This window comes from Bos indicus x Bos taurus, chromosome 11 (genome assembly GCF_003369695.1).
Source record: "Bos indicus x Bos taurus breed Angus x Brahman F1 hybrid chromosome 11, Bos_hybrid_MaternalHap_v2.0, whole genome shotgun sequence".
Lineage (NCBI taxonomy): Eukaryota > Metazoa > Chordata > Mammalia > Artiodactyla > Bovidae > Bos > Bos indicus x Bos taurus.
In genome coordinates, this window is record NC_040086.1 from 100,543,964 (window position 1) to 100,609,362 (window position 65,399).

At 54.6% G+C, this 65,399-nt stretch overlaps 2 protein-coding genes and 1 long non-coding RNA gene across 4 annotated transcripts; 2 read left to right on the forward strand and 1 right to left on the reverse strand.

The window, feature by feature from the left end:
- Positions 1-16,958: 16,958 nt before the first annotated feature.
- FAM78A (family with sequence similarity 78 member A) lies at positions 16,959-31,513 on the reverse strand. 2 transcript variants are annotated; one of them, XR_003513524.1, is made up of 3 exons: positions 30,468-31,513; positions 17,867-19,990; positions 16,959-17,171 (listed from the first exon to the last, which is right to left on the reverse strand). XR_003513524.1 is itself a non-coding variant. In XM_027556595.1 (2 exons), exons 1-2 carry the CDS (start codon positions 30,788-30,790, stop codon positions 19,462-19,464), a joined length of 852 nt encoding a protein of 283 aa, XP_027412396.1. In that variant the 5' UTR covers positions 30,791-31,513; the 3' UTR covers positions 16,959-19,461. The 2 variants fall into 2 exon arrangements, 1 of the variants encoding a protein (XP_027412396.1); XM_027556595.1 differs by having other exon boundaries at positions 16,959-19,990.
- A 5,167-nt stretch (positions 31,514-36,680) lies between these two features.
- Positions 36,681-37,568, forward strand: LOC113900804. Its single transcript, XR_003513253.1, has 2 exons — positions 36,681-36,822; positions 37,335-37,568. It is a non-coding gene; the product is annotated as an uncharacterized LOC113900804 (long non-coding RNA).
- Positions 37,569-43,553: 5,985 nt separating this feature from the next.
- PLPP7 (phospholipid phosphatase 7 (inactive)) lies at positions 43,554-59,146 on the forward strand. The gene is made up of 2 exons (XM_027556596.1): positions 43,554-44,579; positions 57,847-59,146. Exons 1-2 carry the CDS (start codon positions 44,129-44,131, stop codon positions 58,209-58,211), a joined length of 816 nt encoding a protein of 271 aa, XP_027412397.1. The 5' UTR covers positions 43,554-44,128; the 3' UTR covers positions 58,212-59,146.
- Positions 59,147-65,399: the final 6,253 nt, after the last annotated feature.

The window sequence follows — 65,399 nt, forward strand, 5'->3', positions numbered from 1 at the left end:
GGACTCCAGGCCATAAACTAGTGCTGGTTCCTATCAAGCAAAGTGGAAAACCTCATTATTCACTTAGCATTAGATAATACACTCAGAAGGGTCTTACCTCAGTAGTAGGGGGAAATTAATCCTAACAAAATGCCACTCTTATCTAACAAAGCTTAGAAGCAAGACCCAGATAAATAAGATCACTTCCAGATCCCAGAACTAAGCTCAGGAAACTCACAGGAATACAAAATACCCAGTACGCAATGAAATAAATTTCACAATGTCCAGCATCCAATCAAAAATTACCAAGTATGCAAAAAGAGAAATGTGAGCTGTTGTGAGGTGAAAAATCAATTGAAACTAATCCAGAAGTGACCCAGGTGATATAATTAGTGGTTAAGAATTTTTCAATCATTATTAAAACTGTATATGTTTAAGAAGCTTTAAAACAAAAAAAGACAACATGTTAAACAGGGGCATGGAAAAGACCAAAGTAGAGATGAAAATTATAATGTCTGAAATGAGAATATCCTGGATGGGATGAATACAGTATTATACACTTTGGAGGAAGATTAGTGAACTTGAAGACACAGCAATTGGAACACCCAAAATGAACCACACAAAGGGGGCTGAGAGAAAATTGAAATTGAGCGTCAATAAACTGAAGAGCAACCTCAGGCAGCTTAACGTATGTGTCATAAAACTCCCTGAAAAGAGAAGAGAGATGAGGGAAATACAAACGATATCGGAAATGTTAACTACACGAGTAAATATAAAAATTGGGGAGGGGTATTTTTCAAGTCTCTTGGACTATTTAGGGTCCATCAGCTACAGGTTAAGGATGTAGTACACCTCACGGGACTGGGGAAGCAGAGACGCACTCCGGGGGCACGAACCAAATGGCATAACAAAGAGTTGTAATCATAGACCAACAAACAGTTATAGCTCATAAGCCAACAAAGGAGATAAGATGGAAACATAAACCAGTCGAAAAGAAGGCAGGAAAAGAGCGGGGAAAGTAACAACAACAGAAACCCATTTGGATCTGGTTTTCTTTATGGGAAAGTTCTGGATGATAATGTCATTTTCCCATAAAGAAAAATCCAGGTCCAAACAACTTTCCTAGTGAGCACCAGCAAATACTTAAGGAAAAATAATGCCAATTGTACACCAACTCTTCTCAATAGAAATCACAGAGAATGGAATACATCCCAATTTGTTCTATGAGTCTAACACTACTCAAATAACAAAACCCAAAAAAGATATATAATTTAAAGGACACCTACAAATATCACTCATCAATATAGATGTAAGAATTTTTAACAACATTTTAGGCATCAACTCCAATTTATCTATCTATATAAGATAATGATCAAGTGGGATTTATTCTAGCAATTAATTGTTTAACATTTGAAAACCAATTAATACAATTATAGTAACAGAGTAAAAAAAAAAAAAAACATATGATCATCTCAATAGATATGGAAAACACATTTGATAAAATCCATGGTCTAATTCTGACAAAAATTTTCAATGAAGTAGAAATTTTTTAAAAATCTCTTTGACTTGATAAAGGGCCTCTAGAAAAAAAAGCCCACTGTTAACATCATACTTAATGGTGAAATAATGCTTTCACATCAGATTCAAAACAAAGCAAGAATTCCATTCTTACCTCCTCTGTTCTATGTTGTACAGAAGTTCTAGCCAATGCAATAAGGCAAGAAAAAGAAACAAAAGGATCCAGATTAAAAGGAAGAAGTTAAACTTTGCTGCTGCTGCTAAGTCACTTCAGTCGTGTCTGACTCTGTGCGACCCCATAGACGGCAGCCCACCAGGCTCCCCCGTCCCTGGGATTCTCCAGACAAGAACACTGGGGTGGGTTGCCATTTCCTTCTCCAATGCATGAAAGTGAAAAGTGAAAGTGAAGTCACTCAGTCGTGTTGACTCTTAGCGACCCCATGGACTGCAGCCTACCAGGCTCCTCCATCCATGGGATTTTCCAGGCAAGAGTACTGGACTGGGGTGCTATTGCCTTCTCCTAAACTTTGCAGATAACATGATTTTCTATAGAAAACTCCATAAAATCTATACAACTACTAAAACTAGTAAGGAACTTTAGCAAGGTTGCAAGACATAAGGTCAATGTAAAAAGTCAATTGTATTTCCACATACTAACAATGAATAATCAAACATTGAAATTTAAAAAGCAAATACCACTTACAATAGCATCAAGTGTATGAATGACTTAGGTATACCTCTGACAAGATTTATGATACAAGACCTATACACTGAAAACTACAAAATATTGCTGCATGAATTTAAATAAAAGGAGAGATATATATGCATGAATCAGAAGACTCTATATTGTTAAGGGATGCTAATTCTCTCCAAACTGATCTACAGATTCAGTGCAATCCCATGAAAGTCACAGTAGGCTCTCTTTTTTTGAAGCTGATTCTAAAATCCATATTGAAGTGCGAACAACCTATAATAGTCAAAAGTGAAAGTGAAAGCCGCTCAATGTCCAACTCTTTGAGGCCCCATGGACTATACAGTCCATGGAATTCTCCAGGCCAGAATACTGGAGTGGGTAGCTGTTCCCTTCCCCAGAGGATCTTCCCAACCCAGGAATCAAACCAGGGTCTCCTACATTGCAGGTGGATTCTTTACCAACTGAGCCACAAGGGAACCCCAAGAATACTGGAGTGGGTAGCCTATCCCTTCTCCAGCAGATCTTCCTGATCGAGGAATCGAACCGGGTTTCCCGCATTGCAGGCGGATTCTTTACCAACTGAGCTATCAGGGAAGCCCATAGTCAAAACAACATTAAAAAAGAAAAAGTTAGAGAAGTTAAGCTATTGGACTTCAAAAGTTATCGTGAAGCTGTGATATTTAAAACCATTCCACACCAGTGTCAAGATAAGCAAATAGATCAATGATACAGAATAGAAAGCTCAAATATAGATGCATACATATACAATCAATTTATTTTTGACAAAGATGAAGAGGCAATTCAATGGAGAAAGAATAATCTTCAGCAAATGATGCTGAACAATTGATAGTATATAGAAAGATAATTTCTATTAATTGGTCATGTGCTCTGTAACTGAGCTAAATTTGCTTATTAATTCTATTATTGTGTTTGTCTCTCTGTGTGTGTATGTAGATTTCTTTGCATTTTCTGCACACACACACATTTTTCATTTCATAGCAAATAGTTTTCTTTTTCCTTAACAACTCTTTGCACATTATATTTTTCTTTCTTTTTTGCTCTATGCACAAGGTTGAACAGAAGTGCTGAAAGTGGACATCTTTGTCTTGTTTCTTCTGCCCTCCAAGCGGCCACAATGATATGTCATATGGCTGAGCCTTGGCCGTGGAGAGCTGGGGTGAGGTGGGTGGAACTAGCAGCAAAAGGGTTTTCTGTAGCACCCAGGTTTCTGGATTCTCAGGCTGAATTTTCAGGACCCCTGTCCAGCTAACAGGGAAGCAGTGCTTCTTCCTAGGGTGTCTGTCTCCCTCAGAGCCCCCCAGGGAAGTAGATGGGTTGTAAGCAGGATTCAGACCTTTTTGGGCTCCCTGGCCATCAAACCCATCGATTCTGCCAATACTGCACCATTTTTTACATCTGTCGTTCCTATGGGATCGTTAGCTTCGTTTCATGAGGTAGGGGTGGGGAGCTGGATTCTCCTCCTCCATCACCATCAGCGAGCGGAGGAATGTGTCCACGTGTCAGAACTGCTGTGATGTATTTCTGTGTCGGAGCCGTGTGTCAAGAGGACAGCTGTGGAAGGTGGATGGCCCTGGAGACTGTCATGCTGAGTGAAGTAAGCAGAGAGAGAAGTACTGTGTGATATCTCTTATATGTGGGATCTAAAAAGAAATGATACAAATGAACTTATTTACAGAACAGAAAGAGACTCAGTGAAAGAGAACAAACTTAGCGAACCTAGAACTTAAGGTTACCAGGGGTAGGGGGTGGGGGAGAAGGATGTGGGAAGGGATAGTCAGGGAGTTTGGGATGGACATGTACACACTGCTGTGTTTAAAATGGATAACCAGCAAGGAGCTACTGCATAGCACAGGGAACTCTGCTCAGTGTTATGTGGCAGCCTGGATGGGAGGGGAGTTTGGGGGAGAATGGATACATGTGTATATATGGCTCAGTCCCTTCACTGTTCACCTGAAATTACCCAACGTTGTCAATTGGATATGCCCCGATACAAAATAAAATGTTTTTTAAAATAAATAAATAAAACATATATGAAAGAAAAATGAAAAAATGGATAACCAGCAAGGACCTACTGTATACACAGGGAACTCTGCTCAGTGTTATGTGGCAGCCGGGATGGGAGGAGAGTTCGGGGGAGAATGGAGACATGTGTATGTACGGTTGAGTCCCTTTGCTGTTCACCTGCAACTCTCATATCTTGCTAATTAACAGCCTTTTAAAATTTGCTAATAGGTACAGGACAGAGATGCCTAGCGGACTACAGTCCACGAGGTCCCAGAGTCAGACACGACCTAGTGACTACACCACCACCATGGCCTTGTTGAATCAACTGTACCGTGATACAAAATTTAAAGTTTAGGAAAAAAAGAGGACAGCTTCAGAAGCCTGGTCAGCTTCCCCTGGTGTATCTGTGCTGGAAATGTCAGGCTGTTTACAGGGAAATCCCTTGGCCTTGCAGGTAACAACATCCTAAGGGCTGCCTCAGTCTCTCAACCCACCTCGCCGGCTGCCAGGCTTAATCTCTGAGGCCCCGCCATGCAGAGCTCCCCACTGATCAGAGACACCAGAAGTCCCAAAGGGAACTCCTTTTCCACTGCTGACAGCCAGATCTGCAGCCAAAACAGAGCGATGGCTGAAAATCAGAAATCAGGGCAGATGCCCCGGCCACTGACCCACAACGAGGCCATCGGATGACCAAGTGGGAACACCCTGGCCACTAGGTCCCATCCTGTCCCTGCCACCTCTTATGATGGGCCGTGTCCAGATTAAAAGAACCAGGGATGATCAAGGTTCACCTGTGAGCACCCGCCCCTGAGGATGTAATGAAAGTGAAAGTGAACATCCCTCAGTCGAGTCCGACTCTTTGCGACCCCAGGGACTATACAGTCCATGGAATTCTCCAGGCCAGAATACTGGAGTGAGGAGCCGTTTCCTTCTCCAGGGGATCTTCCCAACCCAAGGATCGAACCCAGGTCTTCATTGCAGGCAGATTCTTTACCAGCTGAGCCACAAGGGAAGCCCAAGAATACCGGAGAGGGTAGCCTAGCCCTTCTCCAGCGGATCTTCCCGACCCAGGAATAGAACTGGGGTCTCCTGCATTGCAGGTAGATTCTTTACCAACTGAGCTATCAGGGAAACCCTGGGTGTAATAAAGGACCGTCTCAAAGGTCACTCTGAAGTCCAGGTTCACTATGGCACTTGGGAAAGGGCTTCCTCATCCTCTTACCTTCTACGTGCATCAAAATAACTTCATTTCATGGAGAAGAACCTTTTATAGGTAACTGAGTTTTTCAGGTAAGAAACATTTCTCTCTTTAAGCCCTTGGATCTTTTTCATTTAACCAGTTGGAGGGAACTCTTTCAAAGTGGACCACATAGGGACTTCCATGCACAGCTCTAGATCTGCCCATGTGTTGATGACTCACCGTGGGCAGCAGGGACTGGGGCTGTACCCTGGGACACGTCCGCCTAGTCAGGACCCAACGAGGAACGGGTCAGACAGAAACGCTTTAAAAAGGAAGGAAATGCGGACACCCGCTCCAGTGTGGATGAACCTTGAAGACAGGATGCTATGTGTGATGATAAAGCAGACACAAAAAGACAAATAACGTATCATTCCACTCATCTGGAGTGCCTAGACTAGTCAGATGCATAGAGACAGAAAGAAGGGTGGTTTCCAGGGGGTGCTGGGGAGAGGAGACTGGGGAGTTGTCACTGAACGAGCGCAGAGTTTCTGTCGCGTAAGATGAAAGAGGTCTGGAGACAGACCAGTGAGGGCTGTGCCACAATGCAGGTGAAGTGCGATGTGAATGGCACAGAACTGGATGCCCGAAAAACGGGTAAGGAGGCACACCATACGTGTGCACGTTCAGCCCCTTTATCCGTGCCGACCCTTTGCGACCCCAAGGACTGCAGCCCGCCAGGCTCCTCTGTCCATGGGATGATCTCAGCAAGAACACCGGAGCGGCTTGGCACTTCCTCCTCCAGATCGATCTTCCTGACCCAAATATCGAACCCGTGTTTTCTGCATCTCCTTTGGCAGGCCGAGCCTTTACCGCTGAGCTACCTGGGAAGACCCCACGTGTATGTTATCGCAATAATAACAGCAATCAATAACATGCCATCGGCCTTCTCAGCTAAGGATGCTAACAGTGCTCGGGGAGGATAGCCCATAAGCCAAGGTGAAGGCAGTGTTCTCCTGCAGGCCCACAGGTGTCTGAGCTCAGGACCAAGGTGAACGCTCTCTGTAGCCTTCAGTGCCTGGGGCGCACAGGGTAAAAAAGCCCACAGAGCCGGGCAGGCGCAGCCAGGCCGGCTGCCCATCCCAGGGAGGCTGCCCAAGGAGGGGTGGTAGACTTGGTGGAGAGTTGTCTTTTTATTGCTGATTTAATTTCATTACTGCTGGTTGGCCGTAGTTGTCTCTTACGATCCTCTGTGTTCCCGGGGTGTCGGTTGTAACTTCTCTTTTTCTCCTGATTTTATTGAGTTGGGCCTCTCTCTTTTACTCTTGATGGGCTGGCTAAAGATCTACCAGTTTTGTTTAGCTTTTCAAAGAGCCAGCTCTTTTAAGTTACATTGATTTTCGTAATTTTTTGGTCTTTATGTCTGCTCCAATCATGATTTCTTTGCTTCTCACGTTGAGCTTTGTGTTCTAGTTCCTTCGGTTGTAAAGTTTGGTTGTTTATTTGAGATTTTTCTTGCTTCCTGAGGTATGGCAATAAACTTCCCTCTTCCCTCTAGAACTGCTTTTGCTGCATCCCATAAAATTTTTAATAATTGTGCTTTCATTTGTCTCCAGGTATTTTTTGTTTCTTCTTTGATTTCTTCAGTGATCCATCGGTTGTTTAATAGTACATTATTTAGGCAACACATGTTTTTGTTTTGTTTGCAATTTATTTCTTAGAGTTGATTTCTAGTCTCCTTGCATTATGGTTGGAAAAGATGCTTAATATGTTTTTTCTGTATATCTATTATAGATTTTTGCTTTGTAGTTACCATGATAAGGGTGTGTGTGTGTGTGTGTATATATATATATGATTTATTTCTATTAATAATCACACATAATTATTTTAACTTGTTGACCTCTTAATTGCAAACCCATTTTAACTCTGCATTTTAGTCTTCTCCCCCCATGATTACTGGTTTTGATATCATATTTTGTAACTCTGTTTGGTGTATCCCTTAACTCCTTATTGCGGATATAAAGATTTTATTACTTTTGTCTTTTAACCTTCCTACTAGCTGTGGACATGGTTGCTTTGCTACCTGTACTCTGTACTGTCTTTACCACTGACCTTTTCCCTCTGTAATTTTCAGGCAATGTTTCTAGTTGTGTCCTTTTCTTTTTCATTTCTTGGAATGAAAAAGAAGTCCCTTTGACATTTTTCGTAAAGTCGCTCTGGTGACGCTGAACTCTTTTGGCTTTTGTTGTTATTTAGTCATTAGGTCGTGTCTGACTCTTTGCGACCCCCTGGACTGTAGCCCACCAGGCTCCTCTGTCCATGGCGTTTACCAGGCAAGAATACTGGAGAGGGCTGCCATTTCCTTCTCCAGGGGATCTTCCTGACCCAGGCGTCAAACCCGAGTCTCCTGCATTGACAGGTGGGTTTTTTTTTTACCACTGAGCCACCAGGGAAACCCCTTTGAGGTTTTGCTTATCTGTAAAGCTTTTTACTTCTCCATGAAATCTACATGAAAACCTTACCAGCGAGAGTATTACTGGTTATAAGTATTTCCCTCTCATCACTTGAACTGTATCATGACACTCCCTTCTGGCCTGCAGGGTTTCTGCTGAAAAGTCAGCTGTTAGCCTATGGGAATTGCTTTGTACATAACTGTTGCTTTTTCCTTGCTGCTTTTAATACTCTTTTTTTTTAAAATCTTTGTTTAATGCAGTGTATGTCGCTGAGGCCCTCTCTTGGTTGATCCTTTTGGGAGCTCTCTGTGCTTCCTGGACCTCCATATCTGTTTTCTTTCCCAGGATAGGCAAGTTTTCAGTCACTGTGTCTTCAAATATGTTCTCTCCTTTTTCTGGGACTGTTGGTATGCATGATGTTCCAGAGGTATCTTAAATTGTCCTCATTTCTTTTCATTCTTTATTCTTTTTGTTGCTGTCATTCAGATATTTAGTATTCTGCCTTCCAGCTCACTGATCCGTTCTTCTATATCTTCTAATCTACTGTCGATTCCGTATTCTGGTGTATTTTTTATTTCAGTTATTGTATTCCTCAGCTCTCCTTGGTTCTTTTTTATATCTCCTAACTCTTTGTTAAAAGTCTTTCTGTGTTCATCCATTTTTCTCCCGAGTTCTTTGATCATCTTTTTGCTTCATTACCTTGAACTCTCTGTAGGGTAGACTGCCTATCTCCACTTCACTTGGCTTTTCCTCTGGGGTTTCATCTTGTTCCTTTGTTTGCAACATGTTCCTCTGTTGCCTCATTTTTCTTAATTTGCTGTTTTTATTGCCAAGTATCTGGTAGTTTGGTTCCGTTTCCCGACCTTGGAGAAATAGCCGTTTGCAGGAGGCGTCCTACGTGTGCCCCGCAGCGCCTTCCCCTCTGGTCACCAGAGCTGTATGTTTTCTAGTGGCGCCCCCTCTGTGGGCGGCATGAGTCCTTCTGACTGCTGAGTGTGGTCCGGTGGGCGTGGCTGGCCCCCAGTCTGCTTGGTTGCCAGGCCCTGCCTGGGGTGGCGAGGCTGCCAGCCCCTGTCGCCAAGTCCAGGTCACAGGCTGTGGTATCCCAGCGGGGCGGGGGGTCCTGGTGTTGGTGCTGGCTCACTAGTGGGCAGAACCAGGCTCTGAGGTGGGTGGTCCTGGGGCCAGGGTTCCTGGAGGTACTGTCACCCCTGCTGGTGGGCAGGACCGATCCCTGAAAGGGCTGAACACAGGTTCTAGGTGCCCCAAAGTGGGTGCTGGCCCACCAGTGAGGGGGGCTGGGTCCCCAGGTGGCTTGCTGAGGGGTCCAAGGTGTCTCAGAGGTGGTGTGGGCCTGCTTTGCGGGGGGTGGGGCCCAGGCCTGGAGGGGTGGGCTGCAGGCTGCAGTGGTCTTGGGGCTGGTGAAAACTGATCGTGGGTGCGATCAGGGCCCAGGAGATTCCAGGGCTAGTGCCAGGCTACTGGTGGACAGACCCTGGTCCTGGGGTCTCTGGCTGCAGGGCCCAGGGGTCCCAGAGCTTATATCAGCCCACCGCTGAGTGGGGCCCAATCCCAGGGCAGCTGACTGAGGGGCCCAAGGTGTCTCGGTGCTGGTGGCGGCCTGCCCGGTGGGGAGGGCAAAGGCCTGACTCCTTTCAAATGACCACATGTACCCTGGGTCTCCGTGTGTGGGAATCCTGTGTGCGCCCTTTAGGAGCAGAGTCTCCATTTCCCAGAGTCCTCCCAAATGTACGACGCCCCGCTGGCCTTCAAGGACAGAGGTTCTGGGGGCTCCTCTTCCCATGGCAGACCCCAGGGCTGTGGAGCCTGCTGTGGGACTCAGACCCCCTTACTCCTCGGGGGAATCCCTGCAGCTGCAATTATTTTCTCATTCGCGGGTCACCCAACATGGGATATGTGTCTTTCCTACACCCCAACTCTGTCTCTGCTTCCCGCCGCGTCCCAGGGCTGGTGCCAGGCTGCCAGTAGGTAGAGAGTCCTACGGTAGCAAGTTGTAGGACTGTAGTGGTCTTGGGACTGGGGTTGGGCCTCCCACTGGTGGGCAGGCCAGGGCCCAGGGTTTCCTGAGTTGAGTACTTGCCCACTCATCTGTGAGGCTGGTCCCCAGGCTAGATCTGGCTTGCTTATGGGCAGAGCCAGGGCCTCAGGGACTCTGGGATTGGTTCCTCCCCACTGCTGGGTGGAGCCTAGTCTTGGAATCCCCGGCTGCCAGGGCCCTACGAGCCCTGAGTCTAGTGCCTGTCCTTTGAGCCCATCCCTTGAGCCTGTCCACCCTGGTGGACAGGGCCTTGTCCAGGCACACTGTAGGCTTGAGGGGTTTTTTCTTACTGTGTTTATCTTGCTGCACCAGATCTTAGTTGTAGCACTCAGGATATCTTCAGTTGCAGCAGGTGGGATCTCGTGTCTCGAGCTGGGATTGAACCAAGGCCCCCTGCGTGGGGAGTGTGGGGTCTCCGCCACTGGACCACTGGGGAGGTCCCAGCTCAGGATATCTTAAGGCAGACTCCCCGCTGGTGGATGGGGCTTTGTCCCCACCCGGCTCGCAGCTTGGCCTGAGACATCCCAGGCCTAGGGACGACAGGCTGGCGGGCAGGGACAGGTCCTGGCACTAATGACCTCGGGGAGGGTTCCAAAATGGCATTCGCCAGTGCCAATGTCCACACGGGCAAAGAAGCCCCGGGATCCGCAGCCAGCACCTGTGTCCCCAGGGTGTGCTCTGGTCGCCTCCTGCCTCTCCGGGAGGCTCTCCAAGGTCAGCAGGTGGTCTGATCCGGGCTCATTTCAAATGACTGCCTCCGTCCTGGGTTTCCGCGTGTGAGAATCCTGTGTGCGCCCTTTAGGAGCAGAATCTCTATTTCCCAGAGTCCTCTGGGCTTCCCAAATGCACAATGCCCTTCTGGCCTTCAAGGACAGAGGTTCTGGGGGCTCCTCTTCCCATTGCAAACCCCAGGGCTGTGGAGCCTGCTGTGGAATTCAGACCCCCTCACTCCTCGGGGGGACCCCTGCCGTTGCAATTATTTTCTCATTTGCAGGTCACCCCCCCCACTCAGGGGTACATCTGAGTGTCTTTCCTACTACACCCCAACTCCATCTCTCCTTCCCACCTCATCGTGATTCTCTCCTTGTATCTTCAGCTATAGATCCTTTCAGCTAGATTCTGGTCTCTCTGCTGAATGGTTCTGGAAATGGTTGTTCTGGAATTTTCAGTGTTTCCCTTGTAGGAGGGGCTTCCCTGGTGGCTCAGTCAATAAAGAAGCTGCCTGAAATTCAGGAGACCCAGGTTCGATCCCTGGGTCAGGATGATCCCCTGGAGAAGGAAATGGCAAGCCACTCCAGGATTCTTCATGCCTGGAGAATTCCATGGACAGAAGAGCCTGGAGGGCTGTAATCCATGCGGGCCACAGAGTCTGACACAACCTGGCAGCTAAGCACCATAGCCTGGTAGGAGATGAGCTCAGGGTCTCCCTACTCTGCCATCTTGGACCAGAATTTCGTTAAGCAATCATGTTTATCCCCATTCTCCATACCCACGCCCATATATTCTGCTCAAGGTCATGTGGCCCCAGTGAGCTCACTGTGACCCTCTCTGCCTCAGTGGCTGGGATGGAACAGGAGCTGCTGCCATCTGCAGAGACCCGAGAGCTCCTCCCGACACGCAGGGGGTCTGGTACACGGCCTCCACCACTGTCCTTCCCGGAATCATCTCTTGGTTCCCAAGTGATGGCACCTTCCGGAGAGCTGCTGCCACCGCTGCACAATTAACCCCAGGCATAGCCAAGCACCCCCTGTCCTCTCTGCTCCTAAAATAACGAGCATTCCTTCCCCAGGCTTGGCTCCAGCCACCATCTCTCCAAAGGGGTCCTCACCAACCCACCCCGGGGGGCTCTCCCATCTCCGACTCTCCAGGCAGTGCTGCTTCCCCACCCCACTCTCACGAGGCTCAGACTCTTTGGTTCATCCTCCAAGTCTCCCTGACAAAGCCTGCTCCTGCTCCTCTGGGAAGACTTGCCCACCCCCTGCTCATCCTTTGAAGCCTTTTACTTGTCTTCTCCTCGGGACTGTGGGCTCCAGGCTGCTGCCTCTCAGGCACAGAACAAACGACCTCATACACAGGAGATGACCAAAGTGCGTTTGTCAGGACGGCCCTGGGGCTCCAGCGGCTAAGACTCCGTGTTCCCAATGCAGGGGTCCCGGGTTTGATTCCTGGTCCGGGAACTAGATCCCGCAGGCCACAACTAAGAGTTCGCATGCTGCAACTAAATAAGATTTTGCAGGCTGAAACGAAGATCAAAGATCCTGCATGCTGCAATTAAGACCTGGGATAGCCAAATAAGTGGGCTTCCCCAGAGGCTCAGTGGTAAAGAATCTGCCTGCCAACGCAGGAGACACAGGAGACATGGTTTGATCTCTGTGTTGGAAAGATCCCCTGGAGGAGGAAATGGCAACCCACTCCAGTATTCCCACACTCCCACAAAGGAGCCTGGTGGGCTACAGCCCAGGGAATCGCAAAGAATCGGACTTGACTAAGCGACTGGGCACACACACAGCCAAGTAGATAAGTAAGTGAATGTTTTCTAAGTGTGTTTCTCAAAAAGGGAGCGCCGGTGTGTGCCATAGGACGGGGAACCTGAAAACATGTTCCATGAGGAAGCTAGGCAGAAAAGGCCACCTTTCTCATGATTCCATCCACACAAAATATCCAGAATAGGTTGATCTATAGAGACAGAAAACGGATGAGAGTTTGCCAGGGCTGGATTGCTGGGGAGGGGGTGGGCAGGCGATAGTTAATGAGTGCAGGTTTCCTTTTGAGATGAAAATATCCCCGAATTCACTGGTCATGTGTTCACAACTCTGTAAAGATACCAAAAATCATAGAATTGGACACTTTAAATGGGTGACTCTTATAGTATGTGAACTCTATCTCAATAAAGCTATGGGAAAAAAAGTTTAAGACACCCGTCTGGAAGACCAGCTAGCCCTCAGTGTATATTTGTGGAGGACGTGTGTGTGCTGAGTCGCTCAGTCATGTCCAACTCTTTCATGAGCCCAAGGAATGTAGACTGCCAGGCGCCTCTGTCCATGGGATTTCCCAGGCAAGAATACTGGAGTGGGTTGCCAGTTCCTCCTCCAGGGGACCTTCCCGATACAGGGATCAAGCCCACATCTCCTGCGTTGCAGGTGGGTTTTTTACCACTGAGTCATCAGGAAAGCCTCTATTTGTTGAGGATGCTGAGTCCTAAATAACCAACTCCTGTCATCAGGATGTTGTCGAGACTTTTAGCCACATTGAAAGAAGGAATCTCTGGTTTCTCATGTAAACCAGGGTCCAGGGTAATCCTTCTCAGGCAGCCCCCTCTGCACATTTAACATTGAGCACCACCCTCAGGGGAGGGCAGGAGGGCGGGGGTGCATGTCCCAGCTTGCAGATTAGGAGACATGGGCGAGCAGCCTGACCTCTCTCAGCGAGACAAGTGGCAGCCAGGAATAGCGCAAGGCGTCTAACTGCGTCCCGCCTGCTGTAAACAGCCAGCCGCGCCACCCTTCATCTGTCTGATTTTAAAAAGGACCATAAAATACAAACCAGGGCAGCAGCCCTGAAACCTGAGTTGGGCTCAAGCTGATGGAGAATTTCGGCGTTTCCCAGTCTGCAGGGACACGTGGGGAAGGCGCGGCGGCTCGGAGCTGGGCCAGCTTCTGCCAGGACGGGTGTCAACCGTGCGGCTCTGCCTCTCTGGTCACAGGCACAGAGGCCAAGCTCATCGCGAAGATGCACTTTTTTTTTTGCATTGGATAATTTCTGTCTTCCAGCGCCAGAGGGGCTGCTGATGACGCCTACTAAGCCTCATACTTGGGGACCTTGTGTGCCAGTTAATGAAGGAACAGTTAAGGGCAGTGTGGTAGAATTGGGGTGTGGTGGAAAATGGGGGGCGGGGTGGGGTAGCCAAAAAAGCCAAGTCAAAAGACAGCTGTTTGGCTGCAATGGGTGAGCCCCTGTGCTGCAACTGTTGAAGCCCGCGCCCTGGAGCCTGTGTAAGCAGGGAGGCCGCCGCTGGGAGAAGCCACGCACCGCAACTAGGAAGCGGCCCCCACCCTCTGCAGCCATAGAGACCCAGTGCAACCAAAAATAAATAAGTAAATAAATAAATCATTAAAAAAAGAAAAAGGCAGCTGTTTGAAAACAGCCCAGCTCCGGGCCTTCCCAGCTGAGGGACTTTGAGCGAGGCCCTCAGCCCTTTCGGAGAGCCAGTTCCTCGTCCACAGAAGACCATTTGATGATGTATAGGGACAGGAAGGGGCTTCCCGGGTGGTTCCGCAGTAAAGAATCTGCCTGCCAATTCAGGAGACACGGATTCCATCCCTGGGTAGGGAAGGTCCCCAGAAGCCATGGCAAGCCACTGAAGTACTCTTGCCTGGAGAATCCCATGGACAGGGGAGTCTGGTGGTCTCACAGAGTCGAACACGATTTAGCGACCAAACAACGACAGGGATGGGAAGGGGTGGTGGCAGACCAAGTGTTCGCTCTTTAGATGCCCGTCTTGGTGGGATTTCGTTCTACTGATGATTCGGATGGATCCTCGGTGGACAGTGTGTGCACACTATGGTCCATACCTATGACGTTTGCCTTAATTGAGGGCCCAGATCCCAACCAGAAGAGAAACAGTCTCCTTGGGGCCTTTCAGGCAGGATAGATAAGGACCAAGAGACCACTCAAGCCCAAGGAGAGAGTGAGTCCATGAGCCATTAGAAATGTCCAGGGGCCTGAGAGTATCACCAGCCTCTGGCTTTCTGCAGTTGACAAAAACCTGTCTCCCTCTTGGGCCCAAATGGGGTTTCCTCTAGGCCTCAGCCGAGCCACAAGGGAAACCCTGGTGGCTCAGACGGTAAATCATCTGCCTGCAACGCGGGAGACCTGGGTTCGATCCCTGGGTCGGGAAGATCCCCTGGAGAAGGCAATGGCACCCCACTCCAGTACTCTTGCCTGGAAAATCCCATGGATGGAGGAGCCTGGTAGGCTACAGTCCATGGGGTCGCAAAGAGTCGGACACAACTGAGCAACTTCTCTTTCTTTTTTCCAGGCCTCAGGGCCCAAACTGGAGGGACTCTGTCCAGAGCAGAGGCTGGGCTGTACCCAAAAGTGGCGTTAGAGGGGGAGGCAGGCTGGGTGTGGGGGGCTGGCGCATCTGCTCCTCCCTGGTGTCTTGGGGCAGGTGGGCCTGGCCCGGTCCAGACAGCCGACTCCTCACGCCCTGGCTCCTGGGGGGTGGGACGCTGCAACAGCCGGTGGGAGCCGGGTGTGTGTCTCACCCCAGTCTGGGGCTTCTAAATTTAACTTGCTATCAGCCTGAGAGGCTGGAGGCTTCCACCGAGTGATGAAATGCCACTTGGAATCCAGTATGCTCATAAGTGCTCCCCCTGCACAATCTCCTCCCAAATGTCACCCTCAAACGCAGGAAGCCATCTGAGCATCCTCGCATGTCAGCGTGAAGATTCGAATGTCCGAGCAACTGCAGACCCTGATGGGGTCCAGCCCGGCTTCCTCCTGCCGTGAGCCAGGGCCGCACCCCATTGTCTGTTGATACGTGCACACGCATACATTCACACACGTCCAAGCACACACACACGCATGCCACGGTCTCATGCGCAGAGCGCAGGAGCTGACTCTGAGGTCGAAAGCCAAACCACGACAGCAAACTGCACCACCCATAAGCCATCTGGGTGGAGGGCGGCCAGGCCCATTATGCAATTTCCTGCTGTGGTGTTTCAGACCCCGGAGACAGGATGCAGAGTACCGTTGGGATGCTGCAATGCGGCAAGCCCAGGAAGACACCAAACCAGCGACCACAGTGAACGGGGCCCCGGGATCTCTGCAGCCCGCTGACCGGGCGGCCCCTCCCAGGCAGGGACCCAGCGGGCTCACCCGGCTCACCGTGGCCCAGAGAACTGACCACACAGGGACTTCCTGTCGGGGGAGGAAGGCATTTCCTGCCTGGGGAACCCAGGATGGACTGAGCCACAAGCAGGGGGGCCTTCTTATTGTTTTCTTTGTTTCTGTTTTGTTTTTAATTTTTGGCTGCCCAGCAGGGCCAGCAGGACCTTAGTCCCCTGACCAGAGATCGAACCCGCGGTCCATGCAGTGGAAAGGCGGAGTCCCAACCACTGGACCGCCAGGGAGTCCCTTGGCAGGGCCTTGTTATTGATAGGCACCATTATTGGGCACCAAATGTGTGCGCCACAGTGACGCACTGTTGAGAGCACGCAGCGGAGTTTTGGGGTGGGGTTCAAACTCTGGCTCTGCTGCTCCCCAGATGCGTGGTCTTGGGCAGCTTATCCACTTGCATTCTCCCTCAGCTTCCCCATCTGTGGAATGAGGACCAAGATAACACCTGGGGTGTAGAGAGGGTTCAGTAAGTTAACACCCAGAACCCCAGTGGAATGGGGTGCTCGACAATGGCCTTGAGTCCATGGCCCACCTGTAGAGCCCACACCCACTCCAGGACCTCTGGGCTGCCCCAGCTCCCATACTTCCATAAGAAAGTTCGGATAGAAGATGGTATTTAGGATCAGTGCTCTGGCCCCACACAGCCGCTTTCAGCAGCTGCAGGTGTGGGCAGGATGCAGGGCCCTGTCCTCGGTTGACCTTGACTTAGCAGCTGTGTCTCCATGTGAAGATGGGTTTGCAAATCTGTGTGTAAGGACCCAGTCCACACACCAACCCTCCTGTCACACACTTTCTACTGTTTGCCAGAAAACCAAGCTGCCCCCAAGTCCTAGCTCCATCTCCAGTCTCCTGCTCCAACCCGGGGGCGCTGTGGGTGAGGAACCAAGGTCCCCAGGCTGTGGACCACAGAGGATGCGTCGGCAAAGTGACCCGCCTTCTCCTGGGTTCTCATCCCAGGCCCTTAGCACCAGAATCCCCAGGCTCCAGCCATGTACCCACCCCCAAACACATTCACCCGCGAGGCTGGAAATACAGAGCCATCAACACCATCCCACCCCCTTGCCAATGAACCCACTGCTTCAGAAACATCCAGATCCTAGCCAGGCCTACTTTAAAATTCCATTTTATTTCTCTTTGTATTTGTTGCTGTTGTTTTAAAAATGTTCACGGTACATTTTTTTTTTTTTTTTCAAGAGTCTTGTGCCTCCTGGTAAGTGCACTGGTTTGCTTTCACAGTACTCTCCACGACGGCGGACGGTCCTTATTGCTGAAGGAGTGTGTCCACGCCGGGGAGTGGGGACACCGGAGGGATAGGGGTGGGGAGCCCAGGTGAGAAGCCTGGGTCTGTGCTCCTGATCCGAGAGGCTGAGGGACCAGACCCAGGCTAAGTCGAGCATCCTTAGCTGGACCTCCAGCCTCCCCAGGGTCTTCCCAGCCCTCTCTTTAGAAAGGCCGGGAGGGGCAGAGAAAAAGGGGTGAGGGGTAGAGGATGGGGGTGGGGAGTGAGCCAGGCAGCAAGCTGACTGGGAGCCCAGGCATGCAGTAGGCATGGAGGTAGGGGGGAGGCAGCCGGAGCAGTGATGGCCTCCAAGAGGGCCCTGCTCCCTCTCAGGGGGAGTGGGCTTGAGAGACTCTACCCCCCGAACAGCTCAGGACCACTCCTCCCCCAGTCAGAACTCCTCAGCGATGGCCCAGCCCAGAAGCAGCGCTGTGGTTCCTGACCCCTCGCCCAGAGCCCTCTCTCCTTTTTAGTGCAAGAAAGACCTGAGTGCAGAGAAGGGCCTAGCCGCCTAGAGGCCAGGTCCCGTCCACGGCAGCCGGACTTGGCCACCCCGGCGCCTCCACAGCTTGTCCCCAGGGTAGGGGGCCTCGTATCCCCCTCGCTGGAGGCTGTGGCCTCTCTGGGTGGCAGGCCTCCCTGCAAACACACCAAGGGAAGCTGGCTGTCTCCCCCCACCACCCCCCAACCCCGGGGCCTGACAGGGGTCCCCGAGCACCAGGTGGCCCGCCAGCCACACCAAGTTCTCCCCCCGTCCAGTGGTTCCAGGAGAGCTGCTCACCTCCCATTGGGAGCAGGCTCGGGAGATGGCTGGACAGTAAAGCACCCCTTGAATAAACGCAGTATCCCACGGATAAAGGAGCAGAACGAGGACTCAGTGACCCACGCCCTCCCACGGTCACTGGGGCTCCTCCAAGTGGCTCATCTGCAGCAGAAATGCCTTATTTCACTCATCTGACAGTTTTCTGTGCTTGATTACCATCCGTTAGAATGAGGGACCCAGGTGACGTCGCTGTGGGTCTGGCAAGCTTGGAGGAAGAGGGTTTCAGCTGGGTGTCCCTCAGCTCCTGCAAGCAGCAGACATTGTTAAAAAAAAAAAAACAAAAAAACAGCTTGGTGTCACTCAGGACCAGGTCCTGGGGCCCCCAGAGGGCCCTCGTTCCCTTCTGTGAGGACAGGCAGCGGAGGCGGGGTGGGGGTGGGGGTCTGCCTTCTGCCTTCCCAGACCCAGGAATGCCCATCTGTGGGGGCCCCCACCTCCAGCACTGCAGTGCCCAGAGCCTGTCTGCAGCCCTCCCCCAGAGTACCTGGGAGGGGCGTCCCCTGAGAAGATGCTGCAGGGAGGTGCAGGCCCTCTTACCTCTGAACTACAGCTGGGTAGGGTGGCTGGCCCCCTCCAGGCATTGGGGACCAGTGTGGACGGAAAGAGAAAAGCTGAGATGTGCCAACGGACCCATCCAAGGACCAAGATGCTGGAAATTCTTACCTGCAACTCACAGGACCCGCCCTCTCTCCTCCTAGCCCCACCCAAGGCAAGTTCTGGCTCCAGAAAAGACAGGTGGGACACCTCCGGCTCAGAGCTCAGAGCCCTCTCTGCAGGCAGTGGTTAGGGGATGGGGTTCTACCTGGGGCAGACAGAAGGAACTTCCAGGGCAGAATTGGTCTGTGGTTTCGGCTCAGCTAAAACGAAAGAATGAGCAGCTGGTTTTAGATCTACCTGGGCACCCCCGACCACGTGGGCAATACCCAGGAGGAGGGGCTTGGGGGCATCTCTCTCCCCATCCCCTCCTCCCTCGCCTCTGGCAGAAGATACAAAGTCCAATAGAAAAGAGATCCTGCTTTCTTTGTTCCGGGTTTTTTTTTTTTTTCCTTTAAAATCAGCTTAAGGCAAAAGTTTGGCAAAGCAAGTCTACATAAGGCCGCAAGACGGAGGACGGGGCGGGGGCAGGGGGGTGGGTCTTTCCCCTGGAGGGGCCCGCCGCACCCACCAGGCTCATCACCAGCTCCTCCTCAGACCCTGAACCTCGTAAAGAGGCATTTAAAAAAAAAAAGAACAGAAAAAGCAGTTGTTTCAGGGTGTCTGTTGCAAATGAATGAACTTGCGAGGAGAGGAAAGGAGACCCAGGGCGACACTGACGGTGCACGTCGAGGGGTCGGTCCTGCCTGGGCCTCCCCCTCCCCCAGGAAAGCAGGTGCCAGAAGGGCGGGGGCGGGGCGGGGTGGGGAGGGGCCATCCCAGGGGCATTCGCACAGTGAGATCCGCCCCGCCGGAGAAGGTAGAAAGGTTGTATTTCGCTGAATGACCACAGAGTCCGTGTGGGGGGTTGCTTGAGCGGTGTCCTCATCCGGGTGTCACCACGCGGGCGCCCCCGGCCGCTACCGGTGCTTGGGCGGGATCACCACCAGGGGCGGCCCAAACTTGGGGCGCCACATGAGGACCTGAGCGTCGTTGGCGTTGGGCTTGACCAGGGCGCTGGGTGGGATGGGCTCGTTCTTGCTCAGGATTTTGGGCTGGTCCTGGGCAATGGGCTCCCGGAGCCGGGCGCGCTGGCCCAGGGGCCGGGTGGGGTTCACCTCGATGCTCAGCTGCATGCGCCAGTGCAGGGTCTGCAGGATGATCATGTCGTTGGTCGAGGTGTTGGTGGCCACCAGCCACGTGATGAAGCTCTGGTCCCGGTAGATGTTGGTCAGTTTGGCCACGTTGCTCTCACTGACGGGCACGGCCCACGTGACGCTGGGGTAGAAGTTATCGTTCATGCTGATGATGAACTTGGAGTTTCTCTTGGTGGGGCCCACGATGGTGCAGGTCTCTGTGGTGTTGCCGTACCACGGGTAGTTCACCCCGTCCGAGTCGCTGATGGCCTCGATCTTGCCTTCCTGGAGGTCCGGGAGCTCCCAGCTGGACCTGAGGATGGGAAGGCAGTTTACATCACCAGCCAGCCACAGGCTGGTCTGCATCCCTTTGTCCTGGGGGCTCACCTCTTGGGGTGGGCCGACAGGAAACAGACACCCCAGCATCAGGTCAAGGAATTGGGGCTCCCCTAGACCTGGCACCCCCCCCAAAAGCCACATCCTGTTCTCTTGCATCATCTCAGATTGGTCTCCCCCCTCCCCACCCCGGAAACCACTCTAGACAGGGGCTGGACTTTGGGAAGCCCTGGCTGCCCCTGGCCTCAAGGGGATGTGTCCCAGGGAGGGGCCTGGGGGCAGCGCACAGTAATGGGGAGCCCTGACATACGCTGTGCCCCCCACCCCAGGTCCTGGTGGCTGGTGGATCAGCCACATGCAGCCCTGTGGTTTCAGTGAGGGCAGAGGCCACTGATCGTGAGAGGCTGGGGGTCGAGGGGCCTCTCCTGAACACACAGCACATCAGGGCACCCTGCCTGGGAGTGCAGAGGGCAGGGAGTTTCTTTCTCTTGCTTTAGGGGCTGACAGGAAGATTCAGGGCCCAGTGGCTGTGAGGTCGGCACTTCTAAGAGTGATTCCAGTCCCTCCATTGACCAGCACGTGACCTAGGTCAAATGCCTGCGCTCCCTGAGCTTTGGTGTTAGCACCTGGACCAAAGGCACAGGAACCAGTGCCCAGAGCCCTCGCTCAGACTCTGTCCCCTCCCCTCCAAGTCTCCTCCACCACGTGTGGGTCTGGGCTCCCTGGCCCCCTGCCCAGCATGGCCAGCATCATAGGTAGTACCCCCTTCTTTCTGCTCATGTCAGCCTAGAAGAAGAAGCACAGTATGGCCTGAATTGCTCCCACCCAGTCAGCCCATCTTCGGAGCAGCAGAACCAAGAAAACCTGAACAGCCCATCTCAAAACACCACACTCAGTCCCTGCCTCCGGGCCAGCTATACAGTCAATGCCTCCTGGCCTTGCTGCAGCTGCCGGGGAACCTGCACTTGCAGCTTCAGGCCCAGCTGAGTACCAGCAGTACTTGGTCAGCCCGTCTTGCTTTCAGGGGTCTCAGTCTTCCTGGGGTGGAAGAAGGCGGCTGGGCTGTCTGTGGAGTTCAGACTCAAGAAACCTACTGGACTTGCTCAAAGTCTCAGCCACCCTCTCACTGGTGTGACACCTGAGCAAAGTCCCTATATCCCCTGGGCCCCAGACTCATCACCTTGTCCCACCTGGGGTCACGGAAGGATTCAGGCAGGAACATGCCAGCCCAGGGCAGGGCACAGGACAAAGGCCAGTGACTGGTGTCTGCTGGCACTCCTGTCGCCATGGCTATTGCTATAATAATAGCTCTCAGACAGAAGAGGACACTGGCCTGTCCCAAGTCACTCTGAGGACACGTGTGGCTGGACAGCAGCATTCGGGGAACCCACCCGTTAGAGACTCACCAACAATCACCTCCACCCCACTAGGCAGATAAAGTAAGGAAAGCTGCGGGTGGGGGTCTTTTTCCTCAGTGATTCCGCTGGGCAGTGAGACCTGGGCGCCTGCCACACCAGACGCTCTGCCCCCAGAATTCTGCACCTGTGTACACTAGCAGTTCTCTCCAGAATATATATTACAAAATGTATTTTTATTCACAGCAGCACTGTTCACAGTAGCCCAAATGTGGAAGCAACCCAAGTGTCCATCACTGGACGATGGATAAAGTGGTCTGTCCATTACAATGGAATATTATTCACCCTTAAAAAGCAAATTCCGACACACGCTACAACATGGATGAGCCTTGACATCATGCGAAGAGAAATAAGTCAGACACAAGAGGACAAACACTGTGTGATTCCACATATATGAGGCCCCTCGAGGACTCAGATTCAGAGACAGAAAGCAGGATGTGGTTGCCGGGGGCTAGGGGAGGGGCACGGACAGCCAGGGTCCCACGGGTGCAATCTCAGTTGGGGAAGATGAAAAATTTCTGGAAATAGATGCACAACAGAGTGGATGTTTTTAATACCCCTGAACTTAAAAATGGTTAAGATGATAAATTTTATATATATCTTTGTTGTTTTGTTTAATCACTCAGTCGTGTATGATTCTTTGTGATCCCATGGACTGCAGCCCGCCAGTCTCCTCTGTCCTTGGGAATTTCCAGGCAAGAATACTGGAGTGGGTTGCCATTTCCTCCTGCAGGGGATCTTCCCACAGGGATCAAAGCTGCGTCTCCTGCATTGACGGGCAGATTCTTTACCACTGACCCACCAGGGAAGCCCACGTATAACTTAATCATAATTTAAAATGCATTCCTGAGATGTAGCATTTAATGTTGCTGCTGCTGCTAAGTCGCTTCAGTCGTATCCAACTCTGTGTGACCCCATAGACGGCAGCCCACCAGGCTCCCCTGTCCCTGGGATTCTCCAGGCAAGAACACTGGAGTGGGTTGCCATTTCCTTCTCCAATGCATGAAGGTGAAAAGTGAAAGTGAAGTCACTCAGTCGTGTCTGACTCTTAGCGATCCCATGGACTGCAGCCTACCAAGCTTCTCAGTCCGTGGGATTTTCCAGGCAAGAGTACTGGAGTGGGTTGCCATTGCCTTCTCCGATCATTTAATGTTAGCAATTAGTAAATGTGGTCACTACTGGAGGGATAATTAGGAATGTGATTTTTGCTAATTTTTCTGTTTATTTCATTAAAAAGGTCACAAATTAGCGTAACACCTGTCTCATAGGCCATCTCCAGCCCGGGGCCCTGAGCTCGTCAGACTCCAAGGAAGGAGGTCACAGTTGTGAACCTGGAGATTCAGCTGTCCCAGGGGGATGGCCGCCACAGACCAGAGAAGAGGGTCAGGGTCCCTGTCCTGAATTTCTCAGAAGCCCGTGTCCCACCTGCATCCAGCCTCCTGGAAGGCACCCACTCTACCTTCTCATGGTGTTTCACTCTTAAAAATTGTTTTTTGGGTTTTTTTAAGGCAGAAAGCCATCTCGCCAAAGGTCCCCTTTCACTTCCTAAGAGCTGGCTTGTTTGGGGGAGTGGGGCTTGGTACCCGCATGGCCCGCCTCTCTCTGTGTCTCAGCCTCTGACCCCAAAGCTTCAGGTTCCCTTTCCCCTACCAGCCCCCCCAGATGCCCACGCGCTGGCTCAGTCACAGACGGGTGACGTCCCCATGAGCGAGCAGACAGCCCTGTCTCACGTGGCGTATTACTCAGAACCAGGGCCAAGGGCGTCTGTTTTCACATCATCACAGGCCAGCTGAGCTAGCTGTGGTCTCGGTCCAGTCTCCGAGTCGAGGCGGTACGAGGGGGCGTGGGTAAGGGCACAGTAGCTGAGGGATGTGGGCCAGCCCGGGGCCAGTATCACCCTGGCTACCAGCTCTGGTCAAGTCACAGATGTCAGCTCCACATGGGTCCACCGTGGTAATCACACCCACCTTCCAGGTTTCTGTGATGATTAAACCTGTCGACACATACCACCTGGTACGCGATAAACAGCAAAACGTGGAAACTCCCGGAGAACATCTGAGGGAGGCGTGCCTCTCACACTAATGGATTTGCCAGCCCCGATGTGACCTGAGGCCTTCTGACCTCATTTATGTTTCCAAATTATCTGGGCTCTGAAAGGAATAGTTTCATACAGTTCCTGCCTTGAAGACTTCCTGTTTGTTCTACAGGGACCTCGGGCTTCGAGGCAGACCCTTGGTTTTCCGCTCCCAGCACACCCTGAGCCTTCTGGTTTGCAAGGTGAGGACAGTACAGCTACAGATGTCACCGAAAGGTCTGGGCAAGGCTCTCAGGTCCACACGGATGCCCAGCCAGCACCAGATCTAGGTGAGGAGGGGGATTTGTGAACACAAGCAACCGCCCATCTCTGCCCAGCGCCTCCTGTCCAGACCCCAGGGCAGGTCCTATCAGGCCTCCCACAGGGGAGCAGGGGACATGGTCTCCCCCATGTCCTCTCCCCCTTTGCTCGCCGGCCTACACAGGTCTTCAGGGCGACAGTGGCCACAGGATGTGTGGCACCAGCACAAAGTGAAAGTTGTTCAAAAGTTAAGAACTGCCACGTGGTAACCGTGGAGCCAGGCACCAGGCCGGGGGCCCTTCAGAGCACAGGACCCCGCTGTGCCCACGCCCAGGAAACTGGCCCGCTTCCCGTCACTCTCCCGCCCTCATCCTGGAGGTGTGGGAAAGCAGAGGACGGCAGGCAAGTCCAAGCTTCAAGCCGGGCTGCAGATGCTTTCTGGGGCCTGCTGGCAGCACATCTGAGCCAGACTCCTGAGTTCCCCTCAAACCCCACTCCTTCTGCAGCGCCATCCAAAAGCCACTCAACAAACGTCTGCAGGAACCCCCACGGGCGCTGGCCACCCCGCCGTGGCGACCCAGTCATTGGCAATGTTGGGGGCCCTGCACCCTCTGGACGCCCGAATCCATCCCTGATTGCCCCCTCCTCACCTCCAGACTGCCCCCCGTACCCCCCCGCCTCGTCCCTGGCCACAACCCTTCACCTCTCCCAGGTCTCCTCCTGCCCTCTGCCAAGCTCTCCTCCCTGAAACACAAGTGATCTTTAAAAACACAAAATGGATGGCACACTTCCTTCCTCCAACCCGTTTAAATCTGCCGTGACCCCTCTTCCCCATGGCCCTGAAAGTCAGATGCAGGCGAAGCTGAGGGCCCCCAGGTGCATGCCTGCACGCGTGCGCACACAGTCTGCAGCGTGCAGACGCTCCAAGCAGTACGACTGACGGGGAGTGAGTCTGAAGGGGTTACAAAAGGCCTTCCCTGCAGGCCAGAGAAGGGGTTGAGGCTGTGCCAAAGGGCGCCCACAGAGGCTGGGGAGGGTCACCCTATGGCCCCAGGCCCAGCCACCAGCCCGAAGTTGGCTGTGCTCAAAGGCCTGTGGGTAGAGAGGGAAGGAAACCAGAGGTGCCCAGAGACCAGAGGTGTGACCCTCCTGTGGGCACTGTTTCCTCCCACCTCACCGCTCCCTCTGCCCAGGCCGCAGTCCCAGGGCCTGCCGCGTGGGGAAAGGGCCCAACAGCACCTGTTTCAGTTTTCAGTTTTAAAAGCTGTGTTTTGTTTCGTTTTTAAAAAGCAAGCCATAGAGAAGTACCCAAAGTGAGAAACGTGAATCCTGCCTTCTGGGCCGCCCCCTTCCTCGGCAAGGTTACTCACCACACCCCACTCTGGTGAACATCCTTGTGAAGCTTTCTCCCTGCACATACCCAGTATATGTTCAGTTTTTAGTGACAGAATCTTGATGCGAGCCCCTCTTCGTCCTATGTAGCAGCCTCGCCATACTCTGCCCTGGAGACAGGACACTGGGGGTGTTCGTGGCTCTTTGCCACAATGGCCGGGGCTGGAGTTTCTGCCCGCACACACGTCCTTTCTGCCCCGCTCCTTCCATTCATGTATTCATTGACTCATTTGTTCAGTAGACATTTTTATGTGCTTACTACCTGCCAGGCACCAGGCCAGGGGCTCAGTTTCTGTTAAGAGATGCCAGAACTACTGGGTTGGCCAAAAAGTTCATTCAGGCATTTCCGCAACACAAAGAACCCGAACAACAGTGCCAGAGTTGAAGGTCCCGTGTACTTATAATTCTGAAAGCTCATCTTCCAGAAGCTGCCCACATTGTACCCCCCACACCAGGCATTACTGATCCTTTCCATTTTTAACCCAGATCCTATCAGCAGAAAAAAAAAAAAGCATCTCCCCATTTCATTTGCCACTCCCCTGATCATGGCGGTGGCCGGTGCCTCCCCGCACAGCCCGGGAGACGCCAGCTTCTGTTTTCTGCCCTCAGAAGGCGAGGGTGGGCATGATCGCCAGGCGGGGGCCGGCCCAGGGGCAGTTCTTTTGGGGTCGGGCAGTACCCCCGCCCCCAACTTCCTCCCACCCCAAAGCCTGGAAACGAGGACTTCCCTCTCCGGCCACCACCAGGGCCCCGCAGATGGGGGAGGCCGCCTTCCGGGTGCAGAGAGGAAGTACCGTCCCCAATTGTTCTGCCCGGCCCCCCGGGCAGGCCCAGGCCGCAGGAAGAGGCCACGTGGTCACCAGGCCATGCCTCCTGACCCGGCCCCAGACCTGCTGGAGCAGAGCAAGCCTCCTAGGGCAAGTGGCCTCGGGTCTGAGCAGCCCCAGCCTCAGCATCAGTGAGGACCTCTTGGACTCCTTGGGAGACCAGAGAGAGACCGGGGAGCCAGGCAGAGGCCCCTCCACCCCTGCCAGGCCCTTTCCCACTGGCCTCGTCATCCTGCTCAAGTCATCGCAGGTCTGGCTGCAAAAACCCTGAGAGGTCTCATCGCCAGAGATTCCCATGCTCTAGGCGGGTATGGGAAGCCGAACCCAAAAGAAGAAGAGCAACGACTCTAACACAGCAATCTGTGCTGATTCCGTGCCGGGCGCTGTGTAACTGATGATGAATGAACGCTAGTTACGGTAGGGATAGCAACTATGAAACCAGTGCTTTGTACACGCAGACACTGTGCTGAGTCCTCATCAGGCACTATCTCATTTAGTCCCTCAACAACCCCATTTCACAGATGGGAACAGTGAGGCTCACAAAGGTTGGGAACTTGGCCTGAGCTTGCCGTACCTGTGGATGGTGGAGCTGGGGGGCCACGCCCTGCTGAACAAAGGCACGGGCAGGTGGCATTGTCAATCCAGAGAGACCCCCATGTCTTGAGCTGTTCTCCTCCCCTCACCCCAAGCCTGCCCTTTGGCAAAACCTGGAGCCAGAGCCGGCCTTGACTTTGACTTTGGTCGTGAGCCAGATTCCCTGGGGGCTCTAGCGGGAGAGCAAATTAGGGATAATGTGAAGCGTCCCACACACAAGGGAGAAATTGGGACTTGTCACTTGGAAGATTGTGCCAGCTGACAGGTGGCGGCTAAGGATTGCGGAGGACGGGGCTGTGGAGGCAGGCATCTCCAACAGTATTTTTTTTGGGGGGGGGTAGCTTTTAAAGCAATGTGGGCTGAACCCCAAACGATATAGAATCCTCTCAAGCTGGCACAAGAAACTCACCATTTTCTAGCTCTCCTCTTTAAGCTGGGGCATTACTGGGGTTTGGCGTGTGGCATTGTTTCACTGCAAACATTTCCAACCCACAATGTCATTCAAAAGGGTTCTCCTCCTGGATTAGAGATTAATTTCAAGCAGGGATAATGTTTGGGGGTATTACGGGTTTTGGTTAAGTATTTGGAATTAATATTTTTAATACAAGAACAGAAACCCTAACCTAACCTTTGCACCTGGCCATCCGCTCCCCAGGCCTTTAAAGCCCAGGGGGGCTTCATTTTAAGGCTTCAAATTGCCTGGGTCTAGCCCAGCAGTTCTCAACCAGGGGTGACTTTTCACCCCTCCTGGGGACATCGGGCAGTGTCTGGAGACATTTTTGGCTGTTAGGATTGGGGGAGGGAGGCTTCTGGCATTGAGTGGGTAGAGACCAGGGACACTGCTCAATATCCTGCAACGCGCAGGACAGCCCCAGTCCCAGCAAAGTTAAGGGGCAGCTCCGGGCAGCCTGAGGCCACTGGTCACCCCACCTCTCACCACCCCTGACTTTCCTTCACATCACGGGGCTTAAAAAAGTGAAGAAGCCTCGTTATCACAGGAGGTTTGGGATAGGGAAGAGTCTTTCCATCCCATCAAAATGCTTCCATCTGGGACTTCCCTGGCAGTCCAGTGGTTAAGACTCTGAGCTTCCAATACAAGGGACGTGGGTTCAATCCCTGGTTGGGGAACGAAGATCCCATATGCTGCGTAGCAAAAACAAAATGCTTCCATTGGTATTCAAGCTGGCACAGCTGTCCAGGCTTTTTCTGGAGGCCAGAGCCTCCCCACCGGCCAGAGGAACCATGCTACTTGCTAATTCAGTTTCTTAATACAGTTTTGTTGATTAATAATCAAGCAGTTTCCAACTGTGCGTTTCAGCCACAGGGCAGTCACCTACAGCTGTCCTCTCCTCGAATCCTCCCAGCAGCCTACAGGCACTTCTAACTCCCCATCCACAGATGGCAAAGCCTAACCTCCAAGAGGCAACTTGCTGAGGCCCCAGAGCCAGCACTGAGGTCATCCTGACCCCAGAGACTGAACTCATTAATGGCCAGTCCCTCCTGCCCCTCCAGGGAGCCTCCAACTCTGCTCTTTCTCTGGGGCTGGTCCCATCTCCACCGGGACCTCAGTGGACCCTGGATAAGGAGGTCCGTAGGACACAGGGGTCCCTACGCTGAGATGTGTTCCGAGAAGGGGAGAGAACAAAAGGAAACACATACAGAATGAGGAAAACGGCTTTCAACCACTTGAAAACTCAAATCACGCGACTCACACTGTTAACTGTTAAATTCTTAAGTCAGGGAATAGGCTCTGTGTGAAAAAGGAAGACCTGGGCTGGGGAGAAAATTCAGCACGAGGAGTAATTTACATCTATCTGAATTCAGCCACGATTCTTTTTACAGGTCCCGTCACCCACTCCCTGTCTGACAGGAGGATCATCACAGTAACGACAGCGTTACAGACAATAGTCACCTGCAGTAAGTATCTACTGTGGGCTTGGCGCAGGGCCGAGAGCTTGACCAATGTCACCTCCCGTAACTCAATAAGCCCATGCTGCAAGGCCTATGACTGGCCCCGATTTGCAGACGAGGAAACCGAGGGTCAGAGTGGCTAAGGTCACACCCTGGAAAGTGACAGAGCCTGGACTGGAGCCCAGGTCCGCTTGACTGCAGTCTAGGTGTGCGCTTGGTTCCTCTAACCAGGAACCAAGGACTGGCACAGACAGAGAAAGGTCAGCTCAGGTCTCCTGACGCAGGCCTGCCTCCAGCCATAGTGCCCCAACGGACCTGGAGCCACCAGAGGTAGCCCAAGGCCTTGAAGACTCACGGGTGGGGAAACTGAGGCTCCAGGCCAGGCCTGCTCCCTCCCCACCACACAGCAAAACTCAGCCCCTTCAACCCTCCGCAACTTTCCTCTTCCTGGCGCTCACAGGAGGAGGACGGAACTTTCCAAGTTCAGAAGGACCCTCTGACTTCCCTATTCCTTCTCGGGAAGAAAACAAGCTTAGCCTAAAAGCCTAGAAAAACCCTTGTGTCTTGCCAGTTGTCCCAGATGCCCTGCAAAGCCTGAGAATATTTTGGGCTTAAGACTTCTTAGGGAAGGTCCACACCAAGTAACTAAGAAGCGTATTTCCCTTCTTGGGATGGAAATTCAGTACCATCTCCTGCCACCCCCGCCAACCCCGCCTGGTTTAATAACCACTTGGAGAGTCAGACCTGGAGCATAGATGTCAGGTAGACAGAGGGGAGCCGATGAGTGTCCAGATATGGCCCACGTGCCTCTCGGGGTGGCCGTGGTTACACCTAGTTTTCAGTTTTTCCATGATCTTCCTGTTGCCCTTGTAACATCAGAGTCACAGGTGGAGAAGCCACAAGATTTGGTGTCCCCTCCCCATCCTCTCTAATTTCAGGTGGCTCCGGGGGTTCTTAAATCAGTTTCAAGTCTGAGGGCAAGTCTGCTACAGGACGGGGGAGGTGTGTTGCAGGGGTGGATCCCGAGAGAGAGGCTGTGGGCGAGCATCCATGGCCACTCCCAGGGGTCTAGTTGGGGGGCTGCCTGGTGCCTTCAGAAGCCTCCTCGTGCTCAGAAACAGCTATTGTCATCGCCCTGTCTTAGGCATCCCTTCAAGTTAAGTCACTTCCCTCTCTGTCTACCACTGCTCTTTGCACACTCAGGGTGACCATCTCTAAGATCAGGGCACCTGCCAGGATCCTAAGAGGCCTCACCAAGCGCTACATTACCCCGAGGACATTCCAGAGACCGGGCTGGAGAGAAGAGGCCAGTGGGCTCCTCTCAGCTGTTAGGGGCCCCCTGGAGCCCTCTGCACACTGATGATGGAGGTCCACAGAAAGTGGCCTTCTGCCCCAGAGAGAGAGAACACTGCACTGCAATGCAAACCAAGTTTCTAAAACCCTCTCCAACAAAACTCTATCCTGAACAGAGCAGAGCATCCCCCCAGGTCTTGATGTGCCTCCGAAAATGCAGGGGGACAAGATCAAGCTCAACACAGAGCCCTGCACGCTAACTCTGGAGGCTGTGGAAGCCCATCTCTCCTTCCCTGAGTGCCCACTATGACCACGTGGGCTGGCGGAGGCCTGAGCTGGGCCAAGCCCCTGCCCCTCCAGTGACCCGGGACAGCACGCCTGCTTTGCCAAAGAGGCACCCGATGGAGTGTCCCTCTGCTTCCTGGGCATCTTGCGGGGAGGGAGATGGGAACCCTGGGGGGAGCAGGGACAGTGGAAGGGAAGGTCCTAGGGCCGTGACCCCGATCTGAATCAACAGGCAAGCCCTCTAGGTCGCCTGGCCGAGGAGGACTCAGAGAGCACTTCCACGTCTGCCTCATGCCTCCCTCTGGCCCTGGAGAGACCCCTCTGTAGCCTCCCCGCCACGTCCCCCCCTTCTCCCCCCGTCAGCAGCCCCCTCCCCGAAGCTTGCTTTTGAGCAGTACTCACATGCCCTGCTCCCCATACTGGTTGTAGAACTCCATGTGGCTGCACGCCTGGATCCAGCCGACTATCCAGGTCTCCTTCTTGGGGATGGGTGGCATGACCACCTGGGCCGAGGCACGGAAGTGGGGTGTCCGGTAGCGGAGCACCACGCTGGAGGACTCATCGATGCTGGTGGGGATGGGGTCGATAGAGGCCTTCACATCGATCACCGTGATGCCTTCCCGGAAGACTCTGGCTTTGCCTCCGATGCTCTGAATGCAGCCCATGGCACACAGGACCACTCTGATCTCCAGGGAAGACCAGCAGTCCCAGGGGAAGCTGGGCATTGACAGGATGGAGGCCGCCGGACCCAGTGCAGACAGTAGTACAGCTCTTCAATCTCAAATCCCAAGACCGATATCCATAGGATAGAAGATTCACTGAGTCCAGGGGGTTCGCATATCACTACGGCGGGGCCACTTTATAAATAAGGATTTTGCTGCATTTCAAGGGCCCTGGGTTCTCTCTTCTGCGAGCAGTGAACAAAAATCACCGATATTCTTTGGGTTAAAAAAAGGAAAGTTTGGAGGTTAATGGATAAGCATGTTGTTCAGACATCCAGCCCTTCCCGTGCCTCACACGCGGGGAACGCAGCTCCGAGACGCTCCCTGAAGTCTTCGGGCGAAGAAGGCAAACGCCGGCAGACACATAAATAAGGAAGGCTGCGTCCCCTGCGCGGTGCCGCCACCCTGGCTGCCAGAGACCGACTTCCTGCCCTTCTGCCTTCCGCACGCGCTCGGGCACACGCACCCGGCCGCTCGCCCGGCCCGGTCGAATCAATGGGAGAGCAGTTTCTGTTCAGTCGGCCAAGGTCCGGGGGCCCTCGGGGGCTTCCAGGAGGGCGAGCGCCCGGCGCGGGCCGCCCGCGGGGTCCCCGTCGGCGCCCACTCGCGGGCGCGGGCCGACGCCCCCACGCGGGCGCGCCGCGTCCCCTCGCCGCTGTTGCTGTCGCCGCCCGCCGCCGCCGCCGTGCGGGGGGCCCCGGGGCTGCGCTCGGGCCGCTGCCTGGTTCGCCGCGGCCGCCGAGGACCTGGAGGGGGAGGTGGAAGGGACAGGGCGTCAAGGCCGGCCTCAAAGTTGAACCGAACTTTGCTGCGGGGGACGCGCTGGGCGGCGACGCGTGTGCGCGGGGCGCGCGGGCTGCGGAGCTGACCGCGCACCTCTGGGCGGTCTCCCCGGAGGCGGCGGCCACCCCCCCAACACCCGCCCGCCCCGTCAGTGGCGGCCGCACGACCGCGCGCACCAGCGAATAATCGCCGCCCGTGACATCTCCGCTGACACCTCGCGGCCCGGAGGCGGGGTCGGGGAGGGGGAGGCCACTGCCTGGCACTGCAGTGGGCCTCGTGGACTTTGGGTCCTGGCACTGCCCCCACCTCCTCGCCGCCGGCGCCCCTTCCTGGTCAGACTCCCTCCGGGCCCTCCCCACCACGGGGGGCGCAGGGCCACCCTGCAGGCGGGTCAGGTCGGACGCACGCCCCTTCACGAGCCGGGGCTCCCCAGGCTCCTGAAGGGCGCAGTGCCCCTGCCCCACCGCTTTTATGCCCCTCTAGCCAGCCCCGAGTGGCCCCCCATCCCCGCGCGTCCGGCGCGCTCGCCGCCGCCGGGGAACTTTGGCGCGCACGCCCCCACCCGGGCGGCGCCTCCGACTCACCTGCCCCTCGGGCCGCTCCGCGTGCCCGGGCTGCCGCCCTCCGGACGCCCCCGACCCCACCACGGGTACGTCCTGGGGGCGCCCCCACCCCCTTTCTCGGGGAAGTGTCCTTTAGCTCTACAGGGGTTTGGGGGCCGGCGTGGACGACCCCCCGGCCCCCAAGTCCTCCTAGCTAGGGGCTGCCCGGCGGGTGGGGGTCGGGGGTCGGGGGTGGCCGGGGGCGGAGGGGTGAGGCTCGGGACTCTCTCGCCCTCACCCCGCTCGCCTGCTTTATTTTATGATCATCGTGAGCGTGCTGTCGCCGCTCAGCCCCGCCGCCGCGCCGCAGCCGCCTGGCGCGCCCCGCGCTGCCTCGCTCTGCTGCAGCATCGGAAAGGCAACCAGGTCAAACTTTGCAGAAACTCAGCCCCTGCGCCGGCCTGGCCCCTAGTCCGCCCGCAGCCGCCGGCCGGGAGCGCAGCGCACGCAGGGACCGCCGCCCGCTCGCCGGCCCCGCGGGGGTGCAGGTCCGCAGGGGGCGGCGGGCGGGCGGGCGAGCGGGCGCCGCCTCCTCCTCGCCGCCCGCCCCGCTCTCCACCCTCGCTCCCCGCACAGAGCCCTCCTCCCCACTGGTGATCCTCTCCCCCCACCCCTTGCCCCCCTCTCGCTCCCTCGCTGTCTCTGCAGCTGCTGGGGGAGCCGAGCCTCTCCTTGCAGAAACGACATTTCCTTTTTGGCTAGCTCCGGGAATTCTGGGTAGTGTAGTTCGGCTTCTGTCTCCGGTCCAGGTGGGCTGCTCCTCGTGCCCTTTGAACTCAGTGGGCTTTCCCCGGATCTGGGCAGGCGGAGGGGTGGGAGGTGGGCGTCGCCCTGGCCTGGCTGGTTGAGACAGCGCAGGACTCTGGGGGAGGGCTCCAGGGCTGGGAGGTTGGGAGTGAGGGGAGAAGGGATAAAGGTCCCTGTGTTGTTCTCTGTGCTGGGCCTCTAGGCACCCCGACAGGTGGTCAGGGCCTGTTGGGCCCCAACTGTGATCAACACTGGACAAGCCTAGTCATTTCATTTACCATCAGCCAGCGCCCCCATGGGAGGCTTATCGTGTGTATTTCACAGAGCCTAGGGAATCCAAAGCTGGGAGATTTCCAAGACTTGCCCACCAGTCCCACCCAGGTGGGTGTCCCGGCTGAGACCAGGAGGTCTACGTGCAGAAGAGGTCCTAGAGGGGTTTGACCCTGGACAGGGGGGATCACTGTTAACCTCTCTAAGCATCTTCGAACCAGGACCCACCAACCCCCAACCCCCACCTTGGAACTGCCTGCCACCAGGAAAAGGGGGAATGGCCAGGTGGTTTGTGACATCAGAAAATCTGGTAGCCACACTAGAGCCATGCCCTTCTGCCATGATTTTGCCCACCACAAGGCACAGGGCAGGTGGTTCCAGCCAGAGCATCCTGACAACAGTGAGGGCAGGATTTGGAGGAGCAGAGGGTTCCCACCACTCTGAGGTCCTCTTTGAGGGGTGATCAGCCAGCCAAATGATCCATCTCATACCAGCAACCAGCTTGGGCCACAGGCAGGAAATGGCCAGTCGAGGTGGCCACTGTGTCGTGCCCAGCTGCACCTCTGCCATTGTCCTGATGACTGCCATGGGCCCTGAGCCTAATGAGGGGTCATCCCTTTCCAGATCAGCTAGTAAGTGGTTTATTCCTGGTCCTGCTGACTGAGACCAAGGTGTGGTGGCCCTTGGGATCTGCCTACTGCCAGAAGGGAGGAACCCCACAGGGCTCTGAGGGACCCCGTGTAAATTTCCACTTCTGGGAAGAAGCTTTCCCAGCCTCAACCCACAGTGTCCTCTCCCTGCTGTGAACTCGTGGCCTCCTCAGAACATCCTGCCCTTCTGGATGCACTTCAGCCTTCACCCACTTCAGCTGGTGGGTGAATTATTATGCTGTTCACTTTATATAGAGATATTAACTTTGGGGGTGTCCCTCTCATCTGCCCACACCATCAGCTCTAGTGCTTGGAATACGGGAGTGGATACCCAGTCCCTTTCTCCAGGGGATCTTCCCAACCCAGGGAAGGAACCTGGGTCTCCTGCATTGCAGGCAGATTCTTTACCAGCTGAGCCACAGGGGAAGCCTGCACTTCTTGCTCATCCTACGTGAAAGAACAGAAGTCAGAACCCGAAAGTGTCTACTAAGCAGCCAGGCCCCCGGAGATGATTTCCAAGAGTCGAGTGTCCTCGATGCCTCTTAGAAGTGGCGTTACACCCTGTAGTTCTGGGCTCGGTTGGCCTGCGTTCATGATGATGACGATAAGGTGTCCACCACGTGTCCATATGCGTGCGTGCTAAGTCACTTCAGTCATGTCCAACACTTTGCGACCCTCTGGACTGTAGCCCGCCAGGCTCCTCTGTCCATGGGATTCTTCTGGCAAGAATACTGGAGTAGGTTGCCGTTTGCTTCTCCAGGGGTTCGTCCCAATCCAGGGATTAAACTCACATCTCTTATGTCTCCTGCATTGGCAGGCGGGTTCTTTACCACTAGCATCACCTGAGAAGCCCACCACACCACTGAGCAGATATTATCTCTTCCGACCCCCTTGGCCCCAGGAGGTGGGCTGGACAGAGAGACCCATGGGTCAGGTGACCATGGTTTTCCAGAGTCTGCATGCCCCTAGATCTGGCCAAGTTCAAAGCCCACTTATCTCCTCCTCCCCCCTTGCCTGGGGGCCAGCCCCCTCTGAGCCCAGGGGGAAGTGACGCTAGAAAACCCTGTGTCTGGTAAGTCCCACCAGAAGACTGCTTGGGTGCCCATGGGGTGAGCAAAAAATAGAAAACCCCTGACCCTCAATCCCAGAGATGCCTCCTCTTCCACGTCACCTCCTAGGCTGTATTTTGTCTCGGGCTAGTTTGAGGGCCAGTTCTGCAGAGGGAGAGCACAGGTGGTGTCTGGGGGCCTTTTTCCCAGGCTCTGAGCTAAGGACGGGCACCCCTGGGCCCGCCTTGAGCGATGGAGGGTCTGAAAGGGCCAGCCCACACCTGCCTCCCCTACCCCGGCTCCCCATGGGCCCTCTGAGGTCCAGTGGCTTCCCTAGCTCTCGGGCCCTCCAGCCCTCCTGCCTCTCCGCACAGCCCTGCTTCCTGCTCAGCGTTTTCTGGAGTCTGTGGGTGTTGGGCACAGACCCACGGCTGTCTCAGCATATGTGAGGGCCCATGAGGCCTCCACACGAGACTGAAAAGCTGGCGTCAGCAGAAAAGAGGGAGGGGTCATCTGCTTGTGATGTGCCCAGCACCACGGGGACGCCCACATGCCCCCCTCAGACCTCAGTCTCCCCAGACTCCTCTGTGTTGATGTCACCGGTGAAGGGGAAAGAGCAGAGGTCAGGAGGCACAACCCCAACTCCTCCTCGGGGATGGTGAACTCCCCAACGTGGCAACTTAGGAGCTCTTAGTGCCGTTGGTGGGAGGACAAGGTCCCTCAGTTTGCAGCACGCTGGCCCAGAGAGGTCGTGAAAACCCAAAATCACACAGCAAACCAGAGGGAGAAACAGCCTGACCCCACCTAGCTGGGTTTATATATATAAACACACACACACACACACACACACATTCATTGGCTGTGCCAGGTCACAGCTGCGGCACTCAGGATCCTTAGTTGCGGCATGTGGGAGCCAGTTCCCTGACCAGGGATCAAACCCAGGCCCCCTGCATGCGGAGCTCAGAGTCCTAGCCTCTGAACCACCAGGGAACACCCTGAGATGGGTTTTAACACAGTGTCAATGAGTCCAAAGCCCTCCCAGGTCTGCAGGAAAGCTGAATGCAGGGTCTCTTCATTGAACATTACTGGAGCCAGGGCCTCTGCATGCATCAGCTTCATGGCTCTCCATGACAACCCTGTGAGCCAGTCCCATCACCAGCCCATTCCACATATGAGGATACTGAGGCCTGATGAAGAAGGAGGAGTGGATAGAACCCCTCAATGGCTCTGAGACCTGGAGGCTGGGGGATTCGATGTAGCAGGCATTCTCACCAGCATTCCCTGCAGTTGTTGGTGTTCAGCTGCTAAGTCATCCGACTCTCTGTGATCCCATGGCCTGCAGCATGTCAGTCTCCCCTGTCCTCCACTACCTCCCAGAGTTTGCTCAAACTCATGTCCATTGAGTCAGTGATGCCATCCAACCATCTTATCCTCTGTCGTCCCCTTCTCCTCCTGCCTTCACTCTTCAGACCAGCATCAGGGTCTTTTCCAATGAGTCAGCTCTTCATATCAGGTGGCCAAAGTATTGGAGCTTCAGCTTCAGCATCAGTCCTTCCAATGAATATTCAGGGTTGATTTCCTTTAGGATTGACTGGTTTGATCTCATTGCAGTCCAAGGGACTCTCAAGAGTCTTCTTCAGCACCACAGTTTGAAAGCATCAGTTCTTCAGCGCTCAGCCTTCTTGATGGTCCAACTCTCACATCCATGCATGACTACTGGAAAAACCATAGTTTTGACTATACTGACCTTTGTTGGCAAAGTGATGTGTCTACTTTTGAATACACTGTCTAGGTTTGTCATAGATTTCCTTCCAAGGAGCAAGCGTCTTTTAATTTCATGGCTGCAGGCACCATCCACAAGGCCACAGCTGGTCCTCCAAGGGCTCTCAGCCTCAAGGGTGCAGTCATCATGAGAACAGAAAGGCATTTCACAGGTGGGAAAGCCCTTGTTTTGCAGATGGAAATGTTAAGTGCTGGAATTCTGTTGCCCTGGGAGACAGGGTTCTATCCTTAACTGTTCGGGACCAGACAGGAAGCCAATGGTGAGGCTTGAAATGTCCACCTGGGAGACAGGCAGGCCGGGTTGGTGGGCCAGGCAGGTGGCTGGAGGGGGACATGTCAAGAGGTGAGGAGGCTACAGGGCCCACCTGGCATGACTGAGACACCTCACCTCTGCAGGGAGTGGGCTCAGACTGGCCAAGCTGGCACAGCTAGGATCTCAGAGCAGGCTCTGAGCTAGCCTCCCCTACAGAGGGAGACACAGGCCCGGCAAGGTCACACAGGGAGGGCTCTAGGACTAGAAGCCAGGCCTCCTGGCCCCCAGGTCCGTGATAGCCTCACTCTCTCTGCAGGGGCAAATGTGCGTCATGGGGCCTTGCATAAAGCCAGGTGTCTAGGGTGGCCGCAAATATTTCCAGCCAAAGGCTCAGGCACACATTTCTTCTAGGTCTGATCAGCTGGCCTCCCCACCATCTCAGGCCCGTGTATTCCCTCCCCCATATTGACTGGACACCTGGGCTGGGCGCTCAGAAGGCACCAGGGAACACAGCCAGGGCCCAGACAGACAACAGACCTGCTCCCCTCAGCACTCACATCCCCGTGGGCCCCAGAGATGCCAAGAATGATGAATGGAGGTATTAATTAACATGAATAATAAATAGGTACAAATTCATACTTGAAACAGTTATGAGTAAGTATTGATTGCTATAAATTACGACGTGTATGATTAAGTTGCTTTGATGAGCGTGTCCAGTAGCGAGCTTGGGGAGGGGAGGGTGAAGGATGCATGTTCCAGGGGTGTGAGGGGTGTGATGGTGTGTCAGGCAGAGTGTGTGGGTGACTGTGTGTGTAAATGGGTGTGTGTGACAGTGTGAGTTGGTATATGTGACAGTTGTGTATAACTGTGGGGTGCGTTTTTGTGTCTGGGAGGGGTATGTACGTCGTGTGTCCATGTGGGTGTGTGTATGAGGTGTATAGTCATGTGAGTGACCACAAGTGGTGTGGGTGCAGATGAGATTGTGTGTATATTTTGTATGGAGGTGTGTGCCTTGTGTGACGATGTATGTCACACAAGTGTGTGAGTGTGTGAGTGCAGAGGGCAGTTTGCTGGTTGTGCGAGTGTATGTCTGTGTGAGTGTGCACGATGGCGCACGTTCACGCGTAGGGGTGGATGTGAGCCCCTCTGTCTGTGGGTGAGAGTGTGTGTCTGTGCGGATGTGTGTGTGACGGTGAGTGTAGGGGGGAGCACGTTTGGGGTGTGAGTGGGTGGGCCGTAGGGGCGTGTGTGAGTGTGCATGTCTGTGCACGTGTGCGTGCAGGATGTTATTTTGGGGCTGGAGAGGATCCTTAATGAGCCTGTGGGATGAGCAGGGAGGGCGGGGGAGGGCTTGCTTCTTCCAGCCTGGAGCGCAAGGGCCAGTCCGCGTCCCCGGCTTCGCCATCGGAGCCGCAGTTCGGTGCAACAAACGCCTTCTCAGGTCTCTCGAACGTACCCCGTCCCGGCAGGAGGGAGCAGCGGCGCCCGGGTCCTGGCAGCGGCCTGGGCAGCGAGCACGGGTGCCTGCCACCGGTCACCTGGCACTGTCCCCTGGCGCCCCCACCCCGCCCGGGCATCCTCGCGGCGGCGGGGTTGGGCATCACCGTCCCGCGCGCCGCAGGTGCGGGAGGACGCGGACGCCGCGCCTCCGAGGCTTGCTCGGCCCGGCTCCCCGCGCGCGCCCCGCCGCCGCGAGCGACGGGGACGGAGGCGTGGTCAGCAGGCTGGGTGCGGCCTCGGATCGGGTGCGGCACTGGGAGTTCTCCAAGGTGCTAAAATAAACCCAGCGAAGGATCAGGTTTCCCGACCGAAATAACCCAGGAGCGGCCTTGGAAATGCGAACTGAGAAAGCGATCCGGGGCGGGAGCTGGCGGGGTTGGGGGAGGCGGTGATGAAAGATGCTTTTCGCAAGGCTGCCTCTCCCTCCTCTCCCCGCCAGCTCTGCCTCTCCCCAGAGTGGAGCTTCTCACCCCTCCCCTCCTCTTTTTGGGGCCATCACCCCCAAATAGCCTGCCTCCGCTTGGCCATCTATCTTTAACAGCAAGATTTGTAGATCAGAGCCCAGCCAGCCAGTCATTCCATATACGTTTATTGAGCTACTAGGTGCCAGATGGGCTTCCCAGGTGGCTCAGTGGTAAAGAATCTGCCTGCCAATTTAGGAGACGTGGGTTCGATCCCTGGGTCGGGAAGATCCTTGGAGAGGGAAATGGCAACCCACTGCAGTATTCTTGCCTGGAAAATGCCATGGACAGAGGAGCCTGGCGAGCTACAATCCATGGGGTCACAAAGAGCTGGACACGACTGAGCGACTAAGCAATAACACCACCTAGATTCCAGGCTCCCTGGACAACTTGTGCCCCCAAAGGAACAAACAGACAACAGGCCCTGCCTCACGGGCTCTCACTCCGCTAAACCCATGCAGAGCAAGTAAGTGTATGACGTGTTAGAAAGGAAACTGACCAAGGAGAGAATTAAAGGGCAGGAGAAGGTAAGGGGTATTGGGGTGATGTTTGAACTCCGAGGTATCCTGCTGGCTCATGCAATGATTCAGAGAGAACCCGTTCACCTCTGAGCTCTGGTGTTCTCGTTTGTGCCTCAGGGACTAAAAGCCTATGAAGCTGCGGCAACAGTTGAGACGCGGGTTTAGCTCTGAGTCTGCCAAGGAGCGATGTTAAGTACAAGTTAATGATAAATAGTAGTAGTATTTATCATATTTATCATATCATAACTGAGTATTATCAGCTCAGTAGTAGCAGCTGATCTATCTTAAACATTTAAAGACAATGAATAACAAGGGTCTATGATGTATAAACAGCTCTAGGCCCCAGGATGTTGCCAGAAAATCTCTCCTGCCTTCAAGTGACAGGCAGTGTGGCCAAGCGGTTGGGGCAAGGACTTTAGGCTGAGTCCTGAGACACTTCATTGCACACCACACACTCCTCTCTCAGTAACGGACAGTGCTAGAAGAGAGAAGTTATATGGACCAAGGGCCAGGTGAGGCGATGGTTCAGAGAGGCCAGGTGGTCTGCAGGCATGCGACCACCTTTGTCCTGCCCGTTGGTCTTGCATGGGGAGGGGGGCCTGACACATAGCAGACCCCAAAAAGTGTTCCAGGGGCTTCTCTGGTGGTCCAGTGGTTAAGACACCATGCTTCCAGTGCAGGGGGCACAGGTTCAATCCCTAGTCAGGGAACTAAGATCCCTCCTGCCACAAAGTCAGAAAAAAAAAAAATTTAAATGTTCGAAGAGGGAGAGAGCGAATGAGTGAGTGACAAATGAGGCCAAGTGGGTAGGGAACAGAAAAACTGTGGGTAACGGAAAAACTCATGTCTGGGAAGACAGCCTTCTGGCTCAGAGTTATAGGGATCGGCCAGCCCACATCTTAACTCTGGTCTTGCTTGATCAGCTCTGTGGCCTTATAGGTGATGTCACCACTCTAGCCTTTTCTTCCTCGGCTCTAGAAGAGTGTGGTTAGACTTGCCATGTTGGCTAGAAGTGTCTCTGACCCTGTCCTGGTTTTCTGGGTCTGGGCGCTGCAGTAGGTGGCTTAGGTTGACTCATCAGATCTCACGGGGTTGCATCCAAACACCGTTTTATCTGGTACTCGCTGCTATAGCCACTTATTTACATTCTGCCTCAGTGCACAGGGGTGTGTGTGTAAGGATGGCTATGCCGCCTAATACTTAATAGTTTTGAACAGTCACAAAATAGAAACAATCTACATGTCTAAAAACAGAGAATTGCTTCTACAAAGTTTGGCCCAGCCACATGAAAAAATACCAAGCAGTCGTTGAAGACTGATGGGTTGTCATGGAGACATTGCCAGGTCCATATTGTTATATGAAAAGGGAGAGGTTAAAAGGTTATATAAATACAGTCATACTTTAAATGCATATTTGTTTATCTCTGTATTTGCTATACATAGATACAGTTTAATAGATATTCTTTCTGATTGTTAAAATAATACTTGGTTGTCATAAAACATTTCAATAATTGGAAATGAGAAGTGCGAATTCCTTTGTAACCTGACCGTTCTCATGCTAACAGTCGTGGCACCCAGGCAATAGAATTTCATTTTTTTTTTTTTTTGCAGCAACATGCAGTGTGTAGGATCTTAGTGCCCTGACCAGGGATGGAACCTGTACCCCCTGCAGTGGAAGCACAGAGTCTAAACCACAGGACCACCAAGGAAGTCCAGGGTTACACCTATATTATATCATCTGTATTCATTGAATTTATTGCTGTAAGACTGTAACATTTGATGATAAGAAAAAATAAGGCTCTTGGTAAAAATATACTGTTTTGGAAACTGGCTAGTTATTTCACAGGTGTATATACTATCTCCCCAACTATACAGAACTATAAGCAGGAAGAGATCAATGAAAGCATCAATTCAATGGATGAATGAATTCTAAGATGCTCAGAAGTGGGACAGTGTAGCCTGTGGTAGGAGCTCATAAAGGATTGGTGCCTGCTTCTCAGTTGCCTGCTTCTCAGTTGCCTCTCACCCCAGCTTACAGATGGAGGGGCAGGTCTCAGTCTGAGTGAGCCGCCTGAGGGAGAAAGAGAAGCCAGGAGTACTGGCAGGATGTGCCTGTGGTCAGTAAAGTAGAGGAGGCTGAGCTGGGGTTTGAACCCAAGGTTGACCCAATCCAAAGCCCACTTTTCACCACTCCTGGGCCAAAGTCCAGTTGGACTCCATGGCCCTCCCCGGCATGGAGCCCATTGTAGCTCTGGGAACCTGCCGGCAGCTCTTGCTAGGCCAAGATGCTGACACAGGCCTCTGGATATTAATAGCCCCTCTCTAGGCTGGGCTCCTCCTCCCCTCCTGAGGTCAGCCTGGATCATGGGCCCCACCCAGGAAGAGTAGGGGGAATGCCCTGCTGGAAAGCTGAGTGGGCACATCCCAGTCCCTGTGGTCTGCAACATCTGAGTCTGGAGGCCCCAGGGACTTCTTGGGATTTGGGCCTCACCTCTTCTGGATTTCACCCCACTGAGCCTCAGCTTCCTCATCTGTAAAGTGGGCATGATATCATGACTTTGCTGGAAGGCTGGTTACATGGTATCAATAAGCTAGAACACAGAGAGACCACAGTATACTGCTCACTCTCCATGCGTTCTGCACCCAACTTCATGTGCATCTGTCCGAGTTCAGGACAGGGCCGCACAGGTCATCATGGCCACACCCAAGAAGGTGGGATGTGACACAGTCTGGGACATCCTCCTCTGTGGCTGCATGGGCTGCGTGGAACATTCTGGAAGAGAAGTGCCAGGAATCCACAAGGAACCCCAGACTAAGGATTCCTGGTGTCTGGCTTCTCACCAGCGAGGTATGGAGGAGGGGCCAGACTTCGGGGGGCAGGTGGGTGCTTCTGAAAGAGTCACTCAGAGGGAGAGAGGTCTTTGCCTCATATGTTAAACAGACCAGTTCCTAATCCAGAAGCTTGAAGGCTCGCTACGTAGCAGGGACCCTGCTCAGCATTTTGCATCAGTGAGACATCATCTCTTTGACTTCACAATAGCCCTTGGAAGGTGGACACTAGTATTTCTGTGTTACGAGAGGAAAAACAAAAAAGACTAGGCCCAGAGACACCAAGTGACTTGCTAGGTCCTACAGCTAGTTGGTGGCAGAGCCCCAGGTCATCCCCCATCTGTCTGACTCTGGAGCCCCCAGGCTGGTTCCAGGCTACCAGAGAGCACGCATCCCACCCAGGCAGCTTCCTGTCTTTGGGAGTCTATGGACCTGCTCCCTGGGAGGCTGCAGGGTGGATCTGGGGCTTCCCAGGGACAGGAGGGGGCTCCATGCTTGGGAGGAAACCTGTCTTCATCCAAGGCCTTGGCTGCTATAATAAATCATGACACCAGGGCATTCACTTCTAACTCTGCTGGTTGCCCTAAACCAGCGGCTTCTGTTTGAGTCCAGGCCCGGTCAGACCTTAAAGGGCTGTCAGATTGGGTTTCTGCAGCAGGGGAAGCCCAACTCAAATCCCAAATCCTTGAACTCAAATCCCTCTTGGCTTGCTCCTCTCTGGGTTGGCAGCCTCTCTTGCCCCCTCGGTCCATGTACCACCACATGGGCTCCTAGACCTCAGAGGAAGCAGAAGGCTCTCCCCTATCCGGGGCCTCTCACCTGCTCTTCCTTCTGGGGGAAAGCCCCCCACGACCCACAGGCCAGGCCTGGAGCCCCGTTGTATGATCCGGAAACACATCCGTGTGATGCTTGCAATCATTCACACATGTCATTCATTTAATCCCTGCTGAACTATAACTTTTTCCGGGGGGACAGGGATGCACGTGGTGTGTTCCCTTCGCTACAGTGCCAGGCACCTCGTGTGGCACCAGGAGCTTGGGAACTATTTACAGGTTGCCCGAAGCTGCTACAGTGATCCCATCCTCCACAAAGCTCCAGGCAGCGGAGGCCACCTCCAAGGGGCAGATCCATTACCAACCAATTCATTACCCCTCCCTGAAATCAAGTCTTACAGATTGAACAGTGGTGCACTGAAGCCAAATTCAAGACTGAAAAATGTCAAAGCCCAGCCTGCCAGCTTAATGAAATGCTGGCACGGAGGGGAGGGGCTGGGCTCAGCCCCGCCCCCAGCAGACCCAGAATGATGCTGTCAGTGACGTCATTCACCCCACCGGGTGTCCGGAGAAGCTTCTGGCCTGGGCTCCGCTGTCTGGTCCATAGGACCAGATCCAAGCCGTCCAGGCCAGTGGGGCAGGTGGGCCTGGCTCCCCGGGCTCTGGGCTGCTCAGAGGGAAGCTGGTCAAAGCAGGGGTGAGTCAGGGGCCCACCTCTGGGCCTATGGCTGGGGGCTCAGCCAAGGCCAGACCTACAGGAGGACTACATTTCCCAGAGTCCCCCAGGTACCACCCCCCCCACCCCCGAGCGAGCCATTGGGAGATTTAAATAGCCCAGGCCCGAGGCAGCCAGGCCCCAGCTGTGGACGCGTCTGCCTCCCGGTGGCTCCATTGGCGCTGGCCGGCACTGGGGGGCTCGATTGGCTGCCCAGCTGGCACTGACATTCCCCAGGAGCCGGGTGGCAGCCGGAGGTAAACAGCCATGTGCAGGCCTGCTCTCTATATTTAACAGCTGCTGAGGAGCCGGCAGGGAGGCAGAGAGCAGGGGCGGCTCCGGCGTCTTTGGGGGAGAAGGGCCTCACGGCCAGGCTAGTACCAGCCCTTGCCAGGAGATCGTCAACAATGCCCGCCTCCCAGAGCCGGGCCCGGGCCCGGGACCGCAGCAACGTCCTCAACCGAGCCGAGTTCCTGTCCCTGAACCAGCCCCCCAAGGGGGCCCCCGAGCCCCGCAGCTCGGGCAGGAAGGCCTCGGGCCCCTCGACGCAGCCCCCAGCCCCTGGGGACGGGGCCCGCGAGCGGCGCCAGTCCCAGCAGTTGCCTGAGGAGGACTGCATGCAGCTGAACCCCTCCTTCAAGGGCATCGCCTTCAACTCCCTGCTGGCCATTGACATCTGCATGTCCAAGCGCCTGGGGGTGTGTGCCGGCCGGGCCGCGTCCTGGGCCAGCGCCCGCTCCATGGTCAAGCTCATCGGCATCACGGGCCACGGCATCCCCTGGATAGGGGGCACCATCCTCTGCCTGGTGAAGAGCAGCACGCTGGCCGGCCAGGAGGTGCTCATGAACCTGCTTCTGGGTGAGTGCACCCGCCCGTCGTCCACCACCCACCCAGCCAGGCCTTGTGGAGGGAGCTGGACCCACCCCGCCCCTGCCAGGGCCAGCGGTGCCCCTCAGAAACTGACTGGAACAATCTAATGAGGTTAGCAGGAAGGGTGCCCCAGAAACAGGCAAGCCTCTGGCTTGGGGAAAGAGGGAGCTGAGGATGTCCAGACCATAGTCCCCTGCAAAGTGGGAGCCTTGAGAATGCAGAGCCCCAGCGGGAACTTCTGAGGAAGAGCCCTGCCCTGGGCAAAGCACATTGCTGCCCAGAAGCAACTTGGAGTGGGTGCCGGAGGCCTTGAGGGATGTGTCTGGGAGTCTGGCGGGTGCTCTGGAGTGGGGTGTCTAACCCTGTCACTCCCATCCCGTGGATAGGTCCTTGAGTTCCTAGGCTGCTTGCAGGCAGCAGTTGGGAGCTGCCCACCCCCCCACCCTGCTTGGCTCAGGGACCCTGAAAGTTTCCCAGGATCCCTGGTGGGTGCAGGGGTCCAGTCTGGGGCTCCCACCCGCTCAGGGCCTCCTGGAGTGCTTACCTGCCCCTTCCCTTGGCGAGTCACTGGAGGAGAGGACCTGGGGAGCTTTGGTTTGTTTGCAAAGTCTTTGCCACCGGCGTCTTTCGGTCGAGCACTGCCCCGTGCCAGGTGCCACGTGGGCCCATGTGGAAGGCAGGCCCTCCCCTCTACCCAGGAGGTGATGCCCAGCCCCCATCTGGCCCACCCTCCAGGCGCCTCCAGATCCCCGAGGTGCTTGGGCCCCTCTGCTGCCACCCTCCAAGCTGGGCCATGTTAATCTCCGGGCCCTTCTCAGCACAGCCACCATTTGGGACACAAGTGGGGGGCGAGGGGGCATGGCTCAGGCTAAGCCAACACTGACAAGGGGTCCCAGTACCGAAGGGGTGTGGGTTGGGCCCCTGAGAACTGCCATCCAGGGGAAGTTACAGTAACTGTGAGTCTTCCCGCTCGGGTCTCAGAGCATCTGGGGTGGGTGCTGCTGGTGGGATGTGGGGAGGGAGAAGTAGCAGACGTTCGTGCAGGAGATGCCGGGTCTGGTACATCAGTGTTTTCTTGTTCTTATTCCTAAATGATCCGTGTTACTTGCTGTTATTCCCAAATAAGCAGTCGCAACGTGGCTGCTGCTCTTACCGTTCCCACTTCACAGATGAGGAAACTGAGGCTCCTGTAAATAAAGCAACCTGGCCAAGACTTCAGAACTTGAGATTTGCACCAAGTCCTGCCTGACATCCTGGCCTGTGCTCTTTCTGGGCACCTGGAAAGCCCTGGGCTTGGGATGGAGGGGCAGAGCACGGTGGCCCAGGTGCCAGGCCGGGGGGCTTTGGGGGGCAGTGCATAACCGTGGTCTTGTCATCTAGTGCCCGTTGAAGCCTCAGACAGAGCGGTGACTCAAGAAAACTGGGAAGGGGGTGCGGTCAGGTTGCCTGGTGTCCAAGGACGAGCGTGGGAAAGTGTCCTTGAGCTTCTCTCTCAACCCCGCTCCCTAGACCCACCTGCACGGTTCGTCCGTGTGTGATGCTGGAAGTGGTGAAGCTGTACTGGTGATTCATTCAGCACTTACTATATGCCTGGTTTTTCATAAACCACATCATCATGTATCATCCTCACCACAACCCCCAGGGAGAAGCTGCTATGCTCCCTGTTTAAAGAGGGAGAAACTGAGGCACACAGAGACGCTTTGCCCTCAACCATGTGGCTAGTTGGTGATGGAGCCAGGACTGGAGCTGACATAACTCTGGCTGGTCGGGATGAGGCTTCTGGCTTTTACCAGCAACCAGATTCTATGGACACAAAGTTGTTTGTTTCGTAGGACAGAGAGCAGGATTCGAGAAATCTCCCTTCTTGAACAAGGACAGTTGTCTCTCAGTTTTTAAAACATCATTTAGTGAGCTCCACTTAGATACCAAGTACTATGCTATGGATGTCTTGTATTTTATGATGTTAAAATCTTTTTAATGACCGTATAATGTAAATTTCAATATACCCACTACACAGATGAGTTAACTGAGGCTCAGGGGAGTCGAGGGATTTGTCCAACCCCACATATCTGTAAGTGGTAGACCCAGGAACCAAGACAAGTCCTCTAGGCTGCAAACCCCTTGCCTTCCCGCTCACTTTTGGTCTGCAGGCCGGGCAGACCAGTGCACATTGAGGAGTTACCTGCAGAGAGGTCTCCCTTTTACCAGCACTTTTGCTGGCGTATCCAGGTACCAAGACCACGGAGGAAAAAAGAGCCCGGCCTAGAGAAACTGCTCAGAGCAGGCGGGGTGGTCTGTAGACCTGCATTCTTGGTGGGGATGTGGACCCAGAAAAGCAGCAAATAACTAAGGTGGGTTGATACCATGGCTCTGACCTGGCCTGCCAAGAGCGGCTGCCCACACTGCCTTCTGCCCAGGGATGACAGACCAACCTTGAGGGAAAAACTGCACAGATCAGTCTATTCTTTAGTCTTCGGGACCCTGGGCATGGGGTCAGGGGCTTTCAACCCTGGAGCTCTGAGGTTGGAATGGACTTGTCCTGGTCCTCACTCTAACCCTTACTCACTCTGGTCAAGTCAGGTCCCATCGCTGAGCCTCAGTTTCTTCATCTGTACATGGGGCGTCAGACCTGTGGTGGGGATTCAAGAGAGCTGGCCAAGGACCAGGGACAGTGGGCGGCAGGTGGACGTGGACACTGCAGGGTCCAGAGGGATGAGGGGCCCAGCCCGGTCCTGCCTGCCTACTCTGAGCACCAGGGATCCAGCAGAATCCTGGGGGCAGAGCCTCCATGGTACCACTGGGACCTGGGCTCTCCTTGGCCCCAAAGGGGAAAACTCAGGAGCCTTGGGAAATGGAGCTCCAGCCACTGGACCCGGGAGAGTCCCAACTGGGCCGGGAGGAAGTCCTCCCTTCTGCTCCCTGAAATCTGCCTCCCTTGCCGGGGGCTGTGATGTGTTACACAGACTCTGGAAGCCTCAAAGCCAAAAGGGGTCTTAGCAGCTGGCACGGGCTTGGCTCCAGAGTTGGCCAGACCTGGGGGCACATCCCAGCCCTGCTGTGGGAACTGGGGCAAGTGACTTGGCCTCTCTGAGCCTCATTTTCCTCATCTGTCTAATGGGTTGCTAGGATACTTCCCTGAAGAATTACACATGGCACATACCCACGCCAGTTAATGCTTGTGGAACGCAATCAGCATTAGCAACCTCATCACTATTGCCATAGTCAAAAGAAGTCCCAGGTCCAGGGGCGATCCAGGTCCCCTCCAAGCTTCAGGCACCTGTGATGTGACCTGATTCCCCGCTTTGTCCTCTCTCTGCAATGCCCAGCTCGATGATCCCAAAGTAGGCAGCTAATAGGGGACCTGGGCCATTCCCGTTCACCAGACCTATCCTGGTTTCCCCCTGGGCCCATCCTCAGCAGGAAATGGTTTCCATGTCTTACTTCCATGATCTATAAAATAATCTTAATTGAAATGTCCCTGATTATGAAAATTGTATATTCCTTTTTTTCTATGTCATTTTTCATTGTGGGAAAATAGACATAACCTAGAACTTAGCGTTCCAGCCATTTTTAAGTGTACACCAGTTTGCAGTACAGGCTTCCGAGGTGGCTCAGCGGTGAAGAACCTACCTGCCAACGCAGAGGACCTGGCTTCCGTCCCTGGGTCGGAAAGATCCCCAGGAGAAGGAATATTCTTGCCCTGAGAACCCCATGGACAGAGGAGCCCAGCAGGGCTACAGTCCATAGAGTCAGAGATGACTTAGCGACTAAACAGCACATTCACATTGTTGAGCAGCCACCACCATCATCTCCAGAACCTGACCATCTTCCCAAACTGAACCTCTATGTCCATAAACACCAACTCCCCACTCCCCCTGCCCCAGCACCCAGCACCCACACTTTCTGTTTCTATGAATCTGATTCACCTAGGGACCTCGTGTCGGTGGCACCACACAGCATCTGTCTAGTGTCTGACTTGTTTCCCTAAGTACCCTGTCCGCAGGGTGAATCCGTACTGTAGCAGATGTCAGCGTCTCCTTCTTTAAGGCTGAATGATGCTCCATGGTGTGGATGGACCACGTTTTGTTTCTCCAACATCTGTTAGTGGACCCTTGGGTTGCTTCTAGCTTCTGGCTATTGTGAATAATGCTGCTCTGAACACGAGGGTACAAATATCTGTACAAACCCACGCTTTCGATTCTTATGGGTGTACACCCAGGATGTAATTGCTGGAACAGATGGTAACCCCAGGTTTAATTTTTGAAGAACCCCCCAGGCTGTTTTCCACAGCAGAAGAACTGTTTTACATTCCTGCCACCTGTGCACAAAAGCTCCAATTTCTCCACAAGTGTTCTTGGCCAGCACTTTAAAAAAAAAAAAATAATAGCTGTTTTAATGGATGTGAAAAGTGGTGTCTCATGCTTCCTTAGTGATAAATATGGAGAAGGCAGTGGCACCCCACTCTAGTACTCTCGCCTGGAAAATCCCATGGACGGAGGAGCCTGGTGGGCTGCAGTCCATGGGGTTGCTAAGAGTCGGACATGACTGAGCAACTTCACTTTCACTTTTCACTTTCATGCATTGGAGAAGGAAATGGCAACCCACTCCAGTGTTCTTGCCTGGAGAATCCCAGGGATGGGGGAGCCTGGTGGGCTGCTGTCTATAGGGCCACACAGAGTAAGACAGGACTGAAGCGACTTAGCAGCAGCAGCAGCAGCAGCAGCAGTGATAAGTGGTGTTGAACGCCTTTTCATTATATATCCTTACGATGAGGAAAATTCAAACCAGGACAGATGACAAAGCAAGGGAGGAATTCCTTGGTGGTCCAGTGGTTAAATCTCCAAGCTTTCAGTGCAGGGGATGAAGGTTCAATACCTGGTCAGGGAACTAAGATCCTGCATGCCTTGAGGCCAGAAAAAAATTTTAGTTAAAAAAAAAAGAATGTCTCCCTTAAGCCCCTTCCTCAGGAATAACCACCGCTGCTGTTTGGGTCATGAGCCTCTGGATGTTTCTCTTTGCTTCTAAAATGACCTCCTGCCGTGTTTTGCCCAGCTTGGCCTCGTTCTCACGGCCCTTTCAGGCCTGCTGGGCCACGTACTTCCCATCTGGGCCCCCTGAATCCCTTCACATCAAGCATGAGGGGTTGAGAAACCAGAACCAACTCCTTCAGCCTAGCAGCACTCCCCCGCCAACTCCCCACAAGCATCTCACAGCATCCCCTCCCCCCACCCAGCCCCTGCTCACCCCCCCCCAATAATCTGTTCTGTCAGCTCCCCCACCTCCGGCCCCCAAGCCCTGCTCTGGGGGACAGCTTAGGTGACAAGCCCTCTGTGGGGCTTGCATAGCCTGTCCCTGGTTGATGGATATTTAGACTGATCCTAAACCCTCACTGTCGGGAGCACTCCGGCTAGAGACGCCAGCTCAGCTCCACAGAGAGAGAACATTCTCCACCCTTCCTGTCTCATCATCTCAGTGCGGCTCAGCTAAAAGGTCCCTCCAGTTGGCCTCTGGCCACCCCCAGATGGGGTCAGGGCCCCCTTGTTGGGAGGGAGCCACTGGGGGGTCCTCTTCTGTGTCACCGCACTCCCCCAGCCAAGCCTGGTGCCCTTCGACTTCTATCTATACCCATGGTTTTGCTTTCCTTGCACCCAGGAGGTCTTCTGAGATGAATCAAGCCACTTTAATATCTGGGTTCTTCAGGTGAGAATTAGGGAAACCTGCAAAGTTCTAGAACTCGCTTAGAGTCATGCCGGCCAGGGGAGTTAGGGACAGACCGGGACACTCCTGTCAGCCCCCCAACCCTGGGCACCGAGGGCTGGGGCAGGGTGTGTGACTGAAGACAGGGCCACTGTGGTCAGGAGAGATGCCTGGTTCGTACACACACACACACACACACACACACACACACACACTGCTCACACCAACATAGCAGAGGTCCCAGTGCCAAATGCCTGGAGTGTTTCTGCCTCTTCTCAGGGTTTCCCTTCCATCAACCTCTCTGCTCACTGCCCACGTCCCCAGAGCTGTGTTCTTCTAGAACAGTGCGCTGGTTTTTAAAATAACTGTTGTGTGCGCGTACGCACGCCCTAAAACACACAAGGCATAAAATTTGCCATAAGTGTCCAGTTCAATGGCATTAAGTTGTACAACCATGCCCACCACCCATATCCTGAATTTCTTACATCTTCCCCAGCTGAAATTCTGCACCCATTAAGCACTAACTCCCCAGCCCCTGGCATCCTCTAATCTATCTTCTCTCTCTATGAATCTGCCCGTCCTAAGGACCTCATGAAAGTGGAATCATGCAGTATTTGTCCTTTTGTAAAAATAACTTTTTAAAAACGCACACAGATCATGCCTCTTCACGGTCAGAAAAAAAATGTTAATGCAGAATTACAAAAAGACAACAAAAATGAGCCTCATCCTCCCACCCAGTGAGAATCACAGTTAACATTTAGTGCGGTGACTTCCAGACTCTTTTCACCACGTATAGACACATTTACATCTTAATTTTACAAAAACAGCATTATCCTACTGTAAATCCGGTGTGGTCATTGGCCTTTTCCACTTAAACCCCAGAGCTGTCCTTCCGTGGCTATAAATACACATCTGCTTCATCATTCGCAGCGGCCCCAGAGCGCTCCGTCGTCTAGACTTGGCCGCAGTCTGGCCCATCTGTCTCCGACTCAAGGGCATCGGGTTGGTGCGGGGTTTTCAGCATCACGAAGGATGCTGCAGTGGACATCTTGACCATGAATCGTGGGGCACATCCCTAACTATTTCCCAGGGAGACAGTCCTACCCATGGAAGGGCTGAGTCAAGGGAGGCCTGCCATAGAGACTTCTGAGTCTGAATCCAAAGCCCTTCAGAACGTTTAGACCGATTTACACCATCACCACCATCCTAGAACGCTAACCGGGCTGTTTCCCAGATTCCTAGAGGGAATGGAATGGGAGAGCAGAGGCCAGAGGAGTGGGTACCCCTCCTCCCAGCTCCAGGCAGTAAGAGATGTCGGTACTGTCTGTTCCTTGCGGGGTCCACAGCTGCCCCTTCCCCACCCGTCCCCGGCCTGCCCTGCTGCTGAACTAGTCCCATGGTGGGCATCTCAGGGGGAGCAGCCAAGCTCGAGGGACCAGGAGGGACCACCCCAGCAGCACCCCCCGCTCCTGCCCACCAGAGTGGGAGAGAAAGTGAGCGCCAAGGCAGATTCTTTTCGCCTCTGAGGCATCCGCACGGCGGGTAATAGTTGTGCTTCCTGCAAGGGGATTTAGGCATCTGAGCCACCCGCCTGGTGAGAGGGGCAGGGAGTGGAGATTGTTGGTGGGGCCCAGCCCTGCAGACCAGGCAGCCTTTAGAGTAGCTTCTGGAATGACCCCCATTCTATCAATGAAGGGAGGAAGCTCAGCGGGAGAGCTGTGCCAAGGTCATGAAATTCACAAGCAGCCAACCTTGAGGCCCGCCTCTGTTCCTGGAGCCCAGGTGCGCAGCCTCTGCCCTACTTGATGGCGGTGAGCAGAGGCCCAGGGAGGTTAGGCCACCAGCCTGGGTCACACAGCGCTGCAGTTCTGGCCCCTGAACTTGCTGCCAAGCAGACCTGTCCCCACAGGCGGGGCGCCCTGCCTCCCTCCCGGTCCAGAAAGAAATATAGGTCAGGGACCTCGACCTGCCATGTGAGCAGAATTCACGGAACCTTGAGTGACGGAGCCATTTGCTTCTATTTCTGGGCGCCAGAGTATGTGCTGACGTGTTAGAATCAGTCACAAGAGGGCTGGCCACGGTGCTGGGGGAGGGGAAGGCAGCCTGGGGGGGCAGTGGGAGGAGCTTGTGGGGGAGGCCCCAGGGCCATCGGCTCTGCTGGGGAGCCATCCCCCCACAGCCTCCTCTACACCCAACCCTCAAAACCTGGCAGCAGGCAATAGTAGGGGGAGAGACCACGGGCTCATCACACCTGTAGAGAAGCCCCCTGTCTAATTTACTGCCCATCTCTGCACCCCACCTGCCCCCAGTCATCTGGTACCCTGCCAGCCTGGGGCACCAGCCCCAGGCCTGGCCCTAGCCTAACATACTCAGGAAGCAGTGGGACCCAAGATCTATAGGTCAAGTGAATGAATGAAGGACCCGAGAAGCCCAGGGTGGAGGGGCAGTTTTCACCTCATTATGGCCTCAAGGGACAGAGCCAGCCAAAAATAGCAGATTTCCAAAGGCCCAGATGTGGGGTTTTCAAATCATGGCACACAGCCAGCCTCAGAAGCCTCTCAGGGGACAGAGGAGGGTCCCCCATTTCCAATAGCCCCAGTGACAGCCATGGGGCTACTTCTCTTATCCGTTCATATCCTGAGTCTCTGTTGTTCAGTCGCTCAGACTCTTTGCGACCTTGGGCTACAGCACGCCAGGCTTCCCTGTCCTTCACCATCTCCCAGAGTTTGCTCAAACTTATGTCTGATTCTTTGCGACCCTGGACTGCAGCATGCCAGGCTTCCCTGTCCTGCACCATCTCCCAGAGTTGCTCAAACTCGTGTCCATTGAATTGGTGATGCCATCCAACCCTGTCATCCTGTTTCTCCCTTCTCCTCCTGCCCTCAGTCTTTCCCAGCATCAGGGTCCTTTCCAATGAGTTGGCTCTTTGCCTCAAGTGGCCAAAGTATTGGAGCTTCAGCTTCAGCATCAGTCCTTCCAGTGAATATTCAGGGTTGATTTCCTTTAGGATTGACTGGTTTGATCTTGCAATCCAAGGGACTCTTAAGAGTCCTTCAGCACCACAATTTGAAAGCATCAATTTTCTGGCACTCAGCCTTCTTTATGGTCCAGCTCTCACATCCCATTGATTACATGACTACTGGAAAAATCATAGCTTTGTCTTACATTGGGAAAAAATGTTTTGCTGCTAAAAAAGTTTGAAAGGTGTGGGTCTAGCTCGATTCCTGGCCCGTTGGTCTCGACAGTCCTCGAGGAGAGCTGGGACACCTGGCCTGGGGGCAGCGGGCAGCGAGGCAGAAGCCCACCTGGCCTCCAGCCTCCACATCAGACTGAAGCCCTGAGCCCAGCTCCCCGGTCCCAGGCAGCCCATGGAGAAGCAGATGCTGTCCGTCCCACCTACTTCCTCCTGGAACCCAGAGGCTCCCTCTGGGCACCTCTGCTGCAGTTCACACTCGTCTGGGAAAGCAGATTCCTGCCAGCGAGAGTTTGCCAACTTGCTGAGCCCTGGTTTGCAGCTGAGAAACTTGGTCACTAATTAGATAGATGGCCCACATGGCTTAGATGGTAAAGAATCTGCCTGCAATGTGGGAGACCTGGGTTCAGTCCTTGGGTTGGGAAGATCCCCTGGAGAAGGGAATGGCAGCCCATTCCAGTATTCTTGCCTGGAGAATTCCATGGACAGAAGAGCCTGGCAGACTACAGTCCATGGGCTCACAAAGAATCAGACACAACTGAGTGACTAATACACACACATACACACACACACCCCCCACATCTTCCTAGTGGCCAGTGTCATGGTTCTGTCTAGGGACCCCATCCTGGTCCACATCAGTCCCACCCCCAAGCCACCAGCCCAGGATGCTGTGGCCTTCCTTCAGGTGCTGAGGGTCTTGGAACCTGGGCCAGATCATTTTGACACTGATGGGACCTCAGAGAAGGAAGTCCTTTTGCTGATGCACCTGCTCAATACCACCCAGCCTCCAGGGTCTGAATGCCTGGCTCAGGCCAGGCTGGGGCTTTGGAGTAACAAGAGCAGTTGTGCCCTCAACCAGCACGTACCGGGCTGTTCTAAGTACTTGGTAGGCACTAGGAGCTCATCTCATCCTGCGAGAACCCTTGTTACAGGTGGGCAGACTGAGGCTCCGACAGGTGAAGGCACTTGTTGAGCCAAGGAGCTGGGACTGGAACCCCACCTGTGACTCTGAAACCTGCACGTTTAACCCCTTACCTGTGAACTGCCTCCTCCCCAGGTGGCGGCAGCCTGTCATGAGGTCGGGGAGTGGTCTTTCCGGACTGGAGAGGACTGGCTGCCTCCTCTCGGCCTGGCCTCGTCCCTTTGCTGCTCCGTTGGGCTCAAGGTCCCCGGGGCTCAGATGCCACCACCTTCCTCCAACTTCCACCTGCCCTTTTGGTCCCCTATGTCCTGCTGGGACTGTGGCCTCCATGTCGTGTGGGCTCCAGATTCTCCCAGCCTCAACCTGGGTTAGCAGCCTGCATACTGGAAGGTCTGAGCTCCTGGGAACAAGTTGCCACGCGGAGGGGGCGGGGCATGCAACAAGGTGGGCTCCCTCTGTTAGACTCCTCCCCCTCTCATGGACCGGCAGCCTCTGCATCCACCACTTCCTGCTTCTGCCCCCTCCCTGGGTGGTCCAGGATGGGCAGATATCAGCTGGCCCTATGGCTAAAGAGAGGGGCAGGCCCCAGGGAGGGCAGGGCTTCAAATCCCCAACCAAGAGCCCAGACTGCAAGCAGCAACCCTGCAGAGGGCAGGGAGAGAGGATTCCTGCTCTGCCCAGGGAGCGCAGTGTTACCCGGGTGCCTGGACTTCCAGCCCAGGGACCACCAGATAAATACCCCGGGACACTCCAGACACTGCAGCTGGCCAGTTTCAAAAGCAGGTTACAGAACGGTGTGTGTGGAGCACGTCACAGCTTTTATTAAATCAACCCTCTGTAGGTGGAGAGAAGGTTCTGGGATAGTGGCTATCTCTGGGTGGCAGAATTACAGGCGATTTAAAATTTTATTTTGTCTCCTGTTTTGTAAGTTTTCTACAGTGAACATCAATTGTGTCATTTTTTTCCCAAAGATTTTTTTTTTCCCGTTTCTGAACAAGAACGATTGCAGGACAACAATTTCAGTTGTCTCCTGCAAAGTTTCCAGGAAAGCTGTCAGCGCCAGGCTGCCCTGATCTGTCGTTTGATACTAATCTTCCACTTTTCACTGGCTCCCCCTGTGTGCCAGGCACTGGGGGGACCACCTCGTCTGGTCTTCTGGGGAATCCCTGTTGTAGCCCTGACCCTCTTATGTCCCCCAAGCCCTTCCGTCCCAAGCAAACCCGGGACAGGCAGTCGCCCTGCAGGCACCGCGCCAGACCTCCTCTGGGTGCAGGTGGTTGTAATCTTGCCTTAGCGGTGAAAGAAGTTAGGTGACTTGCCCAAGGTCACAGGAGGCTCCAAGGCTGGGGCTCAAATCTGGGTCTCTGGGACACTTGTGAGCCCCCAGCTTGGCTGCCTGGGTGAAACGGGGGCCTTGGCTTGGGGCCTTCGTCTAACGGCCCAGAGAGGCAGGGCATCCTCTCCCAGGCCACACAGCGGGGTGCTGGCGGGGGCCGAATGGACAGATTCGTGTCTCCCCTAGACTCCCCAAATGGGAAAGAGCCCACCCCTCTGCCCCCGGCCAGGACTCAGCTAACACGTGGAGACCTGCCTTCTGTGTCTGATGCTGGGCAGAAGCCAGTGAACAAAACAGACACGGCTTGGCCCCATTCCACGAAGGGATGATGCGAGGGAGGGAGTGAGAGCTGACGAGGAGCTGCTCACCGCCCAGCGGGGAAGCACGGTGAGGATGACGGAGAGGAAGTCAGGGGGAGGGGAAAGGGAGCATCCAGAAAGAAAGAGGAGCAGAGTAGGATGCTCAACCTCCAGGGCTCCGTCCCGTCCCTGTAAAGGGAGGGCAACAGGGCTCCGCTGCCGTGGGAAACAGTTTGGTGGCTTCTCAGAAAGTTACACATCGTTACTGCACGATTGGGGAGCTTCCCTGGTGGCTCAGCTGGTAAAGAATCCGCCTGCAATGCAGGAGACCTGGATTCGATCCCCAGGTTGGGAAGATTCCCTGGAGAAGGGAACAGCTACCCACTCCAGTACTCTGGCCTGGAGAATTCCATGGACTGTACAGTCCATGGGGTCACAAAGAGTCGGATACAATTGAGTGACTTTCACTTCACTGCATGATGGAGCAATTCCACCTGTAGGAATGTGCCCCCAAAGAACTGCAAACAGGTTCTCAACCAATCCTCGTCCACAAATGTTCATAGCAGCATTATTCACCACAGCCGAAAGGGGCAGACCACCCAGATGCCACCAACAGATGAATGGATAAAAAAAATTGTGGCAGGTCCAGACAATGGAATAATAGGCAGCCATAAAAAAGGAGTGGAAGTTTTGATGCCAGCTGCAACATATATGGGCCTCAAAAACATTATGGTACGGGAAAGAAGCCAGACTCAAAAGGTCTCACATTGTACGACTCCATTCGTATGAAACGTAGGGAACAGGCAAGTCCACAGAGCCGAAGGCAACTCAGGGGTTGCCAGAGGCTGGGGGAGGGCGGATGGGGACCGATGGCTTAATGGGGACTGGGTTTCCTTTTGGGTGATGAAAATGCTTTGGAACTCGATGGAGGAGGGTGTTTGCCCAACATTGTGGATGCACTAGAAGCTGCTGAACTGTACCCTTAAAAATGGTTATTTGTATTAATAGTTAGTGTTAGTTGCTCAGTCATGTCCAACTCTTTGCAGTAGCCCACCAGGCTCTTCTGTCCATGGGATTCTCCAGGCAAGCATACCGGGGTGGGTTGCCACTTCCTCCTCCAGGGGATCTTCCCAACCCAGGAATTGAACCCAGATCTCCTGCAATGCAAGGAGATTCTTTAAAGTCCGAGCCACCAGGGAGGCAATTGTACACATGAATCTCACTTCAACTTAGAAAAGATAGGTATGGTGACACCCTGTTCTTGGTACTGGAGGGGACTTCACTGAAGTTCTTAGGGAAAAACCAGCAGCCCAGAGCCCCTTTGGTCAGGATGAGATTCTCCAGGTGCCCACAGTGGCCCACAAGACCCCTGCTCACCACTCTCTCATTCAGCACCTTTACCTGTCCGAACTCCCCAGGGAGGGCTTCGCTAGTGGCTCAATGGGAAAGAATCCACCTGCCAATGCAGGAGATGCAGGAGACATGGGTTTGATCCCTGGGTTGGGAAGATCCCCTGGAGGAGGGCATGGCAACCCACCCCGGTATGCTTGCCTGGAGAATCCCACAGACAGAGGAGCCTGGCGGGCTACAGCCCATGGGGTGGCAAGTGTCAGACATGACTTAGGGACTAAACCACCACCGCCATATCCCAGGGAAGTGTGTTCCAGGGAGAGGGAACAGCCACAGGCGAAGGCCCCGAGGTGGAAACCTTGCTGGGAGGTCCAAGTGGCCCAAGTGAGGAGGGGGTAGGGTGGGAGGGGGCAGGGTGGCGCTGACGACCTGGGGGCCCCCCTCTCTCCCACCCGCAGCCCTGCTCCTGGACATCATGACGGTGGCCGGCGTGCAGAAGCTCATCAAGCGGCGTGGCCCGTTCGAGTCGAGCCCCAGCCTCCTGGACTACCTCACCATGGACGTGTATGCCTTCCCCGCTGGGCACGCCAGCCGCGCGGCCATGGTGTCCAAGTTCTTCCTGAGCCACCTGGTGCTGGCCGTGCCGCTGCGCGTCCTGCTGGTGCTCTGGGCCCTGTGTGTGGGGCTGTCGCGGGTCATGATTGGCCGCCACCACATCACCGATGTCCTCTCCGGCTTCGCCATCGGCTACTTCCAGTTCCGCCTGGTTGAGCTGGTGTGGATGTCCTCCAACACCTGCCAGATGCTCATCTCCGCCTGGTGAGCCACCCGTCCGCGGGGTGGCCCGTCGGAGGAAACGGGGCTGTCAAGGGAGGGGGGAACCGGGCCGCCCCAGCTCATCCCCTCACCCCCATCGTGGTTGGAGGCTGGTGACGTCAGGCCGACACGCCAGCGACCATCCCATCCCTCCCACTGTGCGGGGTGCCCCCTGCCCCCTTAATCAGACTCTGAGTCCCTCTGTAGACGAGCTGGGGCCCAGCCGTGGGGCAGCCCTGCTGGGCTTCTGCTCTGGAGGGTACCAGGCCAGAACCACGCGGGGGGCCAAGTCTCGTCTTGTCCTTTCATCACCACGACCGTTGAGTTCCTGGCTGTGCCCACCTCACTGTAGCACGATGCCTGATGAAATACCCACGGCCCACCGCCCAACGCAGGTGCCATCACTATTAACAGTCACCGACAGCTTACTTAGGGCAGCGCTTTCCAAATGGTGCCCCACCGGACACCAGCCTGCAAGACGCCTTGGGAGGAAAAATGGTCTTGTGGTCAAACAAATTTGGGAAATGCTGCATACACGCTGGACGTCCCCGGGGGCCGGGACTGGCATAAAGGCTCTGACAAGTCCTGCAGAAAAGCTTCTTGTCAAACCTTGTTTAATCCCTGTTTCCTAAACTTATTTGACCACAGAACCCTTTTCTCACGGAACAGCTAGGAACCCTCCAAGGAACCGCGTTGCTCCAGGGGCATTTGGGGAGACGCTGCCCAGGAGCGGAAGGGCCTGAGGCATGAGCTGGCCTCTCCCGGTGCTGGGCCCCGGAGCCCAGGGAGACCAGGTGTCCGGGCTGCTGCCCAGGAAAAGCCTTGGGCGGCAGTGCCGCTTTGGCCCCCAGGGGCCAGACTCTGTGTGACCTAATAGGTCGTGTCCAGGTCAGCCATGCCGGATGTGCAATTCACATGACAATACAGATGACATGCAGCCATCTCGCCTGTGTGGGTGTTTTTCCTTCTCTGATGCAAGTTTCCAGGTGGGAGAGTCCCTGTTAACTTGAAGGCAGGGGAGCCGATTCCTTTACCCCCAGTCAGGCCACAGGGTCAGGTGGTCAGGAAGCAGTGGGCTCCTAGGGCTGAGTTGCCCTTCTCCCTGAGGTCTGTGCTAGGGTTCCCTCCATCCCCAGGCCCTGCACTGGCCACTCTGCCCCAGGGCCTGGTTCTGATCAGTTTGGGAAGCCCCCACTGTGGTGCAAAGGGAGATCTCCCCTGGGGGCCAAGACGCCCCCTTATCCCCTGCTGGCCAGAGCCCTGACCCAAGGATGTGGTCGGTACCAGGACAGGGGAGGCGGGACGAGGGAGACATCAGTGCCAACCAACCGTGGATTCCTGTCCTGGCTGCCGTTAAGGAAGAGCCACAGACTGGCGGCTTAAAACAACCATAGCATGCTCTCTCTCAGTTCTGGAGGTTAGGAGTCCAAACTCAAGGTGTCAAGAGGGCCACACTGCCTCTGAGACTCTGGGTAGAATCCTTCCCCACCTCTTCCGTGGAGGCTCAGACCGTAAAGAATCCGCCTGCAACGCAAGAGACCGAAGTTCAATCCCTGGGTCGAGAAGATTCCCTGGAGAAAGGAATGGCTACCCACTCCAGTATTCTTGCCTGGAAAAGTCCATGGACAGAGAAGCCTGGTGGGCTACAGTCTGTAGGGTGGCAAAGAGTCAGACACGACCCAGCAACTAACCCTTCACTTCCACCTCTTCCGGTTTCTGGTGGTGGCTACATCACTGCAACCCACGCCTCTGTCATTTCGGGGCGTTCTGCCCTCGTCTGTTGTCCGTCTTCTCTTCCTCTTGGACTAGGGCCCACCCCACTCAGAATGGCCTCATCCTAACTTACATCTTAATCATGTCTGCAAAGGCCCTTTCCGGACATGGTCACGTCCGTAGGTGCTGGGAGTCAGGATTGCAATATCTCAGGAAGACACGATTGAACCATAAGAGGCAGGATCCTCTGGGGGAGAGACAACTTCCTCTCCCCGCCGCCCCGCTGGGAGTGGATAGAGATGTGGCCCAAGCCTACCTAAGGGACCAGCTGCTGATGATGAAGGGCGGGGTCTCCTGGGCCCAGAGCACCACCCCCTCTGCTAGGCCCAACCCTCCAGCCTGAATACCTTCTTCTCTAGATCCCACACCCTCAGGGGTCACGGTTCCCCAGGGCCAATCCCCTGTAGGCAGGCCCCAAGCTGCCCCTGCTCACCCTCCCAAGGCTTCTCTCTGGAGCCTCCTTTTCATCCAGACCTGCTGGGGGTGCAAGAGCTCTGCCCCTAGTCTCTGCCCTAAAGGAGCTCAGGGAGGCCAGACTCGGCCGGCCACCATGATATCGTTGTTGTTGTTCAGTGGCTCAGTGGTGTCCGACCCTCTGCGATCCCATGGACTACAGCATGCCAGCCTCCCCTGTCCTCCACTATCTCCCAGAGTTTGCTCAAACTCATGTTCATTGAGCCAGTGATGCCATCCAACCATCTCATCCTCTTATGTCCCCTTCTCCTCTTCAGTCTTTCCCAGCATCAGGGTCTTTTCCAATGAGTCGACTCTTCATATCAGGTGGCCAAGTATTGGAGCTTCAGCTTCAGCATCAGTCCTTCCAATGAGTATTCAGGGTTGATTTCCTTTAAGATTGCCTGGTTTGACTCTCAAGCGTCTTCTCCAACACTGCAATTCAAAAGCATCATTCTTCAGCGCTTAGCCTTCTTTATGGTCCAACCCTCACATCCATACATGACTACTATGATGAAGACCCTCAACTTCCAATCTTGAATGCTGGCTGATCCGGGGTCTTCAAAATACATTCTGCATGCTCCCACAGACGCTCCTGGGGGGCGCGTCCATGCGATGCTGAGCAGAAGGGGTGAGGATGGCTTCCTTTGCCCCTTGCCCCCCACCCTTGGGAACCTGGGAGCCTGTCAATGGGGCGAATCTGGCTCCAGCTTTGGACAGGGGACACACTCCCGCTGTGCAAGGCCCACGCCTCCAATGGGCCCCCAGGGCCTCTGCCTCTGCAGGGGTGGGTGGTGGCCTTTAGAGTCTTTAGGATGAGGAAGGGTTTTCTGAAGAACGGAGGGCTCTCAGCAGACCTCCTAAGCTCAGGGTGGGTATTAGAATCCAAGTGCCTAACAGACAGTTAGGAGGATAATCTCCCTGGAGAGGCAGTGGGCAGCTTGCCCAGGAGAAACATCCTGTCCTGCAAAGTGTTAGCAGCACCGGGGGCTCGGGCCAGAGCCAGCGCTGACACAGCGGTCACCTCTCCGAGCCTGGTGTCCTGAACTATCAGACAGGGCTGACAGGGGTCCCTGTGGGGTCGTGTGTGACACAGGGGTGCTCCCCACGGAGGGGCACCTGGTGCAGGGTCCACCCTGCCATCCCGGAAGGATCCTGCCGGCCGGGGGGAGCCCGCAGGAGCAGAGCTGGGCATGGGGGGCAGGGAGGGGCCTGTGACTCCTTCAGGAACACCCCATTCCTGGAGAGACTGGAATGCTCACTCGCCTACGGTTAACGCACTTCAGTGATGGAAGCCAACAGCCGTTCTCACTTTCTTATGGTGAATTATAATATTTGGTTCTTAATGGTAAGCCCATTCTGCATACCTGGGATAAACCCCACGTGGGGTTACCCTAAGTGAAGTGAAGTGAAGTGAAGTGAAGTCGCTCAGTCGTGGCCGACTCTTTACAACCCCATGGACTACAGCCTATCAGGCTCCTCCGTCCATGGGAGTTTCCAGGCAAGAGTACTGGAGTAGGTTGCCATTTCCTTCTCCAGGGGATCTTCCCTACCCAGGGATCGAACCCGGGTCTCCCGCATTGTGGACGGACACTTTATCCTCTAAGTCACCAGGGAAGCCCTAACCTTTTCTAAATATCACCGCCTTGGGACTTCCCTGGTGGTCCAGTGGTTAAGGCTCTACCTTCCAATCCAGGGGCTGCAGCTTTCATCCCTGGTGGAGGAGCTAAGAGGCCCCATACCTTGGGGCTAAAGAAACCAAAACATAAAGCAGAAACAATGTTGTAGCAAATTCAATAAAGACTTTAAAAATGGTCCACATCAAAAAAAAAAAATCTTAAAAAAATAAATATCACCGCATGGGATTAGATAAAGATTCTGTTGGGACGTCCCTGGCGGTCCAGTGGTTAAGGCTCCATACTCCCAGTGCAGGGGACACAGGTTTGATTCCTGGGGTGGGGAGGGGTGAGAGCTAAGATCCCACATGGCAAAAAAAAAGAATTTGTTAAAAATGTGTATCCACAGGGGATGTTCACGTTGTCTCCTTGATTTGTTCGCGTCCACTTCGGTTACCAGGGTGAAGTTTGTATCGAGTTGGTTTTATCTCTTTTCACTCCTCTGTATCTGTCCCTCATTCTTAACCTCTCAGAGATCAGCTTGTCCATGAAACTGGCATTCAAGCTCGTGACTTGGGGCGAGGCGAGGAGGGAGTTTATGGCTTCCTAAGTCCTTCACCTGCCTCATCTCACTGATTCCTCATCATGACCTTGTCCCTACTTCACAAGTGAGGAGACTGAGGCTCTGAGAGGGAAAGTCATTTCTCCAAGGTCACTCAGCTAGGACTTGGCCGAGTCAGGATCGGAACCCAGGACCCAGTGGCCTAGGAGCAGAGAATCCTCTGGAAAACAGAAACACAGGGCACCCCACCAACCTTGGAGTGAGGCTTGGACTGCTGAAGTGTTGGGCACAGGGGTGGGATGGCTTTTATCACTCTTTTTAAATATATATATTTATGTTTATTTATTTGGCTGCACCAGGTCTCAGTCAACACGCAGGATCTAGTTCCCTGACCAGGGATTGAACCTACGCCCCCTGCATGGGGAACTTGGAGCCTTAGCCACTAGACCACCAAGAAAGCCCCCTGCTTTCTTCTTTTTGCAACAGAGAGTCCAGTCCCACTGTGCCGGATGGCCGCTGGTGCTGTCTGAGCTTGCCCTTGGCCAGACTCTGTGGGCCCCGTCCAGACTGGATGTTGGGTAAGACAGGAACAAGGCCCACCGGCCCCGGTACAGCCGCAAAGCTCAGCCTCGGTGTGTCCTCCCCGCTTCCTCACTCCGACCCACACCCACCCCCAGCCCTGTGCGCCCCCACCTGCCCCTCCCCAAGCCCAGAGTCAGTCCTGAACTTGCCCAGCGCCCTCCTGACTCCTGGCATCATCCCCAGGTGTCATGGACAATGTGACCACTTCCCAGAACACAGAAGTTCACCTGGGTTTCTTTTGTCAAGGTCACTGGGATAGTGAGCCAAGAGGGGCTCGGGGACAGGCTGGGGGTGGTCTGGGAAGAGTGACCTTGAGGAAGGAGTGCACACATGGGAGTCAGACCCTAAGGGCCCTAAGTTGTTGAGCCCTTCTGAGCCTCAGTTTCCCCCTCTCTAAAATGGGGATAATGCTACCTTGCATAATGCTGGAGCATCCAGAGCTGTGTGGCCCAGGTGGGCACACTGAAGGGTCAAGAAAGGAAGACAGAGCTTCTTGGGCTGCACCCGCCCCCCCCGCCAAGAACCACATGTCCCTGCTGGGCACTCAGGCACAGGGCAGGGTACTCTGGGGATCGGATGAACTGGAACCAAGAGATGGGCACCTATCCATGTCACGGCGGACCCAGTGGCTTCTTTTCACAGATGGGGGCACTGAGGCCCAGGAGGGGTGTCCGGCCCACACCAAGTATGCAAGCACTATGCAGCCTGCTCTGAACCCCACCACCCACCTCGTGCTCCCCGGCTTCAGGCTGTGGGCGGGCGAAGGGCGTGTGAACTGACCCCTCCCACCCTGAGTCTGTCTCATTTCTCCTCCAGGTTGCCCAAAACCTCCTTCCAACAGAGCTGGGATTTAGGGCCAAGGAGGTCACCCCTGCTGACTCTGCATCTTGGTAGGGTCTCTACTGGATTCCTAGTTGTAAAATAAAGAACAGTAAGTTGGGGCTCTGAAGACCCCTGGCAGCTATGGCCTGGCGATGGCGGACTGGCCTGGGAAAAACCCACTGCCAAGAACACACTATTGTGGTGTTAACAGACTGAACTGTGCCCCCTCACCGCAAATCATATGTCAAAAGCTTAACCCCCAGGACCTCAGAATGTGATTCTATTTGAAGACAGGACCTTTAAAGAGGCAATTAACTTAAAATGAGGTCATTAGGAGGGCCCTTGTCCAATAGCACAGGTATCCTTATAAGAAGGAAAGTTGGACATAGACATGCGGAGGGACGACCCCGTGAAGACGTAGGGAGAGCACAGACCTCCACGAGCCAAGGAGAAAGCGAGACTGTTAGTTGCTCAGTTGTGTCCAACTCTTTGGGACCTGTGGACTGTAGCCCACCAGGCTCCTCTGTCCGTGGGATTTCCCAGGCCAGAATATTGGAGTGGGTTGCCATTCCCTTACTCCAGGGGATCTTCCTGACCCAGGGATCGAACCCTGGTCTCCTGCATTGCAGGCAGACTCTTTATCATCTGAGCCACCAGGGAGAGGCCTCCAGCATGGACTTCCAGCCTCCAGGAAATTGAGGGAAAGCATTTCTGTGGTTACAGCCACCCAGTCTGTGGTCCCTTATGGTGGCAGCTCTGGTTTATCAGGTCAGCTGGCCATCACCTGTCACCACAGGAAGAGCAAGCCTCAGGGGAGAATGGGACACAGGTCAGGTGAGTTGGGGATCGGGTGCGACAGGCTGCTTCTGGGCGACATGGGGAGACCACTGAACTAGGAGCTGCCCTGGGGGCGGCTCCTCTCAAGACACCGTCACCTTGTCCTGAGCCCCTGCCAGGGGGAGGCCACTTCCGGGCCGAGGCAATTGGTCCAGTTCAAAGTCCCCAGGTCCCAGCCCCTGCCCTGCCTGGGGAAAACTCCAGAAGGGGCAGGAGAAGGGGACGGCAGGAGCTCAAAAAATGCATGAACTCCAGGATCAGCCCCCATCTGGCTCCAGGAAGAGACAGAACATCTGGCCGCAGCGCTGGGCCCGGCATTTATGTAACCCGCGTGCAGACACACGTGGCTCGCCAGGCAGGCAGGCGAGGCTGGGCCTGGGCCCGGGCCGCGCTCCATCTGACCTTCCGCTTGGGAAACGGTCCTCGTAGGGAGAGAGCTGTCGTGAGCCTGCGACGACACCAGGCTGGCATGAGCTGACAGCCAGGGAGCCCTCCCCATGCATCCCAGCCCCCAGCCCCAGCTCAGACACACACGCACGGACACACAGAC

Bases quoted from the DNA above. Each gene is read 5' to 3' on its own strand.
- FAM78A (XM_027556595.1), bottom strand. From the start codon at position 30,790: ATGCCCAGCTTCCCCTGGGACTGCTGGTCTTCCCTGGAGATCAGAGTG. The intron at 19,991-30,467 runs GTGAGTACTGCT...TCCCATCCTCAG, and splicing joins CAGTATGGGGAGCAGGGCAT to GTCCAGCTGGGAGCTCCCGG.
- PLPP7 (XM_027556596.1), top strand. From the start codon at position 44,129: ATGCCCGCCTCCCAGAGCCGGGCCCGGGCCCGGGACCGCAGCAACGTC. The intron at 44,580-57,846 runs GTGAGTGCACCC...TCCCACCCGCAG, and splicing joins GCTCATGAACCTGCTTCTGG to CCCTGCTCCTGGACATCATG.